This window comes from Buteo buteo, chromosome 4, assembly GCF_964188355.1.
Source record: "Buteo buteo chromosome 4, bButBut1.hap1.1, whole genome shotgun sequence".
NCBI lineage: Eukaryota > Metazoa > Chordata > Aves > Accipitriformes > Accipitridae > Buteo > Buteo buteo.
The window spans coordinates 34,513,097-34,574,515 of NC_134174.1; the positions used below are offsets into that span (position 1 = coordinate 34,513,097).

The 61,419-nt window shown below is 44.1% G+C and overlaps 1 protein-coding gene across 4 annotated transcripts; it reads right to left on the minus strand.

Moving 5' to 3' along the window:
• Nucleotides 1-34,503: 34,503 nt before the first annotated feature.
• ZNF365 (zinc finger protein 365) lies at nt 34,504-54,806 on the minus strand. Of its 4 annotated transcripts, none has more exons than XM_075025504.1 (5): nt 54,676-54,806; nt 53,624-54,371; nt 42,903-43,083; nt 40,849-40,886; nt 34,504-36,952 (listed from the first exon to the last, which is right to left on the minus strand). In XM_075025504.1, the coding sequence occupies exons 2-5, from the start codon at nt 54,352-54,354 to the stop codon at nt 36,706-36,708; spliced, it is 1,197 nt and encodes a 398-aa protein (XP_074881605.1). In that variant the 5' UTR covers nt 54,355-54,371; nt 54,676-54,806; the 3' UTR covers nt 34,504-36,705. The 4 variants fall into 4 exon arrangements, 3 of the variants coding, with proteins under 3 accessions (XP_074881605.1, XP_074881606.1, XP_074881604.1); XM_075025505.1 differs by having other exon boundaries at nt 34,504-35,576; nt 36,751-36,952; nt 53,624-54,796; XR_012650084.1 differs by adding an exon at nt 38,206-38,568 and having other exon boundaries at nt 36,743-36,952; nt 53,624-54,796.
• Between the last annotated feature and the right edge of the window lie 6,613 nt (nt 54,807-61,419).

Here is a 61,419-nt window from a genome sequence, read left to right on the forward strand (position 1 = left end):
GGGAGATTTGGGGAATAGCAGAGCAGAAGGATAGCACGGGGCCTCGGTCACTGCTTTCCTCAAGCATCATGTATAACAGATCCATTTTTGCTAGGCACGCTATCACCAGCAGAGCCCTGTCTGTTGTTGGGCCATGGTTTCACAGGCTGGAGTTTCACAGTGCAATCATGTTTAAGCACATAATTGCTTTATCTTGTAGTAACAAATCAGGTTGGAAAATGGAGCCCAAATGATAAAGTACCTAATAAAGAAAAGTGAGAAATCAGATTCCAATACATATTTGGCTTTATTAACTTAAGGAGCAGCAGTATTAAGGCATCTATTCTCACTGCTGAGTTTGTTGTGATTTTTTTTTCCAGTGAAAGCTGGAAAGTCAGATCACTGGTACTGTCAGAAACAGGTATTACAGTCACTGGGGAGAGATAAGGCAAAAAAAAAAAAAGCTCAGTTGTGGACTGTTACCTCAGCTGCAGATTGTTTGTATCTGTCCTGAGAAGCAGTGGCTGCAGGCAGCAGTGACACAGAAGGAGGTAGCCCTGCCTTCGCATGGGGCTGTCATGTGTGACAGATACACATCATCAACAGAGGGAGAACTGGGTAACTAGTAGTTTCCAATGAGGTTGTTTGAGAAGTACAGATGGTTGTACTGACAAAATATTTTCTGGTTATTTTATTCTTGATGCAAACTATCTTCTCTAGAAGTTGCCACTCTGAAATTTTGCCCTCCCAAATTAATCCCCAAGTACTCCAGAACAAGCCATGCCATAAGGCATTGCACTACCTCTCAGCAACCTTCACTTGCTGGTACTGCAGCCAAAAGCAGGGGCTCTTGGCAGCAGGGCAGCACCGCTGCTCCCAGTGCCTGAGCCCAAGTGCTCAGCCCTGGGCAACACAGCATGAATGCTCTCCACAGGGTTGTGCAAAGATGTTTGAAGGTAGAGTTTAGACCCACGTGGGGAACCGTGAGCACCAGCAACTTTTTATTCTGCTTTATTTGCTCTAAATAGCAGCGTTCTGAGGAGGTGTCCACTGCTTCTCTAGGAAATCATGTCTTTAGGCATGGAGATTATTTTTTTTTTTGGATGGATAGGCAAATATCAGAAGCATTCATTTTAAATCTTCTGGGTTTATTTTTGGCATAGGGTATTAATGAGACAAAAATGTCTTTCTGATGTATGAAAGCACTCTTCCTCTTAAATGATATACAATGTACTGATATGAAATAATACAATGAAGGAAAACAAATAACAGTAAATAGCATTTCTAATTGGTCCTATGTACATTTGAATATGAGTGGGAATTAAGTGTTCCGGAACATTTTTAGAGGATGATACTGCTGCTTTCTGATCGTACTTTTATATTTGTCTATAATGACTTGTTTCCCTATTTGGCAAAGCCACGTCTAATGGACCTGTGAGTCAGGCCCCTTGGTAGACCCTCAATGTTCTTCCTGAGAGTGTGCACATGAGGAGACTCCCAGGGACTCCCCGGTGCCACGTTTTCTCAGAAAATGGGCTCCAACAGAGTAACTTTTTGAAGCAGAAAACATCTCAGGTTAAAATAAGAGGCTCTTTTTGTGTCCTTGGAGGGCAGGTCCTTCCCCTAGTCTTGTTTTTGAGCCCAGTGCCTCCTGTGTTACAGCCTCCAGCTCACTCCCCCATGTCCCCAGGCAAGCCACCATCTCTCCATTGCACCGAGGCTGGCTCCAGGGTGCTCCCCACTGCTCCTGGGAGGCATGCCAACCCCCTTGGGCATTGCAGTCATCTCTGCTCCCTCTCATGTTCCCTCTCCAAACCGAGGGTGTCCTGAGCTCTCCAGGGAGGGACAACTCCCCTCTTCTCCCAGGACACTCCATCAGACCCAAAGTGCAACAGGGAGAGCAAAGTAAATCAGCAGCTCCCCTCCCTGCCTCCGCAGCAGGCTGGGACATGCTGTACACATGCAGGCAATGGAGAGCAAACACATAAACCAGAGCCGGGCCACCCAACTGGTTATGTGGATTACTCCCTCTTTTGCAGAATTACTATCTGATGCATTTTTAGGGCCGAGTTTTTGAGCCTCCCCAAAGTAAGGGCATGAGAAGTGATGGGGGTGAAGATGACACTGTGGTATTGCCCTGGGCAGCTGTGTTGGCTTCACAGCACGTTGCCCATTTGTAGTAGGAGATGTGGCATTTGTGTTGGGGGGTAACTACAAACTGGTGTCAATCTAGTGTAGAAACTTGAAACTGCTTAGTAATATCCAGCTGCACAAGGTTGTTTCTTTGCAAGTTTATTTACATTTGTTTTATAGTCAGAAGCGTGAGGAAGTACACTGTGGAAGGCAATGAGAGCTGCTCTCGATCTGCTGGTACTGGCTGAAGTGCCTAGACAGCAAAATCACATTTCTATTTTTTCTCTAAATAATTGAAAGGGGAAAAAACCCTAACATCTTTGTCTGTAAAGGCTTTGTTTATACAAAGGAAAGTTTACACAGCTTGTAGAGAATTAATTTGTAGGAAATGAAACCTCTGTATCTTCTCCATCTTATATACATGGTCACCACCTCATTCCAAATCATACCACCACTTGGGTTGGGACCCAAATGGGTTTTAGGGTTATCAGCAAGATTTCAGGTTTCAGAAATAAATGCTTTTAATCTTAGATTGAGAAAAATGAGGAGAAAAAAGAAATGTAAAATCTTGCTTTATAGCCTTTTCAGAGGACCTAGGCTCAGTTAATATCCTGACCTAAATCTGAGAGACCCTGGGAGGATGTAGTAGGTCCAGTTTGCCCTACTCTTGATGTTGTGGGACACAGTTTATGTTGGTGCCACCAGGTGCAGCTGGGAGTCCATTACGCACTGGTCTTGCTCTGGCAGAGGACAAGGCACCAGCAAGAGGTGGGCGAGGGCTGCTGTGGGTCTCAGCCGGCAGCGGCCCTGCTGCTGAGCTTGGTACACCGACGCTGTAGGGATGCTCAGCTCCAATGGGCAGGAACGGAGACACACAGCCAATTTGTGGGCACGGGAACCAGGAATGCTGTCAGAGTTGCAGGAAAGCAGCATCAAAGTGAAGGCCTGGGTTCTGACTCCTGCTTCCCACTGGCCAGAGGAGGGTCAGGAAAAATCCAAACTTTCTGGTCAAAACTGAACGGGAAGTTTACAGTGTTTGGGGTCACTTTAAGAATGTAAAAAAGACAGCCTCCTGAATGAACTTTTTATATCCTCTGATTCTCTGCCTCTGCACATCCTGCTCCCGTGGGCAGTGGGAATGACAAAAGCCTGAAATGTACTTGTAATATTTTTAGCTCAGGCTGCAGCAAGAGTTTCTGGACATCTTATGGACCTTCAAAAACATTTGGTTTTATCCATAAGGCCTGGGTAGAAGTCAGCTGCCATCTGAGTCTCTGACATTGGTGTTAGTCCATCAGTTAGCTGCAACAGGTATGCTTGTGCTCCTGAAAGGTACTTGTCATAAATGAACATGGTACCTAAACAAAAACTGCATCCAAGAGCACTTGAAATCTGTGGCCAGTGGAGATGTTTCAGTGAAAGTGAAATCCTTCTTGAGGTGCAGAGTGAATGAATCCAAGGGTTCAGGTTTTAGCAGCAGCCATGCATGGTCGGTTAGAAGCAGTTCTGCATGGCTTTGGGAAGCTGCTGGGCTGTGCAATGCTGGGAGGCCTTGGTGCCCCACGCTACTGGCGTTTGGGACTCTGAGGGCAGCCACCTTGCCGGTAGCCTCCAGCCCTTCCTCCGTGGTGCCATGTGAAACCATCTGTTGGTAGAAACCTTCTTCAAACCTGGAAGTAAAACCCCAATTGGGTTCATCTGATAAACAGGAAGGAAGCAAAAGTGTCATTTCAGTGTTTTCAATAGATTTCACTTGCCTTCCCTGGGGAGTTCCCCTGGACTCAGCTGGCCTCTGCAGCTCTCGTGGCCTTCCTTGTTTAGCCTGGCACAGCTTGAAGTTTTCCACTGAACCGTCACCAGGCGTTCACGGTAGCATCCACTCTCCCCCACACACATCCCAAGTTGTGGATGTCTTTTAAAACCAAAATAAGAGCAACAATAAATAAATAGTGCAATCCAGGACTCCTGTGAGAGAGAAGGATGCAGCCTTAGTAATAATTAAGGGTCAAAACATAAAGGAAAGACCAAACAGGAAATAATGGGGGAACGGGACGGGACACAGCGGGGGTTGGATGTGACCGGGGACATCGAACTGGCAGCCATGTTGCCAGCTGATGGCTGAAAGAGCTGGTGGCCTCCAATCCAGATTGTAGCAGGTCATGGTACTCTCGTTGCATGGCCTCTGAGTGGTGGGGGCCCTTACACCAAAGAGAAGTCCGTGCTGTTCTGCCATGCTGGCCCAACGGGGTACCCCAAAAGCACAGACAAGAGGTGCAAGCAGGCCCACGTGGAGACTAGCTCTTCTGCGGACTGTGCTGGAGATCTGCCATGGACTTGGTCCAGCACATCTGATGAGTACTAAATTCACTGCATTTTTTAAAGAGGAGAAAAATTAGATTTATTTTCAAGATGGATCATGATGTCTTTAACTTAGGGGGTTTTGGGGTTTTTTTTTTTGAAATAAAGATGAGTGCACAGAGGGAGGGACCTGTACCACACAAAATCAATATCAATTACTACGCTGTAAAAGACTAGGCCATGCATATGCGCTGCGGCAATAACCAAACCGAATCCCCTTTGTGCAGTGAGTACTTAGCTCTTTCATAGCGTTTGTGGCTGTAGTGGTAGTTGAGCTGTTACAGGAACAATTGATGAAGCTAGCTGACGTCAATACTTGAAAAGAACTTCACCTGTTTTAGAAGCAAAAATAAAAATGGATGTCTGTTAAAAAATATAATTTAAGGTAATCAGAATGCCATATAATAAGAGCTCTGTTGCACATAATTGGTGCTCCTCTCTCATTTAGCATAGTGATTTGTCTGTATTCAATTTCCTCACATGGTTTGGTTATTGCTTTTGGTTATTACTATCTATATCTAATGACAAGTAAACTTTTTTTTCCTCATTCCTTTCAAAATGGCCTCGTGTCATTTTGCATTTAAGGAGAAAATACACATGTATCTGGCTGGGCAAAGTCCTAGATAAGTTTTGCAGTTGCAGACCACTACTTTATTCAGAATTCAGGCATGTTGCCTGGTTGGGTTTGGTGAGCAGCTGTGTGTGAACAGAAGGAAAGACACAGGATTTTACCTCGGAGGTAAAGCCCTTGTACCGCTCTGGCAGTTCGGTGCTTCAGGATTAGTGGTTTTCTGTCAAGGTCAGGTTGCAATTCAGCATGTTAGGGTGAGTGTCAGAAGCCCCATCCTGGTTTCCTAATCTAACCCGTGTCACTCAGTATTTCCCTGGATCTCCTGAACTACTCCATTAAAGTCAGTACAGTACTCAGGACCTAAAAGTTATTGTTTTAACATTGCAGTGAAGGATTTAAACTTTATAAAAATTCACAGAAGCATGAATTGAAATAAAGGTTTTAAAAAAGTTTCCAATTAATGATTAAAGAGCCTTCCAAGCCCTGAAGAAAAGTAACTTTTGCCCTCGTCCCTGTCCGTAGCAGAGGTCCCCTTGCTGGCCACGCCAAGGTGGTGTTAGTCCTTGCATGGTCGCTGGCGGGTGCCTGTCCCTGGGTGGTGGGCACTCTCCTTGCCATGGGAGCTGTGCGCCATCCGTGAGGATGTACAGTCGTTGCTCCAGATAGCTTAGCAAATGCCCAGCTCAAGGCAAGGGAGTGATGACCCCTGAATGCACCCCTCTACAGCCAGCTTCTTGCACTGCCTGGGGCTCAGGTGGGACTTTCGGAGGCACCCTGGCTCCTCTTCGCTCTGGTGCTGGCTGCGGCCTCTCCTGCTTCTTTGGCAAAGCAGGCTGACCTCTCTGTTGTCCTACAGTGTTCCACAGGAGAGGCTTTCTTTTACAGTCTCCCTTTGCCAGAGTGCTCTCCCTCCTAGCCCCCCCACCCCGGCATTAGCTGCTTATGTTATCAGAGTTTGCCCCTCAGATGATCTGTTAGTCAGGTCTCTGTCCAGGGTGTATTAATCTGAAAAAGAAGATCATCAAGTTTAACAACTTTCCTTTCCTGTGCCAGCTGCTGTAATTTCTCCTGTCACCTCTGGGGATTTTCGCTCAATATTGAGACAAAACCATGTGGAAGAGGCAAGAAAGTCCCTCGTTTAAAATGGGCTCTGTTCAAGGCATGCTCCCCCTCCCCAAGGAACGGCTGAATACTCTCCTCAGATGTGTAGAAAGAGCCAGCTGAAATGTGTATATCCGAGTACCATATTTTGCTGAATGTTTACTCTTATGAGATTTCTGATGAGATTACTAGATGACCTCTTAAAGCCCTTTCCCACCCAATTATTTATGATTCTGGGTTGCTCTAAGTTCTCATAATGGCTCCTTTATGACTCCTTACATAGTTTACTTGCTATTGAAGTTAAATGAATTGGTTAGTAAATTCCTGGATGCCCCTTTTTATAACTCAGTTGAGTGCTGTATTTTGTGGCTCTGAAATCCTCTGGCACCTCATCTGTTCTCCATGAACTTTCAAAAATCACTGCTCAAGGTATCACACTTCCCTCTATTAGCTCTGTTAGCAATCTTGGATGTTTGTCGTTCAGTCCTGCGGGTTTATAAATACTTTCCCAGGAATTCTTTTCATCTTCCCCTTTGATTTACTCATGATTCAGTCAAATCATCAGTAGAATCCAAGCCTCAGAGTTCCCCCCCCTCTCTCCCCCCGGCACTTTGATTACAAAAAGGCAGCAGTAATTGGTGAAGAGACCTCAGTTTCCCAATGCAGGAGAAATGCTCTTGGTTAAGGTGGTCAGCTGAGACCCAGAAAGACTAATTCCTGCTGTACATTGAACAGCTTTTCTGTTCATGATTGCAAACACCACATTGGTCTGATTGAGAGCATACAAATTATCCTTCTATAAAGGAAAGTTGTTGTTGAACTACAAACAAATATTTGATCTGAATATCAAGACCATTGTTGCTTGAAGAGCTGACCACTCTGACCATATCTCATTTAATCATTTTGCTTCAAAAGTCAAGTTCCAGCAGCTCAGCAGCAGGTCAGACAGCGTAAAACAAAATGGGATTAGTCAAGATAATGTCATAATCAGAAGAATACTAATAAAAAGCCCATAATACATGTAATGATCCACAGATTTTAAATGTCCTGAATCCCTTTGACAGGAACACTGATAATGACACAAATCTGATCAAATCTCGAGTGAACTGGGCTTAGTAAGGAATATCTAGGCAAAAGCTCCCTTGAAAGTGTGAACAATCTTCAGTAATTTGGACAAAACCGTAATAAAATAAAATCAATAATTATTCAGATTAATTTTACACAGCTCCCATATGCCACAAAATAACCTGTAGCTGAATCTAGATGAATGCTAATTCACCATTATACAAAGCTACATTTAAGCAGATGAGAAACATGTTTAACAGCAATCAAAAAATTAGATTAAAAAAATAAAATCAATAGTTCCTGGTTATCAGAGGCACTTCTGTTGAGGGAATGTCATGGCAATAATCTGTATGGACCAGTCATATTTCTGACTATGTGCTGGTCCCAAAACACTCTGGACTGCAGCAGAGGCTGTTCAGTCAACTCTGCTCAAAACCCTTCCTGCACATTTACAGTTAGAAAAACTTCCATGTGAGCTAGAGAAGAAAGGCACTGAGGTCCTGATTCAATGCACACGCATATGTTTACACCCATGAATTAGAGTGGGAACATTCATGTGCAGAAAGCTTAGCATATGTGTTAATCTTTGCAGGACTGACATGCCCAGTCCTGACACAGATCCTTGATGGAGCTTGTTTTCCTGCCAAGTGTTTATCCTGAGCTCCAAATGGGCCAGTCCTCCCTCACGGCAGGGTGTGAGCTTCCCCCACAGCAAGATCTGCCTGCAGAGAGATTTCCCGCAGCAGCTCCAAAAATATGTCCTTTGGAGAATACTTTTTCCCACCTTCTGCAAGTCTCAACCCATGTGACGCTCAAACTTTTTTCTTCTGTTGCATCCCTCCTTCATAGGAGAGAACAACGCTGGCTGCTTTTTCTCTTTCAGGCTTCTCCAGAGACTTGCTCTTTCTATTTCGGTAGCTTTTTAGTATAGCTGATCTCTTCTTATGGACATAAGGCGCACCAGAGTTTAGTGTCATCCATTTGTACTTGCAGACCTTGAATTTTGCTCTCAAAGTGGCAGAGTAGAGAATGACTTTTATAGAAGTAAATAGCATTTATTTAACCAAATATTATTTCAGCTCCTGAACTCCAATAGTTACAGGTGACAAGAACTAGATTATTAGATTTCATCAAATGTAGGCAATATTTTGATGTGTTGGCGTCTGTTGAAAAATAAACCATGATCTTTAGAAGAGCCCATTGTGTGGCATTTCTGAATAGTCCAAATCCACAACATCTTTGAGCTCCATTCCTGTAGATCACAGCTCACTCTGTGTCCTCCCTGATGAGTCCCTTCTGTATGAATCGTTTTGTTGCGAGAAATCCTATCTAGTAATAATATTTTGCTGAGATCTTCAGTAAAGCACTCGTCATCCCCCCTCCTTTTTCCTCCCCCACAGTTTCATTTGCTTTCACACTTGCAAATGTCCCTTCTACAGCTGATTGCTTACCTCCCGTTAAATAAAAAATAATGGAAATCTAGCTGGTAGATTTGCCTGAGAGACATTGCAGGTGCTTATAAACATAACCATTGCACTCAAAAACTGTACTGAATGAGTGATGCACAACTTCACCAACTGGTGTTTACAGCTGAAATATTTTCTGTGTATGTGAATCACAACAAGCTTTCCATTGCCTATGTAAACAAAATCCTGTACAACAGAAACCAGGGACTATCCATATTCATGAACATAATTAAAGATTTTTTTTCAGTTAGTCATTTGAATGGTACTTAGTATAGAAATTGAGTTGAAATCCAGGCACAAGAAAATGAAACAGGGTGGTAATAGAGATTCTTCAATGTACTTAAACCTATGTCATTTGTGTTCCTAGAAGTATCACAATTTTCTAAGCTTCCTAAAAGTGTGAAGTGCATCTCTGTTTCCCACATACATTACTCCACAGACATAAGTCATCTGTTAAAATAGGCTCTGTAATAGTCTGAGAAATGCCTCTGTATCTAGCATGTTTGTTTTGGCATTCGTGCTCCAGGCAGAAAGGCCTGAGGTGGGGAGGGTGACGGCTGTCCAAGGGGCCTGTGACACTTGGGGACAAGTAAGGAAAATCAAGACATTCTGAGAAGAAAGTCCACTCTCCCAATCCTCTCATCTCTTAGAAAGACAAGTGGATCAACAAATCTGGGTGACAGGAATACATATTTGTGTATGTGTGTATGTGCGTACACAGGAATTCAGCCCCAGGACATTTGCTTTGGCACCGCCACAACCTTCTCTGCCCTCTTGTTAAGCAGCTGAGCAGAACGATTACTTCCACAGTGACCAGAAGCAGGCCCAAGACACACAGAATTGCAGCACTGGTCCCTGGGGGCATTTGTCCAAACCAGAGAGATCCCAGTGCCCGGATAAGGATGTGCAGAGGCATGTCTCTGAGTGCTTTGCTAACAGCTAAAGCCAAACTCCTCCATGGGGCATGGCAGCAAGGAGGGGATGCTGTGGATTGCCCAGGGAACACACTGCCCGAACCCAGGTATGAGGCTCCAGCTTAGCTTGGGATCTTTCCCTTGTGGATGTGGGCAATGGTACAGTTAACAGGTGAATGTCACGTGGGGATCAAAGAGGAGGAATTCTCAGATTATTGTTTTTTTAATGTGAGTTTTCCACTGAGTAAAACAGCACGTGTCAGATATTCAGTCCTTTATAACTTAGAGGAACTTCCTAGCACATCGGAAACTTCAAAAGATCTCATCTGATCCCCAGACTGGAGTGTGGTACCATTGCAGTGATTGTTGCTGGACTTGGATTTCCAACAAATGGATAAGTTGAGAGCTGGAGTCGGGGAGGCACCAGCTATTGCTGCCAAGAATGACTCGCTGTAGCTATGCGAGAGGGGCGAGCGGCTGGTGCTGTTACCTCCTGACGCATTGTGTTATGAGTGAGGCAGGCGGTAACCAGCTCTGAGCTTGCTTTGTCCATCAATTCAGCAAACTTCTAAAAAAAAATCAATTCTGGTTTGATTCTCTACCTGCACAGACCTAATGAAGCCGTGCATGGAAAGGGCAGTGTTCCTATGTGATTCAGTGAAAAAAAACCAGGTTAAATAACAGGATGCACTTTGCATGTGCGTTTTCAAAAAATCCCATCCCAGCAATGGCAGTATGGACTGTGAGATAAGGTAATAGCTGTGTCTTTCTGTTCCCAGATGGCCTTTAGCTGATTGGCACTTGAGTGTGCACAGACAGCAAGGTGCACTCTTTTGCCTTTTTCTTTACATTTCATCCAACTGTGCTTTGTAGAAAGATGGTTACCAGCGTCAGTAGGAGTTGGAAGCAGCAGGGAATGGCATAGTTCAGCATGCTTCTGCTTCAAGAGGGTGCTGTTGAATTACTGCTTAGCAATCCAGAGGCCCGCTGCATCACCAACATTTAACATGTCCAATTACTGCAATCTTTGTATTTTATTGTAGGATATTATTCATTGGTAATGTACCTGAAATCAGAGGGACAACAAAGAAAGCAGTGAAGAGCTCTGTAGCTCTCATTTTTCCTAATGAAAGGGATTTTCTGTGCATGACAGATTGTACACGTGATAGAAATTGTAACAAACAAACAAAACCCACATCTGTTGCTTGCAGTAAATCTTTGTCAATAGCACGCATACACCAAGGCACAAATCTTCATGAAAAGTCCTTGGTGTTAAGAAGCAATTCCTGCAACAATGTTTATTTTTGCCTTGTGATGGTCCCACACACCAACTTATGTAGACATTCCAGACATGAAATTATCTGAAATTGGACAAATGTCTACACAAAATAAAGATTCAGAGCATACAGAAAGAGAAAAAAATTAGGAAGTATTCTTCAGTCTGCAGCAGCCAGCTCTGAAAATAACATAGCAGGGGTTGGAAAATGTACCTCAAGTTAATAGCTTCTCAACTGTAAGCTTCATAGCAGTGCAAGCTCTTAGTTTTCAAAGGGATAAAGAGGAGTCAGTTCTCCTTGTGCACCCTCTTATGCAACTTATACCATTGCATAAGCACCACAATACACTGTACTTGTTCAGCTGTTTTACAAGTGAGCCATATTTGCAGAGCATATTTATAAGAAGGTGGCAGTGAGACAGAATTTCATTCAGATGTTCCTCCTAACGCAGTTGCACACCTTGCTTTGCTGCACCATCCAGCCCTCTTTTGGTGAATGCAGAGACCAACGTTAATCAGGGAAGTGGGCTGGTTTTTTTACTTTGCATTCATTTTGGTTACTTTACTCTTCATTCTTTGTCAGCTGTTTTCTTCTTCCTTCTCCCTGTCTTTCCCCTTGCCATCCACACACCTGCAGGTGAAAAAGTGCTGGAGGGAGAGCCCGGAGTGCCCTGTGCCCATGGGCTGGAGCCGGCCCTACAGGCAGCAGAGCCTGCCCTGTGGCTACAGCAGGTGCCCTGCAGTCCTTGCTGTGCCCCTGCATGATGCCTCTCCCCGTGGCGTGGTGCACACAGCGTCAGGCTTCCACCCTGCCTGTCCGATGCCAACCAGAGCTGGAGCCAGGAGGGTGGGCAAAGATGTTCCAAGAGTGGGAATGGCTTGCTCCTTTTTCTGTCCCTGTGCGTGAGAGGAGAGTGTGCGAGGAAATGGCAAGTGAAATCTTGCAACTCAGAACTGAGCCAGTGAGCCCCACGTGCTGGCTAGCGTGCTGGGCTGAGGGGTATATTTGAGACTGCCAAAATGGTTATCTGCAAAATAGGCTTCTACTTTTTACCTTGCCTCATAATTCATCTATTTCTTTATTCTTGTAGTTTTAGTCAATAATGATATATGTGAGTATAACACAGTCATGTCACACATAGTGTGGAATTGACAGCTGTGGGTCTAGCCTGTGGGAAGGCTCTTGGTGCCTCTGGAGCAGACATGCAGGGAGGAAATTGCTGCAGTAGCTTCTGGGACATACTTGGCTTTCCCCTGTCTATGAGCTGACCCATAATGTGCAAAAGCAATCTCCAAAGTGCCCACATGTGAAAAACATGAACTCTGTTTGGCAGCTCTTGGGATTTGAAATTCACTTGGCCAAGTTTATGCAAGTTTCGTGGTGATTCACGTGGTGCTAGTAGCGAAACAGCAAAGAGGAGCGGGTCTACATCAGCATGAAGCAGGTACAAAGTGGGACTATTAGCTGGCAGGTAACCTCTGCAGTGAGCAGCATGGTGTCGTGAGACTCGAGGCATTGCTCCTCCAGGCAGAGATAGCCTTTAGTTTGGTGCTCAATCCTTAGCAACAATTAAGAAAAGAAGTGATGAAATGAAATGCCTTGCAGAACGGTTCATGTGAAAATTTTGACCACTGTTTTTGAGACAGGGAACTGTGTGAGTGGGAAGCATTTGTAAGCTATTGGAGATTTTTTTTTATGCTGCTTAACTTGTGGTCTCAGTGTCCAGTGCATGTTACTGCGAGTGCTGTGCCAGAGCAGCGCATGAGCGCTGTTAGAAAGAGACATGAGTCCATACATCATGTTCAAAATTGACTTCTCATCTTCTACTAGCTTGGCATGAATACACAGAACTACTAATTTTACTGTAAATACTGAGATACAGCAAAACAAGTAACAAACCAGCCATGAACCCATTTAAATAGCTTAGATATGAAGTGTTTAATGCAAAGGCTTTGAATGCTTACACCCAGTTATCCATCAGCCTGGCTAGAGGGTCACTGAGATGTTCCACATGACTATGAAGAGTACACAATGTCATGGCATAAATAAAGGCAGTCAAATAATCATACCTGGATGGCTGAGGAGAGAAAGCCTCTTAAGACAACTTAAGATACTAACCTGTATCCAGGATCCCCAGGCATGTTATATGCTTGCCAAGGGTGACCACAGAAATTCAATACTTCATGTGCAGCTACAAAGCAGAAGTGCCATCTGGTCAAAAAGCAAATACATGCAATACCTGACAGATCTGGGAGCCAAGGAGAAATACCCCATTTCACTGTTAACGATGTGAACTGCATTTCAGGCAGGATTTGTACGAAATCATCCAGCATTAGGAGGGATGAAAACCAGGTAAATTCAGGCAGGCTTGTTTTAGAAGTAGGCGTCGTCTCTAGCATGCCATAGTTTGAGAGAAAGTGTACCATTTTTGCGTAAGGCAAGAAAATACTTGAATTTGGGGATGGCATTAAGAATTGAGCTGCTTTACTGGTGATCTGAGCATGGCCAGGTAGCTGAAGGGAGCTGCTGGCCTACAGAGCAGTGGCCTCTTGGGCAACTGGATGGTAGGGCATGTATGACATAGAGGGAAAATCAAAGCCACCTTTTAGTCATCTTTCCTTTAGCCTTTTTTCTAAGTATTAGGTGTATTATCAGTGCAGGACTGATGCATGCAAAGTTTGTGCTATGTTGATAGTTTGGAAGTTACCCATGAAGTTATGTCTGCTCACATCAGGGCGCTGCCTCAGCCCATTCACAGAAAAATGCTCCAAGATGAAACTAAGTATTTGTGAAATTTGGGAGGAAAAAGCGCCTCACGCCCCTCCCCCTCCAGGCTTTCGTCTATCACTATTTTTAAACCATATAAATGAGTTGTAATGCCAGTCGTTTCAGCAACACAGATGTTTGCAATAAGCATGCAGTTGGGAAGTGTAAAGTGAAGATGAATGTATCATTATTATGCATAAGTAAACTTTTGTGGCCCATTTGTCAGATCAAGCTGAATTGCATCCTGTCTTTCCAGATTATAAATGGCTTGCATTAAAGCAACAGCTTTTTAAGAAGGCTGGGAAAATGTCCTACTCCGATTGCTCATTGTAAATACTTTAGTGCAGAAACTTTGCCCAGTCTCTTCTCTCTGGGCTTTGGAAATAAAAGCTTAGGTAAAAGCACTATTATTTCCAGTCCAAGACCCCTTTCTGTGAGAGGCTGCCAGATCCTTTCCTATCAAGGAGAGGTCCTAGAAGCTATCAACTACTGCATCTATGACAAGATGTTCAAGTGATATATAGATGCGTTCCTCCATTTGTTTTTAAGTTGCTCTTAAACACATTTTCTTTGGAGCAATGTTTCAGCCAAACAAGACAGGAAGGTAGATTTTTTTTTTTTTCCCTTTAAACTAGTGAACATTTTTAAAAGTGAGCTATGCTTCAGTGTTTTTTGGCACACAGAATCCATCTTAATGTGGAGTACATGACAAAAAGTGCCATGCTTTCTATAAAGATCTTAACGAGAACGACTGAGCCCCAGTACCACACTGTAAATTAACTATTGTCCTTTGTCAGCATTGAGTGTGCCCCATCATGTCAAATAACCACAGTTGGCATCCTGTCTATGAGCATGACCCCATTCATTCCATCCACCCCACAGTGAATAATTCATATAGCGAGTTTTACCCTGGGCAAAATACACTGACATCAAGAGTCACTAAACTACAGTCATTCACAGAACAAAATAGTTATTCATGCTTTCAATGTGAACCATTAAATCTTGCCAGTTAAATTTAAGAATGAATCGAATTAATTCATTTAACATCTTCTGAGCTCACAATAATGTGCACGCTTGCTGTGCTTTGCTTTACTTTCCCCCTTTTTTTCCCAAACTGTTTGTACCTGGAAACTGAAATGTTGTGCCAAGCAGGTTTTAGTAAGCCCTGTAAAGGGAAAGCTCAGGAAAGAAGATAATTCCTAAGTCATGATGCAGCACCCTCAGCTTACAGAGTTTCTTGCATTACACGTCATCAGTTATAAAATGGTAACGTGGTTATCAGGAGTGTTTAAAGCAATGATAAGTGAGCAATGATAGCTCCTAAACACCCAGACCTGCCTCCTGGTGTGCACCGGGGCAGGGTGTGCTGCCTGCCGAGGCCAAGGGGCTGTGCTTGGGTCTCCTCCTGCTCTGCCTTGAGCAGGACCTTGCCTTTCTCCTCTGCAGCGGCTACTGTGCCCCTTGGGGCTGGGAAAAGAGGTAGGCCTGCACCAGAGATGGGAGGGAGCGGGCAGGCCCTCATGCTTTCCATAAGACCCTGCCTGGCACATTGCTCCCAGGTAAATAATAGCGCTGGTCAGATGGCAGAGGAGCACATGCAAGCGAGGGGCAGCAGATGAGATAGGAGGGGATTACATGAAGAGTCCTGTTACCATTGACTCAGGCTTCTTATTTGTTGTTTCCTTGCAAGAAAGAAAATGGCTCTTGTGTGCTGGTAGTAGCTCTTTGTGGCGGTCACCACATAACTGCAAGTGCAAGGGATGATGCGACCCTCCTGTGCTGGTGGGCATTGGCAGGGGTCTCTCAGGTCTGTCACAAAGGCCCGGGGAGGGATCTGTGGGTGTTTTCTGAAAATGCTGTCACTTACAGGAAAAAAATGTTTCCGTTAGAGGTTTATCGCAAGACAGTAAACAGGGGAGGTGAGTTTTCATCTGCCATGACCAAAAGAGCTGGTGGATGGGTGGTGGTGGTACGGTCCCGCTTAGTCATGTGGTGAGGAGATTGCATTGTTAAACCTCCACGCGTGGCGGCTCTGTCCTTTCAAAGCCTGGTAACACCTAGAGGTGGCATAGGAGTGGCACCTAATTAGGAAGAGTTAATAATTTACTCTTTTGTGAGTGATGGATGTGCTAAAGATATTTGCACTGCAGGCACTCTCCCCTTTCAGTGTAACCACTTTAGCCTGTTGCATACTGATCATTTCAGGGGGGACGGGTGGCTGTGGCCTAACAAAGGGAGCATCTTCTGGTTGTGAAGGGATTGACGTGTGTTCTTTGGCTCTGTGGCTGACAACCTTTTCACCCAGCCTGCAGTAGTCTGTATGCCCACGTGCATCCCCTAGCTATTCCAGCCAGTCTTCAACAGCTATTTTGTTTATACCGCACAAGGTCCCTCACATTTTCTGTGTAATTGCTTAGTTTTCTCCCCAGATGTGTTTAAGTTGCTTTGTTTGGGAAACAGCAATGGAAAGATGCAAGAAAAAATTAAGTGTGGTTTACCGCACATGGGCTACAGTTGAAGCTGTAGCCCTGGTGTAGGGATTCATATGAGGCAGGTTGGATCTCTTGCTGCCACCACCCATCCTGCCCTATGATCACCGTCAAGCCTAAAATTTGGTGTAAAGTCCTGAGCATCTTCCAAGGTGACAAGTCCTCTTTGGAGATGATTTCCTTATGGTTTGGGCAAAATAATTAGCTGAAGAGTATTTATCACATTCTCCTGGAAAAATAGATCATATTCCAAAACACCTGCCTCCCTCTTAGAAATCACAGCTTCTGATCTGTGTAACATAACACCGACAAATCCAGGTTGCTGCTTTTATTGTGATTAGGGATGTATGTGCTGTGTTGTTTCAGCCTCTGCTTGAGGCTCACTCCCTGTATGCAAGCAAGTGGGGTGGAGACAGCCAGTGAAGAGTGTTGGGTTTGGTGCTGGACACCCCGTGACAGGGTCATGCAGAGACGGGACACTACTGTCGTAGGCTGCAGTGTCTTCATTGCCTCAGCACGGTACAGCAAAATTGTGCAAAACTAGCCTGTATCAGCGTTTGATCCCCTGGACAGGTTGTCTCACCTTAGTAGAAGTGTGCTTTCAGCTATATGAGCCCTCATGCCTTGATGTGAACTACAGCCACATTTACTGCAAGAATTTAATTGTGCAGGTCCAGGTTATCTAATGGGCATGACTAATCCATCATGGTTTACTTTGGATTGCAGTTCACCTGGAAAAGCTCCCCCAGGGGTTGGAGGGAGCAAGGGGATGTGCATGCCTGGGTCTGAGCTTCCCCATATTCCTTCCCACCTCTCGTCCCCCACTGCTGGTGCCCATCCACAGGAGGTGACAGTCCTCCCGTGCCACCTCCCCGATGTGATTCAGGCAGAGGAGCTCTCTGGGGACTTCTCCAGCTCTAGCAGACAGAAGCTTCTCACTAGGCACTCACCAAATTTTAATATGCACAGCCTGTTAGCTATCCATAAACCAAAACAGAACAGAAAACAATTCCCTCTCCTCCAGTGATTCAGTTGCAAGGGGGTTATGTGCCTGTATGGGAAATCCTGGGGGAAGCACAGTTTCATGTAGGTTATCTGAGAGCATGGGCTGTGTGTAGCCGCCTTTTCAGGTACTTTTTTTTAAGGGTGAGTGGTATATGAAGTGTGAATTATCCTTATTAAAAAAAAAGGAAATTTCTACTGGGGGGGGGGGTCATTTGCACTTTAGTAAACTGGCTTTCTGACCCTGTTTCCTTGAAATTGCTGTGGTGTCCCTCCAAAAATCACACTGGTAGAGAAGAGCCCTTGCTCTGTCCCATGGCAAGCTCTGCTTCAGCCCCCAGGAGGCAGAGGCTGAGGGACTGCTGGGGCTAGCAAAGAAAGGGCCACCTGTGGCAGTTGTCTCTACCCAGACAAACCTCTTTGGTTTGCTCTCAGTTGGTTTATACCTTAATCCTCTGGCAGCTTCAGGACCAAATAATTTATTTCTGATTGTTGGTGATTTTTTTAACCTGGCAGAAGAAGGCACAAGAAGAGTCAGTGAATAAACATTAAAGCTAGACACATTCAGACTCAGAAGGTGGCACATGTTTTTCACAGTGGGCACAGTTAACCATCAGAGCAACTTGTGTAGTGATTCAGTGGCTTTTCCATCACTTGAAGGCTTTAAATTGAGCCTGCATGTAATATAATACGCTTTAAGCAGAACTTGCAGACTTGATTCAGAGTTGCCTGGGTGAGATTTTTTGGTCTGTTTTGTGCAGCTGGACAGAGCAGATGGTCAGAAAAGCTATGAAAATAACTCCCCTAGGAGATCTGTGTTTAAATAAGCAAACAAACAAACCCCTTGAAAATGATATCCACACATACAGATGGATGAAAATTACAAGTCCTTAGCAATACTAGAAAAGGAAATGTTTATGTCTGCTGTAACTGACTGGTTTTGGTACTCCAGACACAGGGTAAATTGCAGGAAACCATGGTAAACTGCTCATGCTGAGAAGGAAAGGGTTAATATGTGGCACTTGCTGGGGGAATGCCCCCCACACCCTGCCACCCCATGGTGTTGACAGGAGCAGACCCTGGTGCTGTGTCTCTGCTCCCTGACTTTTGGCATCCCACCCATGCCGGAGTGAGGTGCTTTGGGTCTCTGAGCACCCAGTGACTGGAGGGGTGCGGAGCCAGGCTGTCCAGGCAGCATGCAGGAAAGCTGAGCTCCTCTTTAAAACCAGCTGCCCAACCTGGGTCAGTCTGTACAGCTTTCTGAGTGCCTGGATCAGGCTCCTCTCCCCTAATAGCCAACCTGTGAAGGCACCAGGCCTCCCAGAGAATGTCAAAGAAGAGTTGGAGCTCTTCATTAGAGAGAACCTAATTAGACGTTTATTATTTATGTGATTTTACATTAATGGCCTGGCAACAAGATTTATTTCTCAACTTATTTGTTTCACAATGATGTGGTTTCTTCAGCAATCAATTGATATTTGGTTAGCTTAATAACTATCTTGTTAAAATTAAATTAAATGCTACTCTGATTTAACTGTATTAAAATAAATGTTGTCATTGTTAATGAAATGCAAATAACTGTTTAAATTGTGGCAGTGCTTCATTGAGTTGCCACCGTTGGGTGGAAGGATGTTGTTGAAGAACGTGGCGGTGAGGCAGGGGATGGCAGGAGGTGCTGAGAGCTGGGACCCTCAGTCAACACCAGCAAGGCACACGGGAGCTTCCCTCTGTCTCCAGCAGGTCTTGGTCAATAACCACAACAGTGTAGGAAAGCAAAGTTTCTCTGTTTACATAAGAAATCTGTTCTTTTAACTTTTACTCTCTGATATGCATGCTATGCTAGAAATGAAAACTGAGTCTGGCTACAAGCATTTAAGAGCAGATACAGTGGTGTCCGAACAAAGGGATCATCAAGCTTTCCCTGCAGTGTGGGACAAAGCCTGACAGAAAGGTGTCCCCATGCTTATTCATTTCCCGGCACTGTGTGGTCCCATGCACAGAGGCCTGAGCCCCGCACCTCAGCAGACATGGATGGCGGTGGCTATAGCAAGACGAGTCCTCTGTAGGTTCCTGCTGTGTAAATGCCTGTCCCTCCCACCTCCCCATTCCTCTGGCAGGTAGCAAGCACAGAGATGGAAGAAGTCTTCAGTCCGTCTGAAGGATTTGTGAGCAGACAAGCAGCTCATTTGCCATAAACTTCTGCTCCTTAGGTCCAAGGGGGAATCTCTGGGTACAGGTGGTGGGATACCAAACACCAGCAAACTCAGCTTCTTCAGCGAATCAGACAGGGGTAAGGGAAGGCTGTGGATCTCTGCAGATCTTTCCATTCCTGTAGATGGAAAGAACGATGTCCATACAAAAGTAAAAATGCGTTACCAAAGCTTTCTGCTGATCTGGATGCCTACATGAAATAGTAGAAACAGCAGCTGGAGTCATCAAGAAAAAGTCCTGACACGTTGCCAAAGCTTTACGCTGAAACTATGCAATCTAAAATGCATGGCGTGTAGGGTTGATCCAGCTTCCTTTGTAGTCAGCACTGATACCACCTGTGACTGCAGCAGGAGCCGGGGCAGGGCTGCCCTTGTGAGAGAGGAAGAAGGTGAATGCAAAGCTCAACCTCCGTAAGTACGGTCAGGTGTACATCCCTGCATTCAAATGGGTCTTCACGTTTCCTAAAGCAATGGAGAAAATGAAGACATGGTACTGCACAAGCAACTGGTCTTGTCTTTTTTTTAATGTGCAGATAAATTGTTCATTTGTATCCTTAACGACCAAATTTGTATGCACAAGTCCTTGTTAGTGAGTTACAAGTACTGCAAGAACAGTTGTGTGTACAAAGTTGAAGCAAAGCCCTCAGAGAAATCCTTGAACTAACTAACTAACTGCAAAAAGGATCAGTCAAAGAGTGAGTTCCCAGTCCTTCTCTCTGAAAGCACTAGCACGTCCAGGCATTTAATATTCACACAAACCGTTAACCACCAGTGGTGCAGCAAAGAACAAACTCCTAACATAAACCGTGTTGCAGTTTATAACACCTGTGTTTTTGCCCACATGCATTACCAGTTATTGACAAAAGTGCAAGGAACACATGTGTATGCTACAGGGAGAAGTTATTCAAGATGAAGTACAGTACTGGATCTGCATTCCCTCCACAGTCCAGACAGGCATTTGATCACATATATGTGATTTTTTTTTTTTTCTTTTTTGCATTACCGGATATAATGATGCAACAGATCTAAGCCTGGGTGATATAATAGATAGGATAAGGAATCAGAAAAAAAAAAAAGAGTGAAGTTCAGCTCAGTATGAAATGTCCAAAGATCTAAACTTGGTGTGGTTTTTAATAAAGTTAGATGAACAACATATGATGCCTTGTGCTATATTAATCTTCCAGCACTTGATGCTTCACATGATTTTCCAGCAGCTTTCATTTATTGAATTTCCTGCTTAGATTTTTAGTGAAAAGCAAAGAAGATTATGAAACATCCCCTTTTTAATTCTAATTTAATTGCATACAATTAGCTAAATACATCATTTGCTACAACTTCAGTTAATACATTGTTAAATATTATTTTTACAATAGTGTGCCAAATGACATATTAATAATATTTGGTGTCATTAGCACTAGATTACAAAAATATTTGCATACTGCTTATTAGGATGTGATATGATGCGTTTCCACATTGGTTGACTATGTAGGTGACTAAGGATTATGAAATAGTTCTCAACCCATATCCTGGGTTTTAAAACTTCCAGATTTGTTTGTTTATTTTAAAAAAGAATTAAAGTCAAGTTCCTGGCACTGTTTTTGTGGCATGGTTTTCTAGAATAAGTGCATTCAGCCTTATTCCTGTTCAGAATATGCTTTTGTATTTATACTTAGCCTGCCCCAATTCTCTTAAGTTTGGTTTCTTTATTTTTCAGCCTGCCAAGAATGATGAGGGGAAAATTGATCCTGCCTTGGGGATGAGGGACCAGAGTAAATGACCTCTGTGGGGCCTTTCCAATCCTAATTTTCTTCGATCCTGTGTAGTCTGGAGCTGTCATGCATCCAGCCGGCTCGTGGTGGAGTCGAAACTAAACCAGTGTCCATGCTTGGCTGTAGCTTCTGTACTGAGAAAAAGAGAGCAGTGCAGCTCTGGCCATCACTTGGTGTTTTTATAACTGTTGTGCTGGTGAGACAGGGAGATGCAGGGGTCTCTCCTGGGTCAGATGTCCTCTTGTTACTGCTGCTGCCCTGAGGGATTTAGTACTGGGTTGATCCCCCAGCCTCCAGGCTTCTTGTTGAGCCCTGGGACACTGGCTGCCTCCTGGCTGGAGGGGGCTGCTGTGGTGCCTGACTGCACCGAATGCTCTTCACTGCAGGGCCTGGGACATAGAGCATTTGACAGTAATGCACCATGCTGCAGAAAAATTGAAGGTGTTACTTGATGTTGCGCAGCACAGAAAACCAGTGACAGCTTGTGCCGAGGTGTGCCAGCCAGTGGTGTGCTGGAAACCTCAGGATAATGCGAGAGGGGCTTGAGGTGCCAGATCTCATCCTGGGTTTGAACTTTGTCTCTCCTAACCCTAGGGATGGCTCACTCCAGGGCTTTGGTCTGGCCCAAAAGTGATGACAGGAAGCATTTGCAAACTTGAAATGACATTTGGCTTTTCAGGGCCACCCAGTATTTGGGCTTGCCTTTCCAGGGCTACAAGTACTTCCAGGTGTTTGGGGCAGAGCCATATGTAAAAACATCCTTTTCAAGAGCAATAGCGCTCTGCCACTTGTGCTGTCTGCATCATGGAAACAACAACTAACAGGAAACCTTAGGGATGAGGGTCAGACAGAAATACAGGTTCTAGCAACTAATTGGAAACGTCAAACATTAATGATTAGTTCAGAAAAATGAAAGTAAGGTGTTACTTTAGTTGTGGTACCAAGTTCTGGGCTGATTGGTCTGGAGGCTGGTGCTCCTAGGTGTGCTGAGCAGATGCTGCAGCTGCAGCGAAACAGTAGCACTCAGTATTTATGCAATACTCTGACATTCATGATTTCATTTGAAAATAAAAATGAGTAGCTGCAACTCAAGAAATGCACAAGCTCTTCCCCAGAGCTGCCTTTACTCTTCTCAGGAATCACTTTCCGCAAGAGGGGAGTTTAATCTATGTTTCTCCTGCCGTCCTTGGGCTGGATACCTGTATCTGTACTGGTGGTAACCCCAGGCAGGCAGCAAGGCTGCAAAGGCTGTTTGACGGCTGTGGGGTGTAATGATGAGCTTATGGAGAAAGAACAATTGCTTTGGCTTTTATTGTGTCCTTCTGGATTTTTGTTCAAAAGTAAAATTCCAGGATGCTGGTGGAAGGTTTCTTTATTTCTTTCCTTCTTTCCTTTTCTCTCTTAGCGTCTTGAGACAAAAGTGTTTAAGAACAGACCTTAATAGAATGGAAAGTAAGTAACAGCAAAGAGCGAGTAGAGAGAGGTGAGGTGAACATGAACTAGTTTCCGCAGCCTTTGACAGCTCATCTGGTGGGAATAATGAGTAATTTATGTAGCATTCCCCACTTCAGATTATCAAGTGGCTAGACTGAAGCTGGGAAACACTCCAGGTCCAAATCAGATACAACAAAGGGGATATTTGTAGTCCTTTGTGTATTCCTTTATTGTATTCATTTTTATTAATTTCCTGATACTTAAAGTATTTGGGGTGGGGAAGACAAGGTTTCACATCCCACACTCTGTCCTCATGGTAGTCGCTCAGGGTGCCGGGGTCAGCACATCCGTGGCCGGTCTGCGAGGCTGCACTGTCAGCTTTGGATGAGATCCCAGCATCAGATACTCTGTCCAGCTCTGTTGCTTAATCTGTCACATCCTTGAGCCCACTGCTGATCGGTCAGAAGAAACTGAAGAAAGAATTTAGGTTTAGTTTACCAGTAGGGAAAGGTCACTGTGAAGTACTGCCAAATTATTTTCTGGTCTACAAGCAAGTCGGTCTGCCTCTTCAGGTCCACACTGGCACTCAGCTGGTTCTGGTTTGTCCCAAAAACTGGGCTAGCAGAGGACAGCCGCCGCCTCAGCGGAAAGCATGACGCGGGCGAAACTGCAGTCTCTTTCTCTGCAGTCTCAGCCTGTATGGCAGCTCCTCCCCAGCTGCGTGTCTGGCAAACAGCCTGAATTTGTAACCTGGTGGCCGTACATACAGTCCTGGTCTCAGCCATAGAGTCAGCGTCACTATGGGTGCCTCGTTCTATCCTAGGGAATGATGAAGGTTAGAGAAGTGCATGGACAGGGGTATGGCTTCTCCCAGCTGGCCATGCTGAAGACAAGTTCTCGCTTTGGAGCAGTTCAAGGAAAGGCAATTAAATCTCAGTAAATTCAGAAAGCAACGTTTTCCTTAAAAAGCCCCAGAAAGATGCTGAGGGGTAGGGTGGTCCAGGTTACTGGAGATGCTGACCCCATCAGCTGCTGCCTCTGATCAGGCTCATTGTCCCAGCCCCATCCCTGCTCCTGGCACAGCTCCTCCATCTAACGGAGATGCTTGTGTGGGGTGAGGTGATGCTCTGTGGCCTGAATGTGCCAGGGGAGCTGGAGTGACCTGCTCAGACACCTGAGAGTCCTGTGTCTGTCCGTGTCCTGCCTGCCTTCCTCGCTCTCTGGGAGGGTTCACGTGGCTGGGTTTTGGAGGGGAGAAGCTGCAGGATGGTTGGCCTCCTTGCACCTTTGACTTCAGTAAGCATGTGAAGAAGGGCTCTGTCAACGGAGAGCAAACAGGGGCTCAGGGGAACTTTTTGCAGCGCTTACAGCTACTGCAAGCGTTCGGGTCGTTTTTTTTGGTAACATTTGTAGTTACTCCACCAATTGTGAATGTCCTTTTGTTCATTTGCCTAAAGAGAAGTGATATACAGTAGACTGGGAAATGTCTCCTGTTCCATAAAAACAAACAAAAAGAACAAACAAAATCTAAATAACCCCCTAGAGGCCTTTTTCTACTGCAGCTATTCTAGTATAAGGGGTTAGGAGAGCTTTTGTTAGAGGGGGAAAAAAGGGATTTCAGCTTGCAGTATATTTTGCCTGTTTTGCTGCTAATGAAATCACATGCTACCCATAACACTTAGGGGCATATCGCTTTACAGATTGCAAATAACCTTTTTGGGTAACTATTAAACAAATTTAAATGTGTCCTAATTACACTTATTCACAGCAGCTAAGATAATTCGAAGTAATGTTACTTTTCCATTGGAAATCTTATAGCCAAGTTAACATTGCCATTAGTTTCCGAACACATATGTCCTTGAAAAAAATACACCAACAGTTCTTCTGAGCCCAATGCTCTCCAACTGCAATCCCTTTATACCATTGCATCCGTCTTTTGTAGATGACATTACTCACTCCGTTTTTGTATCAGTGCGGCTAGAAATAGAATTAGGTCTTCTACCTCCAGTCAACATTATTCGGCGTTAATCCTCTTTGGCATAGGCAGCAGCCAGCTCGCTGCCAGCTGTTGGCAGGTCGCTGCGAAGCACTGGAGTTAATGTCAGTTTCAGAAGTTGAAAATGCACATGGTGTTTAATGGAGAAGTATTACAAATTTCTTTAAAATGAGTGAGCGTGCTTAAAATTTAAGGTAACTGTTAGAATGGGTCCTCTATACTCCCATGAGCATTTGGTAGCTGCTAAGGGAGGAAACTGAAAATGAATTATCTGGTTTTTCATTCTCATGCCAATTTACTGTATTAGCATCTCAGTATCTCAGTTTGTCTGTAAAATGGACAAATACTTAACTGGTCACTCTGCCACAGAGCAGTGGGACTTATCTAATATCCTGCAATAGTAATGTTGTAATTGTAGCAATCTCCATCAAAAGGCCTGAAAGTGTTCAAAGGAGTAATCATTATTCTAATTTTATAAGTGGGGAAAGTGAAACAGAACCACAGTGATGTGTCAGAGGGGGTGAGTGGCAGGAACCAGGCTTCCCGACCCTCCCTGCCTCTCCTGCGGGGCATTAGGTATGAAGTCAGGGCAAGCAGTAGAGATGCTGCCATAAGACAGGAGTCTTCATGTGCATCTTGAGAAACTACGGGTCTGTACACAGGATACAGCTTTAGGATATCAGCTTGCCTGTGTGCAGGGGTAGCTCCTGCAGAGCCTTCTCAGGGGGTTGCAGGTGAGATCAACCATATTCTTCCTGCAGGATTGGGGATGGTTGTGTCTGCTGTTGTAAGAAGAGAAATATCCATAGTTCTCCCCTCTAGTATTTTATATTAAGAATTTCATAATGCAGTTGCTTATGTATTCTTCCTTGCCTTGTTCTCCTTGTATCAATATAAATCTACATTTTCTCCCCTTTTAAGCAAAAGGCTAGTATTTCTTTCCATCCCACACAAACTAAACCTAGAATACCTGCAGTTAGATTAAACACCAGTAACAAAACCTCTGTTTTGCAAAGAGTTGGAGGCAAGATGATATAAAGTGACTCAAGGTTTATATACAAGTATATGAAAGCCAAACTAGCCTTTGGATAGCTATGGATAATTCTTTCTGTCCCATAAAAGACTGGTAGTTCATACTGTTTTTCATATTTTAGTTGCTGGGATTTCATACTGATTATGGTATTTATTTGAAATAACAAGCTATGTGAGTCCGTCCAATTCCCAAGAACCCCATTGCCACTGTTCATTATGAGCTCTGATTAGTGACAGGATTACATTGTTAATGTCCGCAGGTATTCCGAATATTAGACCTGTCTCTTGTGTGTAGTTCTCCCTTCTGGTTACCTGGGAGTTGTCTGCTTGTATTCCCTCACTTCAAATGTTTACCAGCCAGAAATTATACACTTGTGAAACAGGCATGCTGTTCTGTTACAGTGAATCAATGGCTTTGCTCTCAGTCCTCTTTTTGTGTGTTAGTAACAACAAAAGTTTTTTTACATATAGCATGAGTGCTGTTGCTGATTAAAAGTTTGTGTTAGATTTTAAATTGAATCCTTAGCACAAGGGTAAAGGTTAAGTTTGCTGATGGCTTGTGGCTCCGTGGTATGTTTCTTTGAAGCTGGAGGTGACAGAGAAGGACACAGTGATGGGTCTTGGTATCCATCTAGAAAAGGATTGGGTGAGGGACTGGAGTTTGGTCTCCAGAAGACTGAGTTTTATTTGCTAGTGCAAGCTGGTGTTGGCTTAGACCATGTTCAGGTGCTCAATTGAATTTTTGGCCAACTTGTGATGTAGATCTACTGTTCCTCTTCATCTGTAACATCCCTAGAATATAACTGAATTTTCCCATTAGCCTGTACTTTCATTAAAAAAACCCATGTATTTAAATGGTGGGTACAGCCAAAACTTGTGGCTCTAGTTTCAAATTCTACAAGGGGAAGCTGGTAATAGCCAGGTTTGCTGCGGCTCCTTGAAAATGTAGAACAGCCCATACAACCACAAAACAGCCGCAAAAGCTTGTTAAACAGCAAGGACTTGTGGTCCCAGAGATTTGGTAGGTTAATTCAGATTAGAAATGCTTTGGGGTCTTAGCTATGAGATGCGTATATCCTAGCATGGAGTAGTTACCTTTCTCCTTGATGCAGTGTTCAGAAATTTGTGTACTGCCCCATACGTATCTGCCCAGTGCGATGGGTAGAATGGTCTCTTGGTGGAGCCCTGTAATGCTGGTTTTGGAGTATGGTAGCAAGGAGAGTGGCACTTGCCACGCTCGTAGTACAGTACTCGAAGGACAGGTTCAAGCTGTGTCTGTCAATAGAATTTACTGCCATGGGAAACCAAACTGCAGATAATCTAAACAGGGCACTTGCAGAAGATTTTAGTCCCTATATCGCTGCAAGAAGATCAAGACAGCCTGAGTTAAAGTGAAAAGAAGCCCTCATTCTGAGCCCCATATTAACATGTTTTTAATTTCTTTCCAAGCTGACCAAAGTGAAACCAATCTGCCTCAAATTTCATAGTCAAGATTTTGTGCCAAGATTATGTATAAAGTGGGTCAGCTATCCAGAGCTGGTAATTTATGTGAATACAGGATTTCTACAGATTTGTTGTTATCTAAAATGACTGATGTTTCATAAAAACAAATTTCTGCTTGTGGATTGCTCTGAGGGTGGCAAATACTGCATTTGTACCAGGGTGTCACTCTCTGGTGCTGCTCGTGGGTAGCTGGTCACTTCAGACAGGGAGGCCTATCTCTCTGCTTGGACACTGGTGGTTGAGGCACAGAAACGTAGGGTGGCCCTTGAAACACTCCAGGAAAGAATGGGAGTCATTTCTGGAGTGAAGAAGGAACTATGCCACCTGGATTAAAACATTGTTACCACATCTAATGTTATTTGGAAAAAAACCCTAACCTTTTAAATATATATTTGCAACCGTAAAGCCCCCTGAAACTTTTTCGGGGTGGGAAATGGCTAATCGTCAGGCTTGTATGCATGTTGAACTGATCAGTGTAATAGTGATGGAAGCAAAGGGTACATTGAATTACTTGTTAATACCTCACCGTCGAGTACCGTAGAGTCGCCGTAGCTTTGGTCATCTTCCATGCCCCTGGCATTGCCTGGGATCTGAGCAGGAGCCGCAGGAGCCTGCCAGGCACAGGACTGCGGGGAATGTGTCCCCGCCATGGTTCCCACCCATGCGCCGTCCATCCTCTCTCCCTCTGCCTTCACCCACGCCTTTCTGGCCTGGCAGCAAAGCCCTTTGCTCCAGGGCAGGCTGCAGGGTGAAGGCGTCTCCCTGCAGAGGCGATGGGTCCTCGCAGCCCCTGTTTTAGAGGTAGCCTTACCAGCTGGGCTGGTCTTCAGTAGACTACAATAGGTGGGCCATGGCAGAGCATCAAGAAGCAGATGGGTGTACACTAAAAGCAAAGGGCCGTTTGGTATGTAGTCATTAGCCGTTGATGAGTGCATTAGTCCTCTTATGTCTTTCAGAAAGTCACCATTTTATTACAGAAAATTGCTATTTTGTTCCAAGTAGACTTTATTTCTATAATAAGAATAAAACCCCTTAGTTAGGGTTATGAAAAAGCAGAATATCATGTGCTTAATAGGAAGGGCAGTACCTGCTAAGGTCACGCAAGGCAACGGGGGATGGGGCCAGCTTGTAGCATGGTGCAGAGTATGGCCCTGCACCAGGGCGGCTGCACTGGTGCCCCGCAGCCCAAGGGGTTTGTGGCCGGACAGTTGCTGCCCAGTGCTGCTGGGACAGTGTGGGAGGGGGAGACGCGTGCTTGGCCTCTTCTGGGAGCAATGCCTTCATCTTCATGTGCCGAAATCCCTGCGCCTCACCAGCCTGCCCTGCGCCTCAGCCTTTGGCCGCTGTTCCAGAAAACTCTGCTTTTTGCCTGTGGACTGTGGTGGATATTGTGCAGATTTGGCCCTGTCAGAAGAAGAAATTTTTTATCATTTATGTTCAGTTTGTGTGATTTGGGGATTGGCTCAGCTACTGATACTACCTTTGTTGCCAGCATCCTGTTGCAAATGACCACGGTAGCAGCGTGTCATTTGTTGGTCTCCTTTCACCATCACTAGTTAATTAAGTGACACTTTCATGTATTTGGTGAAGTCCTCTAATTAATGCGTAACTCAGGCTGAGGGCAGACGGAGCGGACTGTCTCTGGTAACAGCAGAGCGTGTTGAAGTGGAACACACGCCACCACCGCGGGGGACGTGAACGGTGAGGAGAGCGTGAACCGCTCCGGTGCGGCGGGACTTGCAGAGACCGCGCTGCACCAATTCATTATCGGCCATCACCACCTAGTGGCAAAAAGGCTCCGTCTAGATTCAGCTGCCAACTCAGGTGTCTCTTTCAAGGCTTTTCCCCCTAAAAAACGAGTTTTGAGATAGGGTATGCATTTGCTGGGCTGGTTCTGGACTCACGCTGGCTTTTATGACAACGGGAAATTTCCTTCCGTGCAGAGAACCACTTCTGCTTCGTGCAAACTGACATCCGAACGGACCCATATGTGTTGCCTCCTAGACACCTTGACCGTGTACATGGATAAAATTGAAGTGTTTTAGCTTTTGCCCAGGAGGTGAACAGACCTTTTACACCACCCAGATTCACACGTAATATAACCCCAGTCCTGAAATCCAAGGAGGTAGGGATCCATGATGCAGGTTTGCATCTACTTACAACAAAAGGAATAAACCCCTGTCCCTAAATAAAAAATAATCTGGTTATTTTAAGTCCTCTAATGGTGTACCCTAGAAAACAGGGGTGGGAACACTATACAGTATTGATGGGCACCTCCATTCCCTTGCTAATAAACGGTTAACAAAACTAAGATACTGAAGCCCACTAAAAGAATAGAAGAAAAAGCACGATATTGCTGTCCTGGTCCCTTCTTTAGCACGCGCCATACTAATCTGTTTCAACTGCATCAGTTGCATCCTCCTTTTCATTCTCCCCACCCACACTTCTGGAAACTTAAACTTCTGCCTGTCCCCTGGCAAATGTTCCACCTGGTTCACTTGGACCCAGGTTTTTGCCTTCTGCCTGTTGCTCTCAGCTGCCCTCCTCAGAGAGGAGTCTGCAGGTGAAATCCAGATAATGTCTGGTAACATTTTCTTCAGATAGAGAAAGACTCTACAATAAAACTTATTCCCGACGGTTCAGTGTGCTCACTGTGGCAATTAAATTAAGTGACAAAGGAGTTACGCCTCCTTCATTATAGTTGTGATTATCCTTTTTATTTCATGATTTGCTGATGGATACAATTTTTGACACCCTTAAGAGTATGTCAGCAGGGTGTTTGCTGCCAAAGTGGGCTCCCTCTGCCCTTTCTCCAAACTAGTTGGGTCCCAGTATGGCCGAAATACTCCTCTGCCTCCATGGGACCGGAGAAGGGCAGGATGAGCTTGCGTGCGCTCACAAACTGCCCTTTGAGAAGGTCCCCCCCATGCCTTTAAACCCTGTTTTCAAAGCTGCTGTGTGCAATAGAGTTTTTCAATATGTCCCCATGCCTCCCATTACCTCAAATCTTTTGTGGGGTTGGTGGGGAGCCTGGGCAGACTAGGGAAGTGTGCAGCCATGCTGGCAGCCACTGGCATGCCAAGGAGCTGGAAGTCATGGCTTTTGGTGCAGAAAGGGGTTTAGTTCCTATAAATCCGAATTGCTTTGGCTGCTGTCGCCAGGCTTTGGGTGATGCCTGATCCATCCCTTGGTTCCTCAGGCTAATCCCCACAAAGGGCCTCTGCCCAGGGGTGGCCCTGGCGTAGCTTGGCACGAACACCATGGCATACCCTAGCGGCATGCAAAACCGGTGACTTTCACGTGCTCCTCTTAAACAGGTGCCTGAACAGATCTTCAGAGGGTGGGATAATTAAACCATGTCATTTTTAGGAGGCCACCTCTATACCCTGGACCTCAGGACAGTTGGTAGGCCAAGCAGGCTGACACAGAAACAATTAAAGGCTCACTGGTGGGTGAGTTTCTTAGCATAAGCCTCGTGGATTTGGGGTAGTCCTGGTCCATGAGAAAATATTTCATTTTTTCTGGCTGTTTTTTCTTCCGCCTGAGAAAAAATTAAAAAATATCTTCTGAGTCTACTATTTTCTGCAAGGGGGGGAAATTTCTGAAAATTTGCTTCAGGTGAATGTGTTCTGTGATGCTAAAAGTGGTTTTCAGTGGAAGGTGTATATACAATTCATGGACTAGGTTGTTGGTAGTTTTATTTTGAAAAGTTTCTTTTGGGGTTTTGATCTAGGAGTGACAGAATCTTAATGAAGAGTAAAATCAGAACAAAACCAACCTCATTTCAGTTGTTTTCTTGACCCTCTCCTAGTGCACACACCTGAGCTGTAGTTTGCATGCATTTAGTTTGCATGTATGTGTGTTGATCAAATGACCAATGTTCAGCCCCCCCTCTCTTATAAAAATACCCTGAACAGTGCTGGCTGGTGGGAGATCAGAAATCCCTTCAGGAGCAGAGGTCTGTGATGCCTGCCCAAGCTGTACTTCAGCAAAGGGCAATTACCATATGTATAATATCCTTGTGAAAATACTTCTGAAGTGTAGGACACTGGGCCAAGGTTACTCTTGTTCTCCAGCTGAGGGGCGATAGACTGCAGATGCCTTCTCAGAAACACACACCTTTGACCTTTCCTTGTTGGTCCACCATCTGTTTGCGAACAGGCATGAGAAGCATGAATGGCAACAGGCGCGCTTGCCGCCCGGGCAGTGTAAAGCCGTGGCAGAACAAGTGGGATACCATGCCAGGAGGAAAAACCCAAGCAGCCATCTGGTCCAGAGAGGTGGCTGCAGCAGAGAGCACCGGAGCACCAAGTCTGCACACTTGTAAAAGACAGGGCCTTTTTTATCCTGGCACATCCAGCCTATCTGCGAGGCTTCGAGTTATCATTCAAGTAGATGAAGCCAACCACATAGCTGCATGCTGTAAGGTCAGGATCTCTTGCACTGTGCACAGCTGTATATTCATACAATGCCTTTTCTCTGTATGGCCCAAATATGCATTTAATCTAAACACAAGACTGTTGCCTGGCCTTCTGCCTCCTGGACTGACTTAAAAGTACCGTGTAGGTGTAGTCATGGCTGGAGTAGGCACGTTTAGCTTTGCCAGGGTGTGGGTAAATACCAATATTGTGCATGTGTGGTGTAATATGTAATGCTCCATCTCCTCTGCCCACCTGGTGAGGGGCAAGTCAAGCAGCCATGCTGCGCACAGCTGGATAATCTGCCGTTTTAGTGCAGCAGTAGCCGCCAGCCCGCCAAAGAAAGCACTTCGCAAGCGTCTCTGGTACAATGCAGTGACTTATTAGCATGCTGAGGCCCAGGAAAGGTGCTTGCTGCATGTGAGAAACTGCTGAAGGTACTGAGTTGGCAGAAAGAAGAGGCAGGGAGCTTGGGAAGCAGACAAAAATCAGCGAAGTAATGTAAAGGAAAGCGTTGCTGTGGGAACTGGCTGACGGTCAGGCAGGGTAGAGTCCAGGCAGAACTGCTGGCACCTGGCCAGCTGCTGCCAGTCACCGAGCGGAGATAGGAGAGGGCAAGTACCAAAAGTGTGCAGAAATCCCCGCTGCTGACAAGCCCCTCTTAGCACAGTTACCCACTGTCAGCCAATAAACTATGGTTTGAACAAATACCGTGGACAGAGTCCAGGGAATTTCTTGGAAGCCCTGGTCCTGAAGTCTATTACTTTGAAATTAGTAATTAGGCTTCAAAACGTGTCTGAAGTGTGATTTAAGGACTGAATGTGTCAGGCCGTATATATTCCTATGTTTTGGAGGTCAAAGCCTCTAAGAAACAGCAGGCAGTAATGAGTCCCACATCTTTTCACTGCTGCCTTATGTGTAGCTCTGGTTTTCCCTCATCTCATACCAGCACACGGTAAATTCCTCCAACCCATCACATTTATCTTTGAAAGTGACTTCTCAAGCAAGCAGAGGATCTCTCCTCTTTCTCTCTCCCTCTCAGCTCAGAAGAGCCTCTTCCTCTTTCATAACATTATAATGAACCTGTAATCTGTTGTATTTTTTCCAGGCCTTTGTGAAAAATTCAAGCCAACTTTTACCTGCCTGCGGTGTGTGATGCTAGGATAGAGACAGCGAGGGGGAAAAGGCTTGTCAAGCCAATGACTGCATTTAACTTATGTTGCTTGTTTCTCCCTCTCCTTGGAGAGATGTACAAATGAAAATTCAAGAGACCAGAATAAAAAAAGCGTGGCTAGATAGAGGGTGGCATTAGCAACAAAATGGGAAAGGACATTTTGTTCATGTCACAACAAGATCTATTTTTAAGAGCTTGTTGTATGTTTCATGTCATAAAATCACTTCTGGGATTATTTTTTCTAAAAAAACCACACAAACAAAACAAAACAAAAAACCCATGCCCACTGCAGAAAGCACTAAAATAGTCCATTCCAGCCACTTCAGACAGGACGTATGGAAATGATCAGCGTTAGTCTGAGGTAAGAACAAATAGACGTAACTATCTGGTGACGCAGAATAAAGAGAGAGAAGAGCAGGATTTTGCTCAAGTAGTTTGAAAGAGCCAGTGGCATTGGAAGGATCATTAGGGATGATAGAAGCACTAATTTGTTTGACCTTGTAACTGCTCTAATTGGTGGCCATCCCTTTGAATATGAAAATCCCCTTGAATATTTCCAGTAACTCTCCTGGAAACAAACAAATGTGTTTAGATATCCTCTGGGTGTGGGAGACTGTTTTTACCACTGACACAGAGAGGGGGTCAGATGCCATCAAGTGCTTTAAAAACATGCTCTCTCTTCAACCAGCAAGAGCATCTCAAAATTATTGTCATTTTTCTATGTACAGCTCTAATTAAAGGTCTAGGTTTCAATTAGTCTCATTTTCCTGGCCTATAATGTTCCATGTCAGCCAGAACATTTTGTTTTAAGCAGAAAGTTCACCTGTAAGGGCCCAGACAGTATACATACTGCTCTGAGATGGTTTTAGTTATGGATGAGGTGTGATTTTAAAAATGTATATAGGAATGAGGCATCCAGGTCCTACTGAATTTCACTTTGATGTGAGCATACAACCCACCTAGATGTCTTCAAAGCATCTCAAATGGCAAAATGTGCTTCAAATTCATTTTCAAAGATAAGTGGTCAACTTTGGCAGAACACTTTCAGATTTAAAAAGATATTTTAAACTTGACATTTTCTGATTTGTGTTATCTCCTTGTAAAGTCCCCCCAAGCTAACAACAGTTATATTCAGCCTAGTGCGTGTATTGATCCTTCTCAAGCATTCCACCTCTGTTAATGGGACATGAAGTGTAGACATGATACACACATCCAGCAGTCAAGTTCTGCTGATGACCTGAAATTAACTTTAAAAATGACCTAGTAAATTGTGTAAACATGACTGGGAAGGAGCCTTTTCTCCTGATGAGTATTATTCAGGCTCTCAGGTGTCAGAGGGACCTCATCTCCTCATCCAGTCTTCTACAGCAGGACTATCATCTCAACAGGAACCTGTTTTCCCCCATGGGAAAACCTCTCTTTCCAAGTCTTTCCAAGGGAGATACCTAATGAATTGATGACTTGGCAACTGGCAATGTGTGAGGGAGGCTGTATCACCTACTTTCCCCAGGAGCCCCTTTGCCTGAGCCTTCCCTCCACTCCCCCTACCTCTGCTTTGGGCAGGTTATCGGACCACATGGGTTATCTCAAGAATAATTTTCAAGCATCATTACAGTAGGAAAGGGGCAGGTGATACGTGCAAGCTATGTGGGCAAGATGCTGTAGCTGTCTTTCAGGTTAATTTGTAATGCTTTGAAAGATCAAGGCCCAACTTCACTGACATGGTGTTTTATCTGAGGAATAAGCAGAAGTCCAAGCAGGGCTGCCATTTCTTGTCTTTTTCTCTGCTGTTGGGTAGGCTTTTGTAAGAAAAGTTATATTTTACAGAGTTAAATGACACAGTAACTGAGAAATATATCTTTATTATTAGAATGTTTATATTCTAAAAACTTTTATCTGGGGTTACAGTACAATCCAATTTCTTTCTAATTAACTAAGCTGGCATTTTTTCAGCAAGTAACTGTAACTTAGGCTTTGAAAGGTTTAAGAACATGCAACTTTTACTCTCTTTTTCTCTTCCTCCCCCAAAAGGACAACTTACAGTCAAGATTTTGGCGTGATAAAAATAAAATAAACATCTCATTTATGAACTAGTAGTTACACTTAACTTTGGTGACTAACAGAGTAGATAGGCTTTTAAAAATAAAAATATTCTTTCAGTGTCAAGTGGATAAAGGAACAGATGAATATATTTTACTTTATTATCTTCAAAAAGGGTCATTTTTTTCAGGTTTGTAAAAGAATGTGGAAAGCAATAGAAAAAACTCAAGGATGTTTCTATTTTGTGGCTTGCCTAAGAAAGTTGTTGTAACACACAATCTGACCCAAACCCATGCAACACAATTAACAACTCCTCTTCAACATACACAATGCCTAGCATAAGGCCAAGTGTGGCCTTGTGACATAGTTAAATAAATATTAAAATGTCATTACAACCTAAATACCTGAACTGGTTTTACACTGTGACTTTCTACTGAAACAGTGTTGAGAAATTTTAAACATATATCTGATTGTTCCATATACAATATTTAAAATAAGTGAGGAATAATACTTTCTTTCTTCACTCTGCTACTTTCTGCGAGCTCTGTACACTGACAAATGTATGACATCTGTAGTTACCTGATCCTAGCTGACTGATTGGTCATCTTCTGCTTTAAAAATATTGCAACTCAGGTGCTTATTGCAGCAGTAATCATAGTGATACACTGTCTTTTAATACTCAGTTCTGCTTACAGTCATAAAAAATGAAAAACATTTTTCACAAATCTTTGTACACATACTGTAAAAATCACCTTCCACATAAACAATTTACATCTGTTATGAGTATTTAAAAAATAAATTACACAGACTTGTCTCACCTATCCTTTCTTTTTCGTGAGAAAACAAATTTCATCAGTAACGTCAACAGGATGTTCTTATCTGTAAACATGGCATGAGGATTCATGTTACCAAAAAACTGTACACACAAAAAATCATCTTGATAAATACTCTGATAAATAAGGATCCTTTTAATTGGCACAAACCAATGTAAACATGTGCATTGCTGTCCTGCAATCATCTCTAACTTCCTTGCTCTTGGGTTTTTAGTTGAAATTCAGGGATCTCCCAGTCCTGTCAAGATTCTTCAGAGATAAAAACATGAAGGGTTTCGGTTATGATCATAGCCATTTTAGGCCTCTCGTGCTTGAAACCAAGCACAGGCATTGAACGTGGTGCCGTGCAATGTAACAGGTTGCTTTAGCCTTTCACTTGCTGTACCACAGCTGATAACCTTCTGCTGGCACTTGGTACTGAAATTTCTCCTCTGGCTCAATGCGGTCTATGCTTGTCAGGGCTGCAGTACCAGCTTCTGGTCTCCTTGCTGAGTGACACCAGAGGCTGGTACCTATGGCAAAGCCATAAAGATTCTGGAATTTGAAAACTGCGCTTGAGACATCGGAGCAGCCCAAACTTGTGCCAACAGACAACAAGGCTGCTGGCAGGATTGAGCAGTTTAATGTATGTAATGAAATATGGAAATGTGCCCGACTGGCCTTATGGCTGAAAATCCAGGGTAGCAATCTTCTGCATCTAAGTACGTCTGTGCAGGCAACAGTTAACCATTGATCTTATACGTACCTAAGCTGAAAGATTGAATATTTAGGTGCCAATTAAATGGATTCTTTGGAACTTCAGCAACAGCACGGATGGAAAATAAATTACCAAGCCACATGCTGCCACTAAAATAATTAAGGATATAGCCACAGTACTGCCCAGCAAGATAACTGCAGTCATTTAAAATAAGCTCTATAAATAAATAAATAAATGAATGAATAAATAGAAAAACCTCCATGTAAACTGAATAAAATGTCACTTCTCTTATAGTGCCCACAGAGGGAATGGCGTTACTAAATAATATAAATCTTCCATACTGTATATATTTCTATATATTATATCTGATATGTTTTGGCATGGCCAGATGGATAGGAAAAAGTAGGATGACTAACTTCATTCAGTATTTGTTCTGTTGAAGCCAAGCTCCGGCATTACTATATATTGCTAACCGTTCCTATAGCGGTTTGGCCTTTTTACCCATCTTTGATTTTGCGCTTACTTTCCTGGCAGAGCAGACTGGTTCAGCTTTCTTTTGTGCTCTCCATATTTCTCTTGAGCAATCAACAGGTTCATAGAAGCATTTCACTGGCTGCAAGCTGGTTTTTTCATCCTTTGCTTTTTTCAACAAGATTCTTCCTTTTTGAAAGGAATGAGGCTTTGAGTCAGGGATGTTATACGAAGTGTGTTGACTTCCTCGGCTCCTGAAATTAATAACAGTGATAATTAATAACTATTATTCAATCTTGCAAAGTGATAGGTCCCCAAAATGTCCCAAATGCATACATTTTTGAAGACAGAAATAGCCTTGCTTTAAAGGACCAAGCTGAAAGTTAAAAACAGAGTTGCAAGATGAATTACACTTCTCAATACTTAAAACCATCCATTAATCTAAGAACCCTACATGTGTTACTGGTGGACTCTTCATGCATGTTCACTTTTATTCAGACAGCATTCTGCTGATTTTGGAGCACTGAGACCTTATTCTCATAACTATATTCTCTATATTCTCATAACTTGGTGTTCTACAGGGATTTTAAAGATGCACGTTTACGGCAGCCTTCTGCAAAGAATGAACATTCCATGGTCTTTAGAAGACCAGACAGCACCAGTAACAGTAGAAAGTGGTTGCAGGAACTATAGGACCTTCTTGGTGGGATCTCAGCACTTCCCTAGCCTGTGGCCAGGCCCCAGGGAACTGCTGCTACTAATGGCCAATAGCTCAGTAAACTCCAGGCTCTGCCTTTGTGCTGGCCACTCATCTAGGGAAACTTTAGCTTTGCTTTTAGGCTTTGATTTGAAATGGGAGAAATGGAAAAGGGAATACAGAAATTGGTGGGAAGAAGGGTATGAAAGCTTAAAAGCCAAAGTAAGCTGAATTCTTTGCTCTCTCTGTGATGGTTCAAGCCCAGCAGGATTTGCTGAAATTGGTGGGCTTAGGTGGAGTGACAGCCTGGTGCTGCAAAGGCTGAACCATGCTCTCTGCTCTGAAATTTTACATTGAAACCGCAGTTCTACAGTTTAGCTAGGTAAGATCATTACAGTCCCTTTTAACATAATCTTGAAATGCTTTACAGCAGATACATGTAGTGTAACAGCAGCACTATGAATATAAGGCACCACCTCATGTGTGCCCAGCTACTGTGACTGAAGAACAGATGTGCTGATGTACAAGTTGATCTCTTAAGGGTTCCCACAGGGCTATTTTCCATAGCTCGTTATTTCTGGAAACCATGTATCTGTAGTATTACTTCTTCCGGGAGTTCAACAATATTGCACAATTGACAAAGCCAGTTTTGGAAAAAGCTGTGGTTGTTCATGTGTGTACAGTGCAAACTCTCCCCTGCTCTTTAAAAGACCAGAAGGGTGTCACGAAAGCCTCTGTATTTTTTGGTGGAAGGCAGTGAGGGCAAGTTGACAGCACAGGAACTGAGCCTTACCTACAGAACAGTTTTACCTGGTTGGTAGCTTTGCCGACCAGACTTCACTATCAGGAAGTTTTTTGGGGGAAAATGCTGTGCAGATCCAAGCTGGAGTTTGCAGGCACTGTGCCATGCTGGCCTCGTGTAGGCCTGGGCTCTAACCACTTGCTGTGGGTTAGAAATGACTTCTGTAAATGCACAAGTGTTGGCTGCTCTGTGTTACGATCACCTCTTGGGCACTGTTTGTTACAGTCCGTTACTTAGTTGTTGTTAAAAGATGCAGTGCTCTGTTTTTCTCAGATGTTGTTATGGCAAAAAAGTTACATCATTTACTCCCAAAGCACACACAGGCGTTATTGCAGGTGATGTTAGTCACTCCTCTGCTGCACTGAATGATGCTATTAAAACCAGAAGAAGGTCTAGGTTAGTATGATTGGAGGGGATTGCCTAAAAGAGCTAAACTCTATTTAAATGGAACGAGTTTATGGTAGAGAAGATGGACGTCTGTCCCTAATTCACAGTCAGGGTAAGAAGATATCTAAGACCGACAAAGATGCAGGTCATTGCATGTGAAATGCAATGCTGCCAGCTCCAGATGTGAGAAATGTTTTTTCACTGAAAAATTGAGGCAGCTCCTCAATACAAGTGACTGTGAGAATTTGAACTTCTACTCAAACATATTCCTAATCTGTCGCATTATGGAGAAAGACTGAAATGATGTGACTAAATGCAGCCCACTGCCACAGGCACTTAAGAATCCGATTCTTGCTGCATTTCAGAAACATCAGGTATTTTTCAAGACAGGTCTCATGATCTTGAGAGGCCTAATTCTTAGCTTCTTTACAATGGGAGCTGGCATTTAAAGTTGATTTAGGCACAGATGTGCTGGCAAATCTCAGTGCCCTTGAGAAATGGCTAGTGAGCATCAGCAAAGGTCTCCCATGCCCTCAGTGGAGCATTTCCTGAAAACACCCAGGAGAAATTGGAGAAAAGGAACTGGGAAGCAAGGCGGAGGCCTTGGAGCAAGAGGGATTGCAAGCGCTGCCACTGATCCCAAACAACATAAGGCATCAGTGGCCCCAAACCCCCTGAGATTACACTGCATTTTCTGGATAGGTAGTAGTAACACTTCCCAATCTTTTTAACTGGTACATATCATTAAAACCTTGCTTTATGTACTGAGCTGGGTTAGAGCTCTTAAAAACAGCTGGTGTGGTGAATGCAAATGCTGGATTCATCCACAGAACAGGCAGAGCAAAATAAAACTTTCCTATCCTTCTGAGCATCCTCTCCCATATCCTCTCTGCTTTGTAGGACAAGTTGGGATATTTTTAATGTGGTAACTCCAAATAAAGGCTAGTACTAAATTCTAGTTTTGACAGTGTCTTTTCAAAGTATATCAGCAGTTAAACAGAAACCTCTAAACAATTTCCTATATGCCTTTGAACTCCAACTATTTGTCGGCAATTAATAGGTTTTACCAAACTGCACTATATTTAGACCAAAGACTTGTAAGTGGAAGGACTCATCTCACTGAGTCATTGAATTCACTGGTTATATTTTAATTCTATTTTCCTTGATTCCAGTCATATTAAGACATCTAGAAGCCTGAGAAGTATATACACAGTCAACTGAAAGACTACTTTGGACAATCAAGTTTTTCCAGAATCTCAAATCAGTAGGGAAAAGAAAAGTTATAAAAATAAAAAGTAGAAAAAACAAAGCTAAAGCCCCATGCTGTTAATTATGAATGCAAACACTGCTTATCAGCAAAAGGGTACTTGGCCAGTTGCCTGCTAGGACTATGATATATGAAAAACAGAAACAACTCAAAAAGCAAAAAGGCCACCCCCAACCCAGTAGGCTATACATTGTAATTTTGGTTTATTTTCCAGCCCATCCATCTGTTCATGTGTGCCTCAGTCTTCCAGTAATTCTTGAACCCATTGGTCAGACAGAAACAAATCTGGCAGGGACGCAGAAGTCCCAGACCTGTGGTGATGCAACAAGTTTCATGGCAGTGGGAAAAAGACCCAAACTCGTGTTCCCACTAAGAAGGGTTGCCCTGAAGAAGGATACACTGCCTGACTGTCACTTGGCCAGGCAGCACGCATGATGCTCTGAACCAGCTGCTGGGACTCATGACCAATTTGCAAAGACATGGGAAACCAGCCCCCAATTAGTTCTGCTGCTCCCAGGACACCTGCTTGAGTAACGTGAGATATTATTAGTGCCCATGCTTTGTCGGGGCACTTGTTTCATTACACGTGATTTTTAAGTTGACAGTGTTACTGTCAGTTAGGAAATGACAACTGTCTCTCTCCTACCTACAGAATGTTAAAGATATTTTCAGCTGAAACTTGGCCTGTCTTTGCTGAAGAGATTCAGCTACTGTAGCTTTGCAATAGGCTATTACAGTCAGCAGGAAGGAGTCATTCATTTAACAGAAAATTATTCTTTTTTTTTTCCCTTTAAAGAATATCTGATTTTAGCTTTGATTTAGCAAAAATCCGGTTTTCCTCCCTTACATGACATAAATATAGATCACACTCAGGCATAGAACCTGATCCAAACCCAACCTGATTCAGGCTTTTGGATAAGGTGAAATGCAAAAGCAGAAATGCAAGCATGTCAAGTTAGTGTATTTAAGTAAGAGAAAAATAAAAAGCTATACGTACAGGCATCTGGGTTTCTTATTTAATGAAATGTCTGTAAACTGCAAAGAAAACAGAAACAGGTTATTAATATTAGTATTACATGATAATGTAATTAAAGTACAGGGATAAAATATATGCAGTCTTCAAAATCATATTTCCATTCTCACCTGCTGTTAAAAGTAGAAGAATATTCATGAAAGAAATTGAAAAAAAACCCCAACTTTTATAGATTATTACTCCTCCAACTTATTACATCTGTTTTTAAAATTCACAACATGTGAGTTAGTGGTTGGATATTTCCCCATTATTTTTATCATAACGATAATCAAATTGCTCAAGAAGTGTGGGCTGAAAAGAGATTTTTCACATTAGATTAAACAGTACGGATACAATGAGAAGTAATTATTGTGTTCAAGATAATTAAGGGACAGTGCCTGACTAAGCTGTATTAAATGAACTTTCTCTCAGAGCCTTTAATTTTGCAGTGATACATTTCCTTTACACAAGCGGCTAGCAAACTCCGGCTATGAGCCCTTGGCTCTGCCTACAGTAGCACTGAAGGGCAGAGGGCAAGAACGCAAGCATTTCTCTCCCTTCCCACCCCACATCCTGAGACCACCTAGGGACAGCATAGCCTCAGAGCCAGCACAACTTTACATGACTTCATTTTTTACAACAGTTTGGTTCACAGTGTGGAAACACTTTTTCTAGTTCCTCTTTTAGTGGAGGTCAGGAAAGGAGGTGTTTAATGCCAGCCCAGCTTAAATCGGTCTGGGTACTAAATCAGTTCTTTGTACTGATCTCCCATCAGTGCTACTAGACTGAGCCTTTGAATACCATTTAATGAAGTCAGTGAGCCAAGCGAGCCAGATCTAGCATCTGAAAATGATTATGTTCTTGTAAATGTTCCCTCTGTCCCTGGTATTGTCCACACTTTGCAGATGGATTTTTGCCCAGCCTAACTTTGCTTGTCATCTGTCTTGGATGGAGTCTGGAGCCATCTCATGGTGTGCTTTTCTGTAATTACCTCCTGAAGGTCAGGCTGGTCAATATTTGGATGGATGACCTTAGAGGAATGCTGAAGTCACTCAGAATGCAGGGCAGCTACCTCAAAAATTAGCACCTTCCCCAAGGGACACTGCTGAGCCAGAGATCCCAGTAAACACATCAAGAGCAGGGGAGATGATTTAGTACCGAGGCCCATCTTTAAGGTCCCCCTTGACACTGTTTGAGATGTCCTGTGCTAGATTTCAGCACATCTACATTTATTCAGGTCTTACCTAAAGCTCTTTGTCTTCCAAGTGGCTACAGGAACCTTTGCTTTCCACCACTGCATACCTGTTCAGTGCTGTGCATGATCAAATGCCTTTCCTCTCACATCCCAGGATGAGCAATTACTTAGCATAGGCAGCACGGGGTATTCATTTAAACTGAAAAGTTCTTTGGAATTCATGTGGCTAAAACTTGCCATCTAAACGTAATGTACTGTAGGGAAAATACTAAGTTTAAGTACTAATAATGAAGGCTTTTAAAGAAATAATGTATTTTAAAAAATGACACTAAGACAGCTTTGGTTTCTAACCTGTGGAGGAACAGGCCTGTGGGAATCCATTCACCGTTATTAAGAGTCCCATGATAGGTAACTACAGAAAGCAAGCTGATTTGCCAGCAGGCTAACATGTCCTCTGTAGGGATCCACACCTTTCCTGAGACTCTTTAGACATCTCCAAAAAAATGCTAAGTCACTGTGACATAAAGGAAAGTGGTTGTTGCAAAGGTAACAGCAGCAATAGCCAAAGCTGGAAAAAAAAGGTAAATATCTGGCAAATATTTCATTATTCTCTGCTCTCCCTTTGCCATCTTTGGCTATTGCTGCTCTTACACTCTCTGCTCCTTTCACTCCTGTGAAATGGCAGTTTAAAACATAAATAAAACGCATCTCAAGAAACATTTTACAAATCCAGATCTGTCTGGAGTAGCAATTAGCCTGACCCACTGAGCCCACCCATATTCAAACTCAAGTACTCTCCCTGCGGTGGTGGGTGACAATGAAGAGAAGGACTTTGCTGGCTTACCACATGCTCACTGATGTCAGTGTGGTTGCACACCATCTGCTGATTTTGGTAATATTCTAGCTGCCTTTCTGCCAGATCCACACGCTGCAACAGGTTCTCAATGAAGTGCTGGAGCCTGGCTTTTCCCCGCACTTCTTTTTCTGCTGCTTCTTCCAGGAAGTGGTTGAAAGTAACAACTTCTCTGCAAGATGGAAACATTGCAAAGAGACCACATTTAAATAATGCAAAGGGTCCTGGTCAAAAAATTACTGAAGTTACTCCTCTTTTTCATGGTGATAGCCCATGGTGGCCAATTACTGTCCTTTACCTCTACCTCTGTTAAAAGATTTCAACCTTTTTGTGGACACAGTGCAGATCCGGAAACCTGAATGCTGAATTTAAGTTTATGTGCAGTGGGTTTGGGTTTTTTTGTCACATTATTAGGTGTCTTGGAAATAGTCCTTAGTGGTCCACAGGGTAGAAATGTCATTAAGAATCACCTCTTGAGGTATCTGGAGACAGCTACAGCCACTTTCTCTTTTTTATTTTTCACTTACCCATGTGAGTATCAGCCGGAAACATGAAGAGAAATGGATGAATCCCCAAATTCATCTTCCTGGTTCATCATAATCTTACAATGGTAGTTTAATGTTGCCACTGGGGTGGCTCCTAACTTAAAAGAGCTACTGTGGCCATTAAACTTCACTTTGGCTCTGATCCTGCAAGTACGTCAAAGTGCAGTGTTATGATCTGGAGCTAGTGGGAGCATGGGTTAACAGATAATCTACAGATTATAGACCAAGGAATATGTGTGTGGGAAGAGCAAGTTTTAGGTCAGGAGTTTAGAAATGTTTCTTGTCTGCTAACATAAGTGGAAGAAAGAGATAGCACCACTGACTGTGAAAGGTCCCAGCTCTGTACTGAGACAAAGCTCATTTTGAAGTGCTCTGCATACTATCAGTTTACTATCAGTAATCTGGCCACCATTTGGACCTCTGATATCACAGGAGTTTCTGGGCGGGAGAAGTTTAGTTGCAGAGTGAAGCATGTATTATGAAAAATGGCAAATCTGAGCACGTAGGACTTCCCCTGTTAATAAATGCCTGGATAAACAGTTCTTGCTCTGCCAATGAAACCATGTTAATTTTTGCTTTGTACAAAACTGAAGGGGTGGGAGTTGGAGGAACCAATGCTTGCCAAATGAGAAAGGGCATGATTGCTGGGTAGAAATACATCTCTTGAGGAAAAAGCATTTTAAGCAGAAACTAGGAAACAGTTTGCAGCAGAAATAACCTTTCAAAGCTTGGCCTATTTATAACAAATCCAAAGTTTCTCTGCATTTCATTGTTTTAACTCAGTATAGTTGTAGATAATTGGTTTAACTCAGTATAGTTGTTTTAACAGTGAGCTGTTTTGCCCTAAGAAGAGTTAGCCACAAGCGGTCAGCTATGGAAATTCACCATTTAGGATTTGGGCTGTGTCTGCCTGCTCCATACCACAGCAGAGTGCAGCACGAGGCTGTTTGCATGGCTGATCTAATGGTAGGAATAAGGTAGAAACAAGCACATATTGTTTGGATGAAGAACATCGATGAATATTAGTTTATATTAACTGACCCACAAAATCTGGCTTAAGAAACAGAGAGGTACCTTGTTTGTTAAACTCAGCTAATCCATTGCATTTCAAGGCTCTGCACAGTTTCTGTGATTATTACCTTGCCCAGAGCAACCTGGTAATAAAAAGTCAATGAGGAATGCTTAGGATGAAGCCAGTCTAAACTCATTAAGGACAATTTTAGGGCTTTATTCTCACCACACTTACAGCATTGTAACTTCTTTGATTTCATGATGCCACTCTGGTTTTGTGTTAGTGTGGAAGCAACCTGAAGCCCTTGGCACTCCATTGGGCTCCTCTTTTACAGTAGACAGGAAGCTCAAAAGGACAGAAACTCAGCAGGCCGGCTCCAAATCCCTTAGCCTTTGGGTAAGGAAGAAGTGTGCGTGGCCTGCCAGGCTGCTGGCCCTCCAGTGGGAAGGCTGGGCAGAGTGGGGAGCTGCCAGCCTGGGACACCAAAAGGACACCCCTCCCGGGGCCACAGTCAGCTTGTGTTTTGCTGCAGCGGGAGGCCACAAACATTGAGTACCTGGCATTTGTTTTTAAAAGGGTGATAGTTTCAAGAATGCTAACATTTGTAATTGTCTCAGCAAAGGTAATTTAAAAGCATTCATTAATCGCCTGCTCCATGGCATTAATACATCACCCACAAATTTTCCTTTCCTACAAATAATCTTGTTAGTGAGCTGTGCCATAAGGGGGACAGGGGGAAGCAGTGTTTTTTCTGGAAGACTTAGATGACTATCAGGAGGAGAACAGACACATCATGTCAAGAAATTCCCTAGTATTTTCCTTGCTTTCTAGACTACTTAAGATAACTTGGCATGCTACATGCCATCATTTGTAGAAACAGTTATTAGCAGCAGTAGTAGCACTTCTACCCATTTTTCTCTGTTTAGCTGCCTCTGTACAGTCTATGAACCTGCTTTTAATAACTTTTATCTAAAAATTTTCCTTTGGGCTGAAATGGTACCAGCACTCTGTAAATTCCCTTTAGAAATACAGGAGCCAGAATTATACCCACCCGCTAGGTCTTGGTCACATGCCTCATCCTGATAAGCCGCACTTCTGTCAGTTCAGCTACATTCTTTGTTTCCACTTCATTCTCATCTCTCAAAAGAACAACATGAAGCCCTGAGGACTGACTGCTGATAAGTCTCTCTACTTGCTCCAACACCTCTTCCTCAGAGAGCTTGCTCCGTGCCACAGCTATGCCTTGGTTACCCGAAGAGCATTCCCAGAACAATTTTTACCCTCCTCCCACCATGAACAATAAGGAAATGGTTCAAAGAACTCATGTAGCTTCCTGCAGCCACTGTTTATCTGTTTAATTGCCTTTCTTGTCTCTTGTAGTTTGCCCAGACTTTTTCTTAGCCATACTGATGACCCTCTCCCTTCAGTTCTATTTCTAGATATCTGTGACGATTTTTTGCTTATGTTCTTTATTTTACTTTCAGTTTATTTCTCAAGGCCTCTGCCAAGTTTTTTGGGATTATGTGATACAATTTCTATCTTTTACTCTCTGCTCTTATGCTTGTAGAAAGACAGATGTTCACAGACATCAGATGCTGCTCCTCATGAAGTCAGGGGGAAGCTGAGCCCATGAATATTTTGGGGCCCACTTGGTAGAGGCACAAACCAGAGCATAGCACCATGGGCCCACTGGGCTCTGTCTTGACAGCCTTGTCAGCAGTGCTTACCTGAAACAGGAATCATTCGTTAAAGCCTGGCTCAGACCTGAAGCATTGCCCTTTCTAATGAGAGGTCTCTGCTACTATTCTACACCTAGAGCACTGCTGCTATACTGAGAAAAGGTTATGTAGAGTTATTAACTCCCCTTTTGAACTCCTCCACTCTCAACATCATCTCTTTCGACTCTGCTCTGCTCCTCCGTTTGCTCTCTGCCCATCAGCCTACAGCCTCCTGCCCCTTTTCACTCAGCTGCACCCTGGCACTTATTGTAGCATGGTAAGCTGTAGATCCTGCCACTTACTGTAGCACGGTAAGCTGCAGATCCTGCCACTAAATTTTCTGAGTAGATGATGCTTAGCACAGCTCAGATCTCTGTAAATATCTGTAATGGATAGCAGAGCGATATCATCCGTTTGCTTATAGTTTACTATACTAACATTAAACATTAATTAAATTAAATTAAAAACGAAAACATTTTGTTAAGGGGCTATGACTGGGCAGCAGGGAGAAAGCTGGGTTTCTTGCTTTGTCTTAGGTGCTCTTGTCAGACAAAACCTTTCAGGAGGAGGGATCACTGCTACTGCCCAGAGAGCAGAGGGCACATCGTACTGCCAGCAGCTTGTGGCGACAGGGTGAGGCAAGCAAGAGGGAAAGACAAGGGGGATGTAGCCTGGGAGGTGTCCAAGAGGAGCAGGAGGTGCCTGTACTGCCAGACTGCCAGAGAAGAGCTCTTCCCAGAGCCAGAGGAGTGCAGGGGAAATTTATTGCAGTGCAGCAGGCAACTCAGAGGTGCTCAGCTGAAAAAACAAGTGCAGAGGGAAGGACTCACTATAGGCAAGAAAGACTTGCTGCCAAAGCTTTTATTTTAATCTGACTCTGCCAGGGAGTTAACCTGTTATAGTTAACCAGACTTAACTAGTCTGGTGTTTTTTTTGCTTTCCAACTGCAGCCTAGCTGCTCTTACAGAAAAACTGCAGACAGCCTGCCTTGAAACTTATCCTGAAACCTTCTTTATGGAGGCTGTTGTCATGAAACAGCATGAGATGTGGTAAATAAAGTTATAACTCATAGACTGAGTAGGTGACGTTTATTCTTCTGCCTTTACCACTAGATTATACAGCACTCCTTGCAGGAGTAGTGAGCTGTAATTCTCATTTACTGGAGCAGTTGCTGGCCTGTGGACTCTGCAGACACCCTTAGTATTTGTATGGCTTTCAGCAGTTAAGCGTGTGACACACAGAGTAGATGCAGAGGCTGGGACAGCTCCAGCTCCTTAACAGCTGACAAGAAGGGCTAATGATTTCTCACATTGCGACCAATTCCTCCTACAGATGCATAATACTGGTCTCAGGACTATTTACAGCAACTTGGACAACTGCAGCTGCTCTGTAGGTGGAGACAAGCATGAGTCTCTATGCAGGTTCTGCACCTAAGTATCAAATCCCTTTAGAGAACTTCATTTGGAATAACTCTGCCTTTAAAATCAATAGAAAACCAAACACTTATTCTACCTGAAGATGGGAAAATTCCTACTACAGGGAGTAGTAAAGTGATTTACTTGTGAAAATACTAAAAATATGGACATTTATTAAGTATTAACACCACTGACCTCATCCATCATCCCATTGGTGTTATTGCCTGAAGGCTGCTATCCATTAGGTTATGGTTTCACATTCCTGCACCACTATCAGCACATTCGATTTAAGACGTTCACACCTCCACTCCTCAGAAAGTTATTGACCTACCAGTTGCACCCATTCAGTGGGCTGTGCTCTAGATCTGAGCCCTGAACTTACTGGTGTGACACTGTGAAGATTAAAATGCTTTATTTCACAGAGCCATTCTCTGGGATAGTCATGCTACACTTGAACCAACGCAGCTGTGGGGAGTAATCCCTTGAGGGGGAAGATGAAAGGAAACAGGGAAGAGGGACTGGGACCACCTGAAACTGTGGGTGGAAGAATAATGTGTAGTTGTGGTCATATTCTACCTAAGAGCAAAATCAAAACTGTTTTGTTGTACAACTGAAATTTGTATTTTAAGGAAAGCTGTTGTTTTAAAGCACAAATTGCAGTGATCTCTAAAAGCCAACTCTTAATCCCATTGTCAAGATGTTACTTGCACAGATAATTCCATTAATTGCAAATTTAAGGTGAAGCCACTGGCAAGAATAACTACTCTCTACTACAGCTATTCTGAAATAGCCCTTGCATTCCAGGCTATGCCAGAGCAGAGGCATGACCAGACAGTCTCAAAACAAATGCATTAGACTGGTTAAAGAAGTTACTGTCAGAGATAGGTCAACGTACTACATTGATGCTCTTACCCTATAATCAGGATACAAAGTGAAATTGTTTAAGTCACCATTGAAGGTAGCTTCCAGTTGAGGACGGGACAAACGCTTACGGTGTTCAGACTTACTGAAAATCAAACTCTACCAGTTTCATTTTCTTATATAACTTCCTGAAACAAGCCTCTCTGTGTCCTCTAGAAGTTAAGTTCATAGCTGGTTGTAGTTTCAATGGTTTTCTTGATATCTTATTCAACACAGTCTTATTCCCTTTGGGCAGGCTTCTGTGTTATCTTTAAGATGACAGCACTCACTCTGAGTTGCATCCTCCTTCATCAAACATTGAATCATCACTTTCAGGGCACATTTTCTAATTAAATCATTCCTTTGCTCAGCAGCTCTGCTGACAGCTTGACTCTGTAGCCATCATTCATCAAAACTGTCCAGGGCCCAACGGAGGCAGGTTGGTGAACTGGGACCTGTCTTTGGTACCTGTGCCTGCTTCTCTAGAACATCCAGGTTTGTTTGGTTTTTTCTTCTTCTCCAAATAATAATAAAAAGCTTTGGCCTTTGGACTTTCTAAATACACAAATAAGCAACACAAGAGTGACTGCTGTAAGACTTTTCTGTGCTTAGAGTAATACTACTTCAACTACATATTAGTACAGTTAGTGTGGTACCTCCACCTCTCTATGCCTCAAAACAGTTTAGCTCCACAAGGGCACCACACTAGTATAACAGCATGTACCCATGTGCATATTAGCACAGCCATTTTTGTAAGGGAACAAAAGCAAAATTTAACTAAAAAGATATCTTCACTTTGTCACTCCTTTGTTAGACTGCTATAGGCTTTATTTAAAACAAACAAAAAATAATCAACTGACAAGTCTAAAGAAATAACCTTACTGACCCTACAAACTCTTCAAATGGGCATCCCTGTGCCTGCTGGTGGCCTAAACCAACACTGCTCCCTCTGGAATGAGAGGGCAACAGTAAAACCTCCTGGTGCTGTCATTTGAAATTAGTGCTTTGATTAGCAACAAGAATTTAGATCTCTCCTCCCTAAGCCTTCTTGGGGCTTCCTAACCAAATTACTCTTGCCAACACACATTTTTCCTTTCCCTCATCTTTCCTATTTGACTTCGCAATCAGATCCAAAATCAGAGCCATCACCCAAAGTGCAGTTGTACTGTTATCTTCTGTCTTGTTGTATACCCTTCTAAAGAGGAAGTTTCTTAAATCCCAACTTTTTTTTTTGTTTTTTTTTCACAGCCAGTTCATAGGTCAGGGGTGATGGTTAAACCTGCAAATACATCCTCTTCTACCTTCCGTATCTGCTTAATTCTTACATGTAGAAGCAGGTCTAGCCTAAGAGCCCAGATAGGTCCCTGGCTTATCTGGGCACATTTTGTAAAGAATGAAATATACTGGATTGTTAATTTCAGTATTATGGAGTAATTTGATCACTGATAGTGATTGTCCATTCATATAAGATACTGACAGAGTAAGTGGACATGGACTAATACTCAAATATGGGCCCAGTATAAACATCTGTAACTGCTTTGTCAGAACATTGTTATTTTTCAAGAGTTACTTGAAGGGATCCCCATAAAAGTTTTCAGCTTCTTCTCTAGAAGAAGAGTTTTTGTGACCTTATCTAAGATTTGGACTAGTTTGTTGGTTTGGGGTTGGTTTTTTTTTTTTTGTTTTGGGTTTTTGGGGTTTTTTTTCCCTCTCTTTTGGATAGTTTGTGGGGTTGGTGGTTTTCCTGTTTTGTTTTGTTCCCCCCCCCCCCCCCCCCCAGACTGATCTAGAGTAGCCATACCTTAGTCTCTCTAAAATCTACAAGTGCATATTGATTATAAACTCTTCCTTGCCTTCACAAGCACCATATTCCATGATCTCTGGTAGCAGGGACAACCATTCAGAGACCAAGGGAAGATTGGTTTCCTTTACTTCCTTAGAAATAGGATAAGGAAGTGTTTCATGGAAGAAGGTGTTTTCTTCTTCCTCCTATAAAGAGGAAAGAGGAACAAATTTTCAGCTACAGTGGCTCAATACCAATGCCAGTTTTGGGAAAAGTTATCCATATTCACAAGATTGCTTATGAAAAAAAAAACCAAACCAAACAACCCAAAGAAACTGATGAAAGCATCTATTTCTGAAGGTCAGCAAGTATCAAAATAGTCCCTAAGGGCTGCCTTTGACTTTCCACAGTCTGCAGTGAGAACTCCTGCTTCTGCAGTTTCCATTAAGCAGTCTTGTTTGGCTTTCTAATCATCTGGACTTCTTCCAGAAATCAAAGCCAAAGTTGAGATCCTCCTTTTTTGAAGGAGAAAGTCTTTTCAGCACACCAAATAAGTTTTTGAACACACAAAGGACTGCATATGTAGACAGGTCTCAGAATTTACCAACAGTCCATGAGAAAACCAGACAAGTGACACTGTTGTTACCAAAGTCATGAACATCCTTTCTTCTCCCCTCTATTACAGCATACCATCCAGTGCCTCCTTGCTGCTGGCACAAAGCTAAGCATCCCAGGCAATTTTAGAGGTTCAAATCTGAAAAGCTACCCTTAGAAGTACTAGTCCTGCCTTTACAAAGCATTGTTTATACCTACCTTCCTTCTCAATTTGCTAATTGTACAATGACCTTTTAATTGACAAGCCATACAGTGCATTTTTCTATGGCACTATCTATCCCTTGTTATCCCCCAAGACGGGAAATGCAGGAATGATCTGAACAAGAAAAAAATAACATATCTTCAGTTTTTCCTAGGTGAACTCTACCTATTCTTACACCCTGCCTACCCCCTCTCAGTCTCCTCAGAGTACCTTCACAGTGACTTCTAAGAAGCAATGCTGTGGGGCTAGGCAAAGGCATATGCAAGAACATGCTGTGACTCCCCTCTTCCCCCTCAGTACTCTGGGCTGATAGTCTTTCATCTTATCCACTAGCATGCATTAGGCCCATTTATCTTTAGAAATTAACACACCAATGTGTAATATCCATTCACTCATTCCTATTGCTGCTTTTGCTTCTGATTTTTTTTTTTAATCTTCTTTATCGAAAACTGAAACAAGCTAGCAGTAATCCTAGAAGAGCAATACCCTGGGTACTTGGGTGAAGTCTCTTGTGCAGCTGCCTCTGTTGGTTAGTGTTTCTTACCAATCAAATAACCTTCAGTGTTCCCTGTAACACCAACGTAGGAGCTACCTCTTCATCTGCTTATGCGTTCACCCTCCTCCTTTAGAGATGGCTAGAATTGTAACAGCAATCATCTGAGCTCCTGCCCCCTTCCCGAGCCTGGCAATGTCCTAGTGTGAAGGACAGTGTTTCCCATTTCTCCTCTCATTCTGTGTTCAGTCTTTTCTGGCCTCAGAACCACAGCCTGCCACTGCTGCTAGTAAACACTCTGCGAAGGGGGTAAGTGGCCACTTCCTCGTGCCTTTTCCTAATATAGTTAAAAATCACAACTTTTGCTGTCTTGTTCTTTTCACAGATCAGTGTCCTTTGTTGTCCTCCCCAGATCATACCCATTCTTTCTACCCAGATAACTCTATACCCCCTTCCTCTTTTTCCATGAGCTCTTTTCTTCTTCTGCAGCACTGCAGAACTCTGGTTTTTCTCCACTGAATGGTTTCTGCTTTCTCCTGACAGCCAAGTTTCTCCTGTGGATCTCAAGCCTTGAATTTTAAAAGCACATTCTGCCTTTAGTTTGGGGTAAGACTCGTACCACTTAACTTTAGGTGTCTGAGGTTCAGCATCTTGCCTAAGATGGCTGCTTACCTGAGGTCCCCCTCTAGTCTGCAGATGGAGGAAGGACCTCCACAGAGCAATCCCTCCCCCTCTAAGATACTTTTCTAGAACAAGTAGGATGAATCACACTGTGAAAGAGCCCATACGGGGAGCTTGGCTAGATGGGAATACCAAAACTGCTCCAAACTTTAAGTTATCTTCATGGCCTCCTTCCAGCTTACTTTCAAACCTGTCTCAGTTCCACTATTATCTTTAGCTTCATCTTGAGTCCTTCAATCTTCTCTTCCACAGGGATCACCTGATATTTCAAAAATCAGAGGTTCTGTTGAACATCCTTTCAAGGAAGATACACACTGCAGAGGCTCAAATCCCACCACCTTTGCTGTCCCCTTTTCTGGGAAATCTATAGCACTGCCTCAGGACAGATGACTCCTACTGATGTAGGAGCCATCATCATCTTTTCTTTCTAGTCCTTAGACTACAGGAAGGAATGATGAAAGCCCTCCAAACTTCCTACACTGAACTCCTACACCACCTTCCTTATTTCTTCTAAGATCAGTGTCATGGCAACTAGCACTTCGCATCTTCCCTTGGTAAGCTGATGAATTCGTTTAGAGGCACTCCATTACCACGGCTCTTTATTTGCATTTCTCTGAAATAAGTTCTGTTGCTCCGAAAAGCCTGAAAGGTTTCAGCAAGTGCTGAATAAACTAAGTAGTTCATGTATAAATAATATATCAGCTATCACTACATTTTTAATGGATGCATCACAAACATATTTTTAGCTGGCCTAGGTTAGTCAGAACAACTCTGGCATCTGGTTCCCACTCCCATGTAAGTGATTCCAGTTTCACAGTTCTGTGTCCATCTAAAACACCGACTTGGACGTGGCCTTTCCAGCACTGTCTTTAGTACAGCTTTGATGCTGCATGGGAGACCATCCCACTCCACAGGCAGCCTGCTGACTGACCACGGTGGGACAACCTGAGGGAAAAGGTGCTATTTGGTATTCTTACATACTTCCTCCAGCGCTTACCCACCCATCTCTTCTTAAAAAGATAAGGGATTAGAGGTGTCAGTGTAAATCAGATTACACGCTGATGACAGCTTCTGCTTGTCCCTACCCCCATGAAACCAGGGACACAACACAGGCATTAGAAAGCGTAAAAGTTAGTCACTGGGCAGTCAAGCATGAAAGCCACCTGCTCGGGGAGCTGTCCCCTGGTCTACAACTCCAGAAATACGGTGGTCAGGAGCTGGCAAGCACCAAGCCCCTTCATACTCGGCAAGCAACCGAACCATCCCCTCCCTTCCCCCCCAGAAGCTTTCACTGGCACAGGTGCTGGCCAGCCCGCGCACAACCATCAGCTCTCGCCTCCCCACTTACTCCTCTTTGCGGTGAAGCTCCTCCTCGGACTCGCTGAGGCGCTGCTTCAAGGCCGCAATCATCTCCACTGCCACGTCCACCTGCCTGCTCAGGGCCCGCTCCCGCCGCTGCACCTCCTGCTTCTTCTGGGACAGCTGCACAAAGGCTGCCCGCACCTCTAGCAGCTCCGCCGTCTTCTGGGCCAGCTCTTTGGTAAGCTTGTCGATTCGCTTCTCGATCGTTTTGTCCACGGCCTCTACCATCCTGTTAAACTTTTCTCTGACGTGCGCCTCGAAGGAGGCTTTGGAGTCAGTGGCCGGGAGGCCGGGTTTGGCAATCTGCTCGCCCGGGGAGTCAGCCGGCACATAGTTTGCAACGTAGGAGACGGGCCGCTCAGCCTCCACCTCCAGAGGCTGTCCGCGCTTCGCGCTCTCGCAGGAGGCATCGCAAAAATTCAGGCAGGACCCTTTCGGCTGCACGGCGCCGCCGGGGCTCCCCAGGCTGCCCGGGGCGGCGGGCTCCGGCGGGGAGATGAGCTCCGCGCCTTTCAGCGGTGAAAACGGGCTGCTCTTGGGCAGGAGGCTTCTCTCCTCGTAGCTGTGGCTGTACTCCAGGTGCACCCGCAGAGAGGAGAGGCTCCTGAACCTCGTGTGGTCGCCGCATCGCGGGCAGCGGAAGGGGAGGCAGACGCTGACGCTCTCGAGCGGCTCCTGCCAGGGGTGCCTGCCTTCATCCCGGGCCGTCTGTTGCATTCCTCGCCGGGCCCTGGCTGGGAGAAAACAGCCCGCGTCCGCGCCCGCCCGGGGCCGGGGCAGCCCGGCAGGCGCGCCGGGAAACTTGGGAAACTTTCCCGGGGATTCTTCAGTGGTATCGCGCCATCTCCGCCCGCCGCCCGGGGAGGCACCCGCCCGGCGCGGCCAGCCGCAGGGCCCCGGCGACGCGACGCGACGCGGCTCCGCTCGCCTCGGCCGCCGCCCGGGCCTTGCCGGAGCGGAGCGGGGCGGGGCCGGGCCCCGGCTCGACGCGGGCCTCAGCCGGCCGCAAGGTCGCCGCCCCCGCGCCGCCGCACTCACCCGACTTGTTGCCGCTGGCGGTGCCGCTGGCGGTGCGGCGGCGGGGGAGCCGTTTTCAGCAGAGCCGTAAATCAGGCCGAGCGCGGCGCCGCCGCCGCCGCCACACGCTCTCGCCGCCCGGCCGCCGCCGCGGGGCGGGGCGGGGCGGGGCGGGCGGCGCGGGGGGGGAGAGGCCGGGCCGCCCCGGGGCGGGCGGGCTGACAGGGGGCTCTGGCCGCCGGGGGCTGGTGGGGGCAGCAGGACCGGACCGGGAGGCACAGGCTCAGGGCCGACTCAGGCCAAACGGGGCTGGGAGCCGGGGTCATTCCCCGCCCGGGGAGCCGGCTCCTGTCCCCGCTCGCCGGGTGGGCACCCGGTAGTTGGGATTTGGGGGGGGGGGGTTGCCGGGGTCCTGTTAGCGGTCATAAAAAAGCAGCGAGCTGCGTGGGGGATGGTGGGGAGATGCTGAAGGGTAAGGCAATTAAAAGCATTTAAGCAGCAAGACAAGACTGACACGTGCAAATAGGTGTAACCTGGCCTCAGCTTTCTGGGAAGAGAATTGTGTGTGTTTTTAAAACTGTATTTACTAGCCAGAAAAATATCTTTCTTTCTTTCTTTTTTTTTTTTTTTTTTTTGTAAATACGACCCTGATTTAGCCTAGGGGTTTAGGGAGGGGGAGTCAGTAGTAGATTTCCATTTTAAGTATGGGGAACGGATGTCATAGAATCATAGTACAGTTTGGGTTGGAAGGGACCTTCAAAGGTCACCAAGTCCAAGCCCCCTGCAATAAGCAGAGACATCTTCAACTAGATCAGCTTGCTCAGAGCCCCATGCAACCTGACCTTGAAGTTTCCTGGGATGGGGCACCTAGCACCTCCCTGTTCCAGTGTTTCACTACTCTCACTGTAAAAAATGTCTTCCTTATATCTGGTCTAAATCTACCCTAGATCTACATCAATGCAATTGATGTTGGAGCATGCTGCCAATGGGTCCCCTCAATAGAGGAATATGCTTCTAAGCTTTTTTTTATACCACAGATGTGTGTCTATTTTTACAAATTTTCAGAAACACAAGAAAGGCAGATTGTAGAGTAGCAGCCTTTTTGAGGTAATAGTGAAATATTGCTCTTCTAAAATCTAGTGCTTGAGGCCATAGTGGTAATAAGCTGCAGATTTTTTTATTACTGTGGGAGAAAGCACTGCGGTAAAGTTTAATTCTGTACTAACATATCTGTTCCTTTAGTGCAATATACAGGCAGAGTCCTAAACACTGAGAAAATCCGCGTGCATTGATAGATGCCTTTGATGTGATTAAGACATTCCCAGTAAATGATTCACCAGATGGCACATCAAAGGAAGTTACTCAAATTACATTTCAGAGCTTCAGCTAATCTCTAAAGTGTGTGGGCTACCATCCAGGCTGCAACGTTTTGCATGACTTAGTTGTCCTGTATTACCTTGCATAAATGTGGTGATTTTCCCTTCTTCTGTCATCAAGCAGTACCAAAAACCAGAAAGGAGGTCAAGAGGGAATAGTTTTGAACCGTACTTGCCTCCAAATTTTGGGCTTCTGACTATTTCTTTGAAGGAGGCCAATGCTGGCAGGACGAGATGTATCAATGTGACCCTGTTTTGCTCCCCATTTTCTTGGCTGTTGTCGTCTATTGTCCATTATCTCTCTCTTTTGCCCACTGCCTTCCTACCTTCTCCTCCACATCAGGGGAAGGTACTCAGTGCTAATGTTCAAAGATGCAGATGAATGCTATATAAGTCAGGTGAACTTAGCCTGGTAGGATGCTACCTGAGGCTCCATCCATGTTTAGAAGAGCTGACACCCGCCCACCCCCTCCAGCTGATGGTAACAAGAGTCCTCATGGCCTTGGGAACAGAAAATGTTGATGGATTTGAAGGACCCCATTGATCTGCAGCATAAGCTACGTGGTTTTGGTCAGTTAGATCTGAAATCCAGTGACTATCTAGCCCCAGCAAATCTTCTTTCAAGAGTTCTCAGGGTTTACTTGCACTCTAAATATTTTTTTTGCTAGATTGGGATCCAACTCCTCATCTCTTCAGTTATCTACTCCTGATGCTCCCATTTGGATGTGCAGTTCAGTCATTCTCTCAGCATTTGGAGAGGAACAGTCTCCCTTTGATATATCAGTAAGTGTGCATTTTACACTGGAGGATGTACATCAACCATTACATGTCTGAGCTTCATCCCCTGTGATTTAGATCTGGAGTGGGTAGAATCTAACACTATCGCTTACACAAAGCCCAAATTTACACAGCCATAATGTATGACTCATCTCTGAAATTTTGCCAAGTGCTGGGGAGGCATTATCCAGTTTATTTGTATGCATCTCTCTCTTTCAAGATCTCTTGAAACACTTTGCAAGATTTCCAGAAGGATAAAAGTTACTTAAATGAAACCAGCATGTACCAACCTGCCTGGTGCTGCAAGGAAGGTGGAATATTCAGAATATTCACTTTTTTTTTCAGGTAGTTATCTGTATCTGTGGTACTGGGTCCCATAGTTGCTGATTTTGGGTGGAGACTGATTATCTGATCTCTTCCTGTTTTGAGGGTTCCTACAAGCTTAAAAATCATATTTCAAAAGTGAAGTAAATTTTGTTTGGCTGATAATTCCACTTTACTGCAGGTGGCTAGAAAAGGGAGTTTTATAAAACCAGTTTGCTTTTCAAGAGTTACCCTAGGTGTTTATCTTCTGATTTTTTTTCTCATCCTAGACAAGGAAAATAGGTGAGTCAGTTTTGTTTTTACTTGCAGCCACTTTCCCCTTCAGGCTTGCGATGCTGATATGGTGGGGGGGGGGGTGTGCTTTTTCATGTAGCGTAGAACTGGATTCACTGCGATCACTATGGGTGCATTCAGCAGCCTCTGATTTCCCTAGTTTGCTTACTGGTTTGCTTTGAAAAGAGGTGTCAGAAATTTTTGTCTCTCCCCTTCATGCCCATGCTCCCCACTCAGGTCTTCATTGTGTGATTCAGCTGGTTTATAGGAGACGTGAATCTGCACAGAGTTTCTGTTGGGGAAGTTTGACTAAACTATATATGGCTATATAAAGATAGATGCACACAACTGCACATCCGTTACCACTGTATACAGATGGAATTGTGAGTTGGGCTCTGGCAAGCAGCACAGTCCCCCCCATTCCACTGTAAAAGCTGTGCCCGAAATAGGCATGCCTGTTCAGCTCAGTTAATTTGTATGCTGGGAAGTGCCATGGTTTTTCTTGGTGTTTGGGCATGAACCACAAATGCACATGATAATTTGAGTTGCTGAGACTTACCTGCATTTAATATTTACCATCTCCTCTCTGTTTATTGAGAGGAAGTAACAAGTGAGTAGTAAAATCTAAGGAAAGACCTTAGAAACTTGAAAGAAGTATTTTAGTAACGTTTACGGTAGTGGTGCCTTAGACTGCGATTCATATTATCTTTGCATGCAGATATATTCAGGATACATCAAACATACAACAAAGTTTATTTTACTGCCACAGGCACTCATACCCACCCAGTAGGAACGAGATTTTCTGTGGTGCATTTCTAGCATACTGATTGAGGTGCACTCAGCTTGCAAAGAGACTGAATGGGAAGGAGGAGAACATGAATGTATGTATTGGGTTTGTGTGACTGTTTGGTGCTGGTTAGTTGTTGCCTTCTACTCTTTCGAGGGGGCTTCGGTTTGGTCACTGAAAGTCAATTTACCATCTTTCGAAATAAAAAAAAAAAGTCAAGTCTGTGTTTTCAAATGAGTTTTGTTGTCACAGCAACAAGAGAGGCAGCATGCTGTGAGAGTGCTCTTGGTCCTGCAGCAGCTTATCCCACACAGTTTGCAATCAGCCTCTAGCCGTTCTGCAGACTCCCCAAGCTCATTTGTGTTCCCATAGGTAACCCCTGGCTGGAGCTGACTCCAGAAAGTTGTTTAGCTTTCCTCTTCTTTACCCATGCTGTTGCATGCTCTTATGGGTGAAAAAAAGATCAAAGTGTTCTCTTCTAGGTTGATTTGCACCATTTAGCCCATACCTGGTGAGAGTTGTCAGGTGTGAGATGGCTGCGGGCATATTTTCCAAAAGACAGGAGAAGAACAGGGTGGGGAGGAGTCTCAGCAGTGGGTCTGGCCTGCACTTCAGCCATCTTGATTTTTTCTCCAAAAAAGTTACTTTTAGGAGGATAAACAAAATATAACTAACACCTCTTGAGGGAGAAAAAGTTGGGGGACTTGCCTTCCAACCGAGTTACTCTTTACTGTGCTTATTTTGAAGAGGAAGAGCAACATAGCAAGTTTCCAATGCTGTTTCCTCAGGGGATGAAAGTCTAAGCTCTAAGTCGTAATGTGCACGAGAATGAGCTGGAGCCTTTTAACAAAGCCGTCTTGCTCCTGCTCCTCACACTGGCGGTCTTTTGAAATCTTCCACAGTGTAGCAGCGCCTCTGGCAACAGCATTGGGACCTTGAGGTCTGGTACTCAGGGACAAGTAACAGGAGCTGAACAGGGTCAAGACATCACTGGTGGCAGCGAGGGACAAATCTAGCATAGCTCTTCAACTGGGACAGGATGTTTTATATGGCTGCAGCAAACCGGCCTGGTGTAAGCCAGCTTTGTGCAGCATGTGAGGTTCCTGTTCAGGTATTAATTGTGGGATTAGCTACCAGATTTATGCACTGAAAGAATACAGAACAGAGCAGAGAGGTGTACAGCAGTTGCTGTTCCTATAGCTCTTCCAAAATGAGACGCAATCTGCAGCAGAAAAGGGGTAATTTGTTTTTGGAAGAAGCTGCCCCACTCAAAAAAGGAGACTTGAAGACAGCAAAAAACATGTCAGAATATCTTTAAAGAAAGATTTCTCCCTACAGCAAAGCCTTTTCCTCATTGGGACTTATTAAAAAATAGACATTTTCTCCAAAGGAAAGAAAAGTACAAAGCACGCCATCAAAGCAAAATTTCAAGCTATTTCATTCTGATAGGGTTCTTTCTGCAATGGACACTGGATAGTAAGGAACATTGCTTTTAAAACTTCATACCACATGCCTTCCATGTTTGAGGAATGACATGTGAAATAAATCACATTGATTTCCCAACTGAAAAAAGTGCTCAAAAAGGCCATAAAAGGACTGAGAATTGCCATCTATAACTAATTAGCTTCTTTGGTGCCTAATCCTATGTGCTGGGGTTTTAAAAGTTTTTAATTTACATAAGCAGAGACATAAAAAGAACAGTGTTAAGCTGTGGTGGCAAATACAGTCCTCTGCCATATCCAAGCATGTGGGAAAGCACTCCCAAGCCCTGCAGGAAGCAGTGGGGCTGTGCTTCCCCTTCCCCTGTTCTGCCGCATCCCTGACACCTGTGCCAGGGGCAGACCGGACTCTGCTTTTTGCAGTGGTATCTTGTGTCAAGGAGGTGAGAGCCAGTTGCCTTTAAAGAAAAGGTATTCCCTTCTCCTGGAGTTTGCACTTCGCTTTGAATACATGTTATTGGCATCATAGGGAAAGTGCAGCGAGTGGTCATGTTCAGGGGTCGATCTTTTTTCACCCCTGTTTAAAGATCCCTCGTGCAATGGAAAGCGATGTCAGGGTCTATATATCTGCTTGCAGATACCAAGTAGGTAATTCTGCTGTCGAGCTGAAATGTTATGCTGGTGCATCTATATCAAAGATGTACCCTTGTTATAAAGAACATGCTGAGGAAGAGAAAACTGCATTTCTGCAGAAGGGAGAAAGTATGGCAGCACTATGTTTCACCTCTTTTATGGACTAAAGATCCACTAAAGGCCATGTGATAGCAGCACACATCAGAGTTGTCAGCAATCTGCCTTCAAAGTACAGTCTAACTCAACAAAACATGAAAACAAAGCAGAACAAGCCAACAACCAACACTGAACCAAAAAGGCAAAGCCTCCACCCGGTCCTACTAGGATAGACACCAAATATCACATAGGAACACACATGACAGTTCAGACCTGCATCTTTAATGCCATCTGAAAGCATATTGATTTTATTGGATGTTTAGGGACAATTTGCTTCTATTCCTTCATGCTCTCTCCTCTTTCCTCTTTTCTGATATTCATACGGGCAGTTAATTTCCTAGTTTGCATTATGTGTAAAGGTCTGGGGGATCAGCTATTGCTGTCCTGGGAGAATGACTGGTAGGCTGGAGGTTCCTGCAACTGGGCAGGACACTGAATGGGTGGACTTAATGGGGCTTCCAAAGTAACTGGAGAGGGGGCACTTAAACCAACAGGTTTCCTGTATGTTGAAGAGAAGGAGGACACGATCTACAATAAAGGGACGGACTTAGAAGGAAAGTACAGAGCACTTATTAGTTCCTGAGTGCTAGTGAGATGAAAGAGCCTGGCTCTCTCCAGTGTTTTAGCTTTGCTGGCTAAAACAGCAAAAACATAATACATAAAATAAAATATATTAAAACATAATACTATGTTCAGTATTTATGTTGCACTTAAGCAACAGCTCAAACTGGGTGAGAAAAGCAACATGGCTGCACAGCCATTCTGAAGTCCTTTTCCTCTTCTGCAACAGGTTGCATGTGTCAAAGGACAGAAATTTGTTAGACACAGAGGGTGAAATTCACTGGAGCACATGAGGCCAGTGTGAAGGCAAGGCATCGTTTGTCCCTTGTTGCAGCTCTGCTCCTGTCTAAATGGTACTTATTGTGGGAGCGTTAGGCGCTAGCTTGCTGCAGAAATGGGCCTTTATTTACATCTGGTATTTTGTGCCAAATGGCCTATG

Excerpts from the sequence above, each read along its gene's own strand:
- ZNF365 (XM_075025504.1), bottom strand. The coding sequence starts at position 54,354 with ATGCAACAGACGGCCCGGGATGAAGGCAGGCACCCCTGGCAGGAGCCG. Across the intron at positions 43,084-53,623 it reads GAGCTTCACCGCAAAGAGGA|AGAAGTTGTTACTTTCAACC; the intron begins GTAAGTGGGGAG and ends TCCATCTTGCAG. Across the intron at positions 36,953-40,848 it reads AATAAGAAACCCAGATGCCT|GAGCCGAGGAAGTCAACACA; the intron begins GTACGTATAGCT and ends TATTAATTTCAG.